This window comes from Schistocerca cancellata, chromosome 3 (genome assembly GCF_023864275.1).
Source record: "Schistocerca cancellata isolate TAMUIC-IGC-003103 chromosome 3, iqSchCanc2.1, whole genome shotgun sequence".
Classification (NCBI taxonomy): Eukaryota; Metazoa; Arthropoda; class Insecta; order Orthoptera; family Acrididae; genus Schistocerca; species Schistocerca cancellata.
The window spans coordinates 102,835,758-102,907,846 of record NC_064628.1 but is presented as its reverse complement, the minus strand read 5'-3'; the positions used below and the strand labels follow the sequence as shown (position 1 = coordinate 102,907,846).

Genomic DNA, 72,089 nt, shown 5'->3' with positions numbered 1-72,089 from the left:
GCTGTTTGTAGTAGCTTACCTGTACTCCTATCTTTTTATTCATTATTAAACTTACTCCTGCATTATCCCAATTTGATTTTGTATTTATAACCCTGTATTCACCTGACCGAAGGTCTGGTTCCTCCTGCCACTGAACTTTACTAATTCCCACTATATCTAACTTTAACCTATCCATTTTCCTTTTTAAATTTTCTAACCTACCTGCCCGATTAAGGGAGCTGACATTCCACACTCCTATCCGTAGAACGCTGGTTCTCTTTCTCCTGATAACGACGTCCTCTTGAGTAGTCCCCACCGGAGATACGAAAGGGGGACTATTTTACCTCTGAAATATTTTACCCAAGAGGACGCCGTCATCATTTAATCATACAGTAAAGCTGCATGCCCTCGGGAAAAATTACGGCTATAGTTTCCCCTTGCTTTCAGCCGTTCGCAGTACCAGAACAGCAAGGCCATTTTGGTTAGTGTTACATGGCGAGATCATTCAATCATCCATACTGTTGCCCCTGCAACTACTGAAAAGGCTGCTGCCCCTCTTCAGGAACCACACATTTGTCTGGCCTCTCAACAGATACCCCTCGGTTGTGGTTGCACCTACGGTACAGCTATCTGTGTCGTTGAGGCACGCAAGCCTCCCCACCAACGGCAAGGTCCTTGGTTTCATAGCATTGAAATTAAAGGGGGCTCCTTTAGGTGGGTCTTGCGCTCCCTCTGTCGTTTAATGCTTGTCCACCTCTCCTATCTCCATTTCTCCATCCTCCACGCTGCTGATTTCCACCCCTTCCTCTATTCCTTGGTGACTGGGTATATTGCCTCTGCACATGTGCCATACCACCACACTTGTAACATTTTATACCCGCTGCAAATACTGTTTGGCTCTCGCGTAGTCCTGTTGCCACGTCTATTTCCTCACACTGAATTGCCAGCTGAATGGCTGAATACAAATCTTTCGGAGTCCCTTCACGTACTTTCCGTGACATATGCGCCAGTAACCCTCTCAAAAATACATCAAGTGCCCTTTGCTCGGACTCCTATGACAGAACACTATTTGCTTCATCGCTCTGACCCAACTTGTAAGTGTATTCACTAATTTCGCTTATCCTGTCCGCAAATTTCTTCACCGTCTCCCCCCGGTTTCCTTGTCATTGTACTTAACCTCTCCCTAAAGTACCAAGCGCTATTCTGTTTCTTCTACCTTTGTAAAAGCCCTTCCTTTAACCGCTTAAACTGTTCTGCTTTCCCTAAGGCCTCAGGACACCTTACATATGTTTTCGCTTCACCCATTAGTCTAATCTTGGCTACATGTAACAACTGCTCATCAGACCAACCATTCATCACAGCTGAAATTTCCAAGTCCTCCACAAACGAACGCACATCCTCATATACCTTGCCAGAAAATGGAATAATCAAACTCAGGGCGGCTGGATCAATCTGCTGCTCCCTAGGTAACAACGACTGATCAGATGCAGTTTCCCGCTCACTTCCAGATGTTAATTCATTTCTCTCCTGAGTATTGTCCACTGTCAGTTGTGCTACCTTTTCCATCAAAATCCGCACCGCTTCTGGTTCCGACACACCTTGCGTCCTTGACTCTGCCATTGTGTTGCTTTCGTTCTCAGTTAGTTGTTTTGTTTTGGGACTAAATACAAGAATAATCTGACTTCCTACAAATCCGTATCATCATACTCAGTAACATCATAAACCAATACAAGGTAATCAAATGCCACGAAAAACAACATCTTACTGTCCCAAATACACTAAAACTAATTCTGACAAAATAAAGAATATGCATACGCAAAACATCTAAAAGGTGGTTTCTGGCAGGCTATACTCAAATCACCAACAAGAAAGAAAACGTCCAACACTCAAAAGAACAATTTTGACAGCACTCACCACATCTTGTGACCGTAATGTAGGCGGTGGGCTCAAATGTCTTACTGGACAAACGACGTCCACTATTCTGACACCAAATGTAGTGGCTGGGTGCCAGAAGATGCCGTATTAAAACTCGGCCGAGCTTTTCAAACTATTTATTCGTTTCCACTACAGTGCTTCATTGACATCCGTCCACGCCACAGGCCCCACAATGCTGAGGCCACTGCCGCAGTGACCTGTGCAATGCAACGCTGTGTCGTGCCGGCGTTGTTTGCCAGCTGTAGAGTTCCGATTACGTCAGGATGGCTGCGCCAGCAGCCGACTCAGCGGCCACCATCCCCATTGACTTCGCTCTGCACCGGCCCCGCTGCTACTTCCTCGCTTGCTGGCGTAGCTGAGAACGCGGTGGCAGCAACTGTCCATGATCCTGCGTCCGAACTTGCAGCCCTCGTATCGGCAGTTTCCAGCATGTGTCGGGAGCCGAGAAAACTGCCTGCGGTAGCGAGCCATAGAATGGCACCCCTTGCTGGCTGCAGACCCCTCGTCAGCCTCAAAGAGTCGAACCAACAACCCGCTGTGGACTGGGACACTGTCGCCCCATCTGTTGTTGCGTGTAGCCCGGCAGAGTGACACTCCCTGCTGTCCAGGAGAGCTGCCACCCTTCAATCAATCTCATTAGAAAATGGCACCTATTTATACTCTGCTGAGCACCTCTGTTTCGCTAACGTGTCGCTTCGCATCACATATGCAACAGACCCTGGTTGCGCCAGTGAGCCCCTTCTGCCTATATCTTACACCATGCAAACCACTGCATTTACGCTTTTCAGCAGTTCGATGGCCCTTGTGGCCTCCATTCCATTTTGCAACCGCTAGTCAGCGTAACTTACTGCAATCCAGCCTGCACCTGGCTGTAACTTGTGCACTCCGAAATACTGCACCAAATCTAACTTCCCTTTTCTTAAACTGTGGTGTTGCTACATCTGTAACGCTTACGTGTTGTTCAAACCTACTGGTAACAATTCTAGCAGCCAACCTCTGAATTGCATGGATATCTCCCTTCAGTCCGATGATTTGAATCCATTTGAATCCCAAACACTCGAGCAATACTCAAGAACATGTCGCACCAGTGCCCTATATGCTGCCTCCTTTACAAGTGAACCACTCTTTCCTAAAATTCTCCAAATAAACCGAAGTCGACAATTCGCTTTTCCTACCACAGTTCTCACATTCACATTCCGTCTCATATTGCTCGGAAACTTTACGCCCAAATATTTCAACAACTTGACTGTGTCAAGCAGGACACTAGTAATACTGTATTCAAACATTAAAGGTTTGATCTTCCTCCTGGTTCGAATTAACTTACACTACTGGCCATTAAAATTGCTACACCAAGATGAAATGCAGATGATAAACGGGTATTCATTGGACAAATATATTATACTAGAACTGACATGTGATTACATTTTCATACAGTTTGGGTGCATAGATCCTGAGAAATCAGTACCCAGTATAACCACCTCTGGCCATAATAATGGCCTTGATATACCTGGGCATAGAGTCAAACAGAGCTCGGATGGCAGGTACAGGTACAGCTGCCTATGCAGCTTCAACACGATACTACAGTTCATCAAGAACAGTGACTGACATATTGTGACGGGCCAGTTGCTCGGCCACCATTGACCAGACGTTTTCAATTATGAGAGATCTGGAGAAGCATTTTCGAGTCGAGCATTTTCTGTATCCAGAAAGGCCTGTACAGGACCCGCAACGTGCGGTCGTGCATTATCCTACTGAAATGTAGGGTTTCACAGGGATCGAATGAAGGATAGAGCCACGGGTCGTAACACATCTGAAATGTAACGTCCACTGTTCAAAGTGCTGTCAATGTGAACAAGAGGTGACCGAGACGTATAACCAATAGCACCGTATACCATCAAAAAATGGCTCTGAGCACTATGGGATTTAACATCTGTGGTCATCAGTCCCCTAGAACTTAGAACTACTTAAATCTAACTAACCTAAGAACATCACACACATCCATGCCCGAGCCAGGATTCGAACCTGCGACCATAGCAGTCGCGCGGTTCCGGACTGCGCGCCTAGAACCGCTAGACCACCGCGGCCGGCCCGTATTCATTCACCGCTATGTCGCCAAACATGGATGCGACCATCATGATGCTGTAAACAGAACCTGGATTCATCTGAAAAAATGACGTTTTACCATTCGTGCACCCAGGTTCGTCTTTGAGTACACCATTGCAGGCGCTCTTGTCTGTGATCCAGCTATGGTCTCCGAGCTGATAGTCTATGCTGCTGCAAACGTCGTCGAACTGTTCGTGCAGATGGTTGTTGTCTTGCAAACTTCCCCATCTATTGACTCAGGTTTCGAGACTTGGCTGCACGATCCGTTACAACCATGAGGATAAGATGCCTGTCATCTCGACTGCTAGTGATACGAGCCCATTGGGATCCATCGTGGCGTTCCTTATTACCCTACTGAACCCACCGATTCCATTTTCTGCTAATAGTCATTGGATCTCGACCAACGCGAGCAGCAATTTCGCTATACGATAAACCGCAATCGCGATTGGCTACAATTTGACCTTTATCAAAGTCGGAAACGTGATGGTACGCATTTCTCCTCCTTACGTGAGGCATCACAACATTTCACCAGGCATCACTGGTCAACTGATGTTTGTGCATGAGAAATCGGTTGGAAACGTTCCTCATGTCAGCACGTCGTAGGTGTCGTCACCGGCGCCAACCTTGTGTGAATGCTCTGAAAAGCTAATCATTTGCATATCACAGCATCTTCTTCCTGTCCGTTAAATTTCGCGACTGTAGCACGTCATCTTCGTGGTGTAGCAATTTTAATGGCCAGTAATGTAAGTTTTTCCACATTTAGGACTAGCTGCCACTCATCACACTAACTGAAAATTTTGTCTAACAAGGGGACCATCAGAAGTCTAAATAATGGATTTTGACGGGTCTCGGATATGCTGCAGAGGGACATGCCCTGAGTATGAGGCTATCCGCTTTTTTTTTTAGCAGCGGGCCTTGGTTTTCGAGAAAACTGATTTTAAAGTTCACTGCACACTGTAATACACACGTCAGCCATCTTCCAACCAAGTGAGCATCGCGCTGTAGTTAAAGTCTACAGATACCACGCTGCAGGCACCGTGTTCGGGTCCTTTCCGTGTTTTTGCTTTTTTTAAAATCTGAATAGTCCGACATTTTTCCATTTTATTTTACAGAATATCAACAAACAGTGTACACTGTGTGAAATTATTAAGAAGTATTCAATTTTGCCACAGTAATTTAATTTTCACATCAGTATTACAAAATCTTACTCGCTATCGCTTGCATCGCTTGCTATGCCACAACAAAAATCCCGATGATGAAACAAAATGTCTTACAGCACATAGCACATTTCATAGAACCTACGTTCTTGCAAGTGCACGGAGTTTTTAATAGCGATACCGGAAAACTTTGTTCATTTACATTCAAAAAGGTTTGTCTTTCATTCATTAACTTTGATGCGAACCATGCGTATTTGATGATATTCGAAACAGCAGGTGCCATGAATTGAGGCAAAATTAATGAGTGTAGTTTTATGGAATCATCCCTGGACGCTATCGTTCTGCTGGTCTTCACAAGTCTGGCAAAGTGGAGGACACTTTGGTGGGATAACCTGTAGGAGTAATTTCACAACATAAAGGAAAACACTTGTGAGGAATTTATACTGTGAATGACCACCTTTATTGTACCGCACAAATACAATAGATACCTCGTTAACGCGGGAAACAAACACTGGTTGTGTCCTCCAAAGAACCCCGCTCATAAAGAGAATCTCTTAAGGTCTTGTTGATTATCGATTTGTCACTCCCGCGCAGCCCCCCCCCCTGAAGTGTGGAGCACCCGGTATGGTGGGGTACTTAAACTTCACCTCTTGGCTTGCCCGAGTGCGGATAGTGCGGGTGTGGGTGCTGCTTGATGATTCTGTTGCTGCATTAGGTCCCCTGGTGTGGGGCTCCTGTGGGTCACAGCTGTCTGGTTCTGCGGAAGGTGTGGGTTCGTTGCAAGTTGTGTCTGAAGTCGTCTGTGAGACTGTAGTTGGTGCTGTCATTGTCCAAGCGGGTTTTACACGCTCAATGGAAACCTTGGTCGACTTTCCCTGGAGGAGGATATCCATTGTGTGTGTGTCCCATCCTAGCACTTGGTATGGTCCAGTGTACAGTGGCTGTACCAGGTCTGTGCGGAGCATGATGTGGGAACAAGTATCGAGGGACTTGTGTATGAACACTGGATGCGTGCCGTGCTGAGGCGTCAGGGCTACACGTAGCGTCTCTGCCTGCTTCTTCATTTGTTGCAAGAGGTGGGGTAGTTGTGTGTCATCTGGGAGAGGAACTGGTGCAAGGAATTCTGCTAGAACACGGAGTGGTTCTCCATATACCAACTCTTCCGAGGAACAATTGATGTCTGTTTTTAATGCGGTCCATAACCCCAACAAAACCAATGGCAACGCTGGAGTCCATGAGTCCGCGTGGCACATCAGGGCAGCCTTTAAGGTCTGGTGCCACCTTTCCACCAAACCGTTGCTGGCCAGGTGGTAGCTAGTAGTATGGTTTTGTTGGAAGCTGCAGAGTTTTGACAGTTGTTGGAACAGTGTCGACTCGAACTGTCGTCCTTGGTCGGTGGTAATGAAAAATGAGCACCCAAAACGAGCCACCCAGGTTTCCAAGTATGCCCGTGCAGTAGTCTCTGCAGAAATGTCCCTGATTGGTGTAGCCTCTGCCCATCGCATGCTACGATCCACTACCGTAAACAAGTACCTGTAACCTTCTGAAGGGGGGAGGGGTCCAACCAAGTCAATGTGTACATGCCCAAAACGTGCCGTTGGGTTTGGAAATTGTCCTACTGGAGTGTGAACATGGCGTCCCACTTTGCTACGTTGACACTGATAGCAGCTGCGGGCCCACTCCCGTGTATCTTTCTTGATTGAAGGCCACACAAAACGGTCCGTCACTAATTTCACTGAGGTTCCCAGGTGTGCCAGGTTGTGAATGCTGTCGAAAACCTTTCGTCGGAACTGGAGGGTGATGTATGGGCATGGTCTAACCGTGGAGGTGTCACTCCATACCTTACATGGGCTGCAGGGGACGTCCACAAGTTGTAAACATACGCCAGTGGACGGGTCCGCCAACAAGGACTGCAGCTGCACATCTGAAGCCTGAGGCCTTGCCAATTCGAAATAATCCAACATTGGACTTATCCCATTAATACGTGAGAAATAGTCTGCCACAATGTTGTCGGCACCATGGATGTGACGCACGTCTGTCGAAAACTGGCATATAAACTCTATATGGTGGGCCTGGCGGGGGAACATGAATTGCTGACTTTGTAGAAAGCTGCCACGAGAGGTTTGTGGTCGGTGTATATGGTAAATTGCCTGCCCTCAAGGAAGGGGCGGAAGTGCCTGACGCTATCATACATTGCGAGAAGTTCCCTGTCATATGCACTCCAACGAGTTTGACTCATCTGTAGTTTTTGTGAGAAGAAACTTAGTGGCTGCCAATGACCCTTCACTCTCTGGTGCGGTGATGCCACGATTGCGACTTGGCTTGCGTTCACTACTACGGCTAGCTGAGCTCCTGGTGCAGGGTGTGCAAGCCCCGCTGTGTTGTGAAGGCTGTTTTGCAGTGCCTTGAAAGCCGAATCCATCTCGGGTGTCCATGGGAGTGGGCGCTTGCCAATTTTGTTGTTTCTGGCCAAGGCATTGTTCAGTGGCGTCTGGGTTGCTGCTGTTCCGGGGAGGTGGCGACGATAGAAATTTATCATCCCTAGGAATAGTCGGAGATCGTGGTAGGTTTGAGGCCGTGGTAGGGTACGCAACAACTCCAGCTTCTCTGGCAGTGGGACAATCCCCTGAGCTGACACTTTATAACCGAGGAAGGTTACCACAGGTTCCCCAAACACGCACTTGTCCTTTTAAGTGCTATTCCATGAGCATTAAGCCTGCTTTGCAGCTCACTTACGTGTTTCTGATGGTCAGAAACATTCCCCGAAAACACCAGAATATCGTCTAAATAGGCGAAACAATATGGTAGTCCTCTTAGCACACTGTCTAGGAACCGTTGCCATGTCTGGGCCGCATTTTTCAGCCCAAATGGCATCACCAAAAATTCAAACAGCCCGAATGGGGTTGTCACTGCAGTCTTTGGTATGTCCTGCTCTGCCACTGGGATCTGATTATAAGCCTTACGGCAATCCAAAACACTGAATATGGTTGCCCCGGCCAGTGAATGGGTGAAATCCTGTATATGTGGCACAAGGTATCTGTCTGGAACAGTTCGGGCGTTCAAAGCTCGATAATCACCGCATGGGCGCCATGACCCATTCTTTTTACAGGCGAGATGCAGAGGAGAGGACCACGGACTGTTGGATGGCTGTATAGTTCCTTCCTGTAGCATCTCGTTGAAAATGGCCTTGGTTTCCTGCAAGCGATCAGGTGCAAGCCTGCGAACACGTGAGGAGACTGGTGGGCCTGGAGTTGTACAGATGTGGTGCACCGTCTCTTGCTTCGCCCTGCTCTTTCTTGTTCCCTGTTGTGGTTTGGGTGTCGCCTTTGTGGTTGAAACAGCAGGAGCCTGTTGTTGTGATGTCAACTGATTTGATGTCGTTTGAGCCATCTGCCGGTCAGCTTCCTTCGTTGCTATGGTGTCCTCCCAGGTGGGTGCACTGAGGTTATCTACCCTTTGGCATGCATGAGAGGTCGGAATAACAAATCCATTGGCAGAATGGACGAGTTGTGACTTGTGTAAATCCACGGACAATGCATGTTTTGCCAGGAAATCAGCACCTAGTATAGGTTGGTCGATATCGGCTATAACAAAGGTCCAGTTGCATTTTTATGGTAGCCCAATGTCCACTGGCAGTGTTTTCTGTCCATATGTGTGGATGACTGAATCGTTTGCTGCTTTCAAAGTGGTGTCTTCAGTGCGTTTGTCTGAAGGGAAGAAATTTACAGGCAGAGTGCTGACATCTGAGCCGGTGTCGACCATGAACATCCATCCTGTAGAGCAATCAGGAACGAAAAGTCTTTGTGAAGCAGCGTACCTTAAAGCTGTGGGAGAAGTCGATCCGCATAATGTAGGCTCGTGCTGAAATGGGGGTGTTCCCCTTCCATGTGTCTGTGAGTTTAGGCGCAGTTGCTTGTTGTCACGGTCAGCTGCGCCTAAAGCAGGCCATGAGATGCGTTTGGGTGCGAGCACGGCGCCTTACACTTTGTAGCTTGCGCGCCGAAGCGCTGCTGGAACCAGCAATAACCAGTGCCGTTGTTTGCGTGACGCAGCGGCCACGTTGGGTGACGACAGCGCGTGTGTGTGTCAGCCTCCCCAACGTCACGTGGCTCTAGCCGCTGCAGCTGGGCGGTCAGCTAATCGATGGCAGCACGGAGAGATCGGAAATCTTTGGTCGCGTCCAGCGCTCGTGGCAGCACAAGCTGGAGGCGCCGCGTCGACCAGCTCCGGCCGTGCTCGGCTGGTGTCGTTGGCTGAGGTGGTTGCGGCGGTGGCCACTGTGGCGCACGAGTTGAACAGGGAGTGCGCTCTATCGGCCACTTGCAGCAACTCGCTTAATGGCCGGCCCTCGTAAGCAATTAAGGTTACGCCCACCTGTGGAGGTAACTGTTGTTGCCATATGTGCAAAAGTAATGTGTCTGAGAACACAGAAGGGTCCATCATAACACGTAAATGCCGGTAGAAGTCTGAAGGCGGCCTGTCACCGCGTTTCTCGTGGTACAGGAGCTATGTTGTCCACTAATCCACAGGTTTTGTACAACGCTAAATTAAAGCCATCTTGAGAGTGGCATAGGCTTGTTGTGGTGGGGGTTGCATAATTATATCCGATACCACTGACGACGCACATTGGTCCAGGTTGCATATCACTAGCGTGAACTGTTCAAAATCGTCGACTATTTGTTGCTGCACGAAAATGCTCTCCATAACAGTGAACCAAATTTCCGGACGCTCGGGAACGAAAGGTGGTGGTCGAATTTGTAACCGCGACGCGGGTGGGCCACGGTCACTGGCGAACAGAAAGTGCGAAACTCGTGGGAGCAGTACTGACGCGGGTGATGAAAATGGGAGCACTTTTGGTCTGATATCAGCGTGTCCTGCGCCCTGGTTGTGCGAGGCAATATCCTTTGGCGGCGGCGCTGGACCCGCCGGCACACGCGGTGCAGTTGGAAACGTAACGTCGAGGGCGAAGTTGGTTTGAGATGTAGGCGTCCGTGGCACTGTGAACTGAGGGTTTTGCTGCATCGTGTCGAGCTCCTTCTTGATATTTTGGATGACGCCGTCGATGTTGCGGAAGAGATTCTGTGCAGACGACATGTCGATACGAGACGTCGTGGAAAATATGCCAAGAAACTTGCCTACTGTCACACTGATTAGTTACGGGGTCACCACTTATGTAGGAGTAATTTCACTACATAAAGGAAAACACTTGTGTGGAATTTATACTGTGAACGACCACCTTTATTGTACCGCACAAACACAATAGATACCTCGTTAACGCGGGAAACGAACACTGGTTGTGTCCTCCAAAGAACCCCGCTCATAAAGAGAATCTCTCAGTGTCTTGTCGACTATCGACTTGTCACTCCCACAAACCTTTACGGTGCAGGTGCACGCTTTCCTCTCATCAACGAAGATGTGATCGTATATGGTCAGATCAGTCTGCCCTCCCCACGTATCAATGATATACAGAAATTTTTCTTGTGCAATGTACGGAAGAATCTCAGATTTTAAAGTCTTCGTAGACCAGTTTTGTGAACTTCCCTGATTTCGTGCAGGATGCAATTATGTTTTTAAATCTGAAGGTTACTTCATCCACTCTTTTCTGAACATTAAGCCGAATTTTCCTAACGGTTCCTGCATACATAAAAAAAAGACAAGATCACCTTTCCTGATGCAGTTAGAGTGTACTGTGCTGTGTACGAATGTATTATATTGTTTAAATCCTTTCTCTGCACGGGAACGGTTCTCGCCCCTCTCTTTGAGAGGGATCTATTGTACGTTGATTGATATTGACAGCCCGTTTGATCGGTGTTGATTAAGTAGTCGAGGTTAAAATTACCAATAAGTCTTTTCGTTTGTGTGTGTAATTCTTCTGCAGCTACTAATACTTCTTCCATCATTGCACTTTGTTTGGAAATAATTAACTTCGTATTCTTCCTTTGCCTGATTTTATGCTTTTGTTTAAATCATTCGACCCAAGCCGAGCTGGCCACGAAATTAAAGGTATCAAATAAAAGTGGGACAACAGCGTCTATCGCCCATTGCTGTGAAGTTCTGATCATCACCTGCTCGCGGAAGAAATTATATTATTTTCACAATCCAGTCTCTTTCTTATAATGTATTTGACATCTATTTTGATATGACTTACCTGTTCCACATTCAGTCTCGCTTCGACGAACCGTTCATACGCCTCACGATCTATAGTGTTCTATTTATCACGACCAGTACCACCTCGTTTCACATCCTCTTTCCAGCGATATAGCATTGATTTATGTTTTAATCGAGAGACGCTGTGGGACTGCAAACTCTTTAGGCTCCATTTTGGATGAACTACTGCAAGAGCTACTGCTCGTTCTTTGTAGGAAGAGGCACATAATCTGCTGGTTCATGTGCGAATTCGTCGGCGACGAAATCGCCATCTCCCTCTACTCCCGTATACTGCAAAGTAAATAGTTTTATATTATGTCGATTCGTCCGCAAGAAGGAAACTATCCACAGAAAAGTGATGCTCACTACTTCATGTTCGTGGACCTCGTCTTCTTCATTGATGTTTATTAATTCATCGCTGTCAATGATTCGTCTGTGGGCCAACAGGTCTCGTATTGCGACACATATCTCATTGCCATTTGCAATTGAATTAGCAGAGACCGTGCTGGGCGGTGTATTTGTTACAAGATTTAAATCACGAGGCAACTTTTCGCCTTATTTGATGGCGTTATGATTTCACCTCTCGATTGTTCATTCAACTCCTCTACCTCTGATGTATCTTCTTCTGGCTGATCTTCTGTAGACACACTTGGGTCGTCCATTTCACAACATTCTTCGAACACGCACAGCATTAACAACGCGTTGCGAGCAACGGACGTTGAAAACAAATCCAAACTAGCGGTTTCGGGGCTAGGTCACCGTCGTTTGTTTGACAATGGCGATACGTGTTCATAAAACACACAGGACTGTCCGTGCGAACTCTGTGTATTATGAAATTATATCGCTGTAGCCAAATAAAAGGCGGTGACCAGGGCGATACACTGTTACAATACACAGAGTTCGGACGGCATGTCCGCGCAGACAGTCCGCTTTCTGTTTGATGGAGCCTACACAATTTAAACTTCTTAATAATTGCACAGAATGTACACTGTTTGTTGATATTCTGTAAAATAAAATGGAAAAATGTCGAACTATTCTGATTTTAAAGAAAGCAGAAACACGGAAAGGACCCGAACACGGTACCTCCAGTGTGGTAACTGTAGACCTTAACTGCTGTGCCACGCTCACTTGGTTAGAAGATGGCAGACGTTACGAGCAAAAAAAAAAAAAAAAAGAAAAAAATGGCGCATAGCCTCATACTGAGGGCATGTCCGAGAACCATCAAAATCCGTTATTTACACTTTTGATGGTCCCCTTGTAAGTTTGTCTTGTATCTTCCTACAGTCACTCAAATACTCCACCTTACCGTACACCACAGCACCATCAGCAAAGAACCACAAATTGCTGCCCATCCTGTCCACCAAATCATTTATGTGTATAGAGAACAACAGCAGTCCTATCATATTTCCACGGAGCACTCCTGACAGTACCCTTGTTGCTGATGAACACTCACCATTGAGGACAACACACTGGATTCTATTATTTAAGAATTCTTCGAGCCACTCACATATCTGCGAACTTGTTTCATATGCTTGTACGTTTGTTAACAGCCTGCAGCGAGACACCCTGTCAAATGTCTCCAGAAATCTTGAAATATAGGATCTGCTGGTTGCCCTTCATGCATAGTTCACAGTATATCATGTGAGAAAAGGACAATCTGAGTTTCGCACGAGCGCTGCTTTCTAAAACGATGCTGATTCGTGGACATAAGCTCCTCAGTCTCGATAAAATTCATCGTATTCGAACTGAGAATATAATCGAGGATTCGGCAGCAAAAAGAAGTTAGGAATACCGGTTTGTAATTTTGCGGATCCGTTCTTTTACCCTTCTTATGTACTGGAGTCACCTGCGCCTTTTTACAGTCGCTTGGGACTTCGTGCTGGATGAGAGATTCACGATAAATGCAAGCCAGCTAAGGGGTCAATGCTGTAGAGCACTCTTTGTAAATTTGAACTGGAATTCCATCTGGACATGGTGATTTATTTACTATCAGATCTTTCACTTGTTTCTCCATGCAAGGGACGCTTATTACTATGTCGTCCGCTGGTGTAGTGACAGACTGTTTGCACGAATCTGCTGTGTGAACGATTTCTTGAACGTGAAATTTAAAACTTCGGCCTTCGTTTTGCGATCTTTAACTGCCACAGCAGACTCACCAACAAACCGTTTCACATTTGTTTTTGACAACAGGTATGGCATGCCTGTGAATGTCCACTCCTACCTGACTGCACTTTTTTTCTACAGTCGATCAGACCACAAAGTGACTGATGAATTTGTCGAGATAAGCATAAGAAATCCATTTGTTAGGCAATAAGTGTCATACACTTTGTGCTGAATTTAGTCAGCCAAATTTTATTTCATATTTTATGTACATAATTTTCTCATATTGTGCTGGACTCCGTTGAATTTTGCATGACTGACACTACTATAATAGAAGAGCTTGCAATTTTCTATTTTTCAGTCAGCGAACATTTTCCTGTAGCTTACTATATCTCGTCTTTCTACTTAGCGTGCGCTCGACTGATCCTCGGGAATGATCATCTCTGGACTTCTTTCAGAGTATGAATATGTAACTTCGCACCCCATCTCTTTGGCGCAAGGTTTGTATTTGTTTGTTATGGCTGGGCTGGTACCCACACCTGTCAGATCGTCCGGCAGGAAACAGTGGACTTTGCATGGTATGTGTCACTACTTGTAGTTGTTTTTGAAAAACCAATCATTGTTAGTTACTCAGTTGAAATATGGTATTGTAATATGTCTTTTCACGTGAAATATTAATTTTGGAATTATTTCCTTATCAATTCAAAATCCGCTAGAAGTAAATAAACCAACAGATATATTAGAATAACAGCGGAAAGAACAGTGTCGTTATGCCCGTCAACTCCTATTGCAGTTTGTGATCAAGAGCGCTAAATTGGAGGTGACAAGAAGCCATGGTCAATGTATAAAAATGTTTGGATTGGTGTGCTCACACATTTACTTCATTTTAAATTGTATTGTAAATAGCATTTACGAATAATTGCCATAACATCAGTGAAGTTGCAAATAAATTTGACCTTCCCGATTAGAGCTGTTTTGTGCCTAAATCCAGTTGTTTTCGTCGTAAATGAAAGTGTAAGTGTCGTGATGGTGTAAATTAATAAATAATGTTAAGGAAAGAGTTCTGTCCGCAGATGGCCCAAGAGGTTCATTACGTAAACTTCGAACGCAGTTGGCCGAAGATGGTTGTCCAGAATCGCAGGTTGTGTTGGCAAAACAGCTGCTTGAAGAGACATCAGGTAAAGCTATTCTTGCACTGCAGCTTCCGATAAATTTGGTTTGTATCTGTGTTATAATTTCTTCTTTCTTGTAGAACTTGATGCTGATAAAGAAGAGAATGAGAAACTGGGAGTGTACTGGCTGATTAAAGCATCAGAACAAGGAAACACAGAAGCCACTGAAATTTTGAGACATTGCTTACGGACGGGACAAGGTAAGCAGCCAGAGTGTAATACCTGAATCTGGTTGAGATAAAGGAAATATTGCATGCAATAAGTTGGGTGTACTGTGTGTTGATTAAACGTATTCATGTATTTTTTGGTCACTGTTTTGCAGTGATATTAAGTTGGAGTATTGTATATATGAATATGAGGAATGGACTATTGACAGTTGTATCTGTATACAGAAATGTAAGATTGAGTTTTTGTTTACAGCGTATACAAAGACACAATCATACCAGTTTGTGAAATTTTGCAGTTAAAGGCAACACTGCCAAAGACCTTGCTGCAGTGGTAACACTGGTTCCCGTCAGACCACCGAAGTTAAGTGCTGTCGGGCCGGCGCAGCACTTGGATGGGTGACCATCCGGGCTGCTGAGCACTGTTGGCAAGTGAGGTGCCCTCGGTCCTTGTGAGGCAAACTGAGGAGCTACTTGATTGAGGTAGTGGCTCCGGTTTCGTAAACTGACATACGGCTGCGAGAGTGGTGTGCTGACCACATGCCCCTCCATATCTTCATCCAGTGATGCCTAAGGGCTGAGGATGACATGGCGGCCGGTCGGTACCGTTGGGCCTTCCAAGGTCTGTTCAGACGGGGTTAGTTAGTTAAAGGCAACACTGAAACACATTATTATGCCCTTGTATTTTTGGTGATGTTAATTACTGGAGTAGTTCTCCATCACAAGTGACACTGATCGTGAAGATGCTGAGTTCCCATGGAGATTTGTGCCTGTTACTAGTATGTATGAGCTTATGAAGGATATACAGGATGTGAAACCTTTGTTTTAGGCAACGATAGGGAATATCGTGCCTTCCCCTAAATTCCTCAATCAGCAATTATCGATAAGTAGGATAGTTGTCCATTTAGCTGCTGCCCTGTTGATTTCATACGTTTTTCAGTGCTTAGTGTCAACAGTGTTTATAAAAATACGTGTAGGTAGAATTTTCACATTACTCATTCAATACCCATTTTTCTTGTGCTCTGTATACGTTCATGCAACAGTTAATTCCATTACTGACTAGATAACATATTAAGTTTTCCATCAAGATTGAATTTGAGTTTCGTCCTTTCCAGGTATTACGGAACATAATTACTTGGATGTGAAATCGTGTTTAAATATGTCCCAGGAAGAAAAGCTGGCCCGAAAAGCTGCAAGGGAAATGTTCTCTAGGTTAGTAACTTGAATCACTATACCAATTTAGTTAGCAGTTGTTTTTTCAAGTATATATTAGTTGAATTATTGTTAGAGAAGTCTGGCAGGACTAGTGAACACCACATGTCATCAGTAGTCTTTCTATTGTGACTATATTCATAAGTGTCTGCATTGTTTTCGTTTGTGTGTTTAAGATGTAGATGATGGGGAAATACGGAAGCGTCCGATCCCGCCCGTCTGCTTTGACCCATGACGTCACAAATATGGCAGAAACGACCATAAACCAAGATTCCAATGTGGCACGTATAAAGTCGTTACGTACACATTATGAGGACGAAAATACATCGAAAAACAAACACACACACACTTTCGAAAAAAGCCTAGTGACACTAACGCGACAAGTGCGGGAAATAGGTTGTTTTTGGGTGGGGGCAAACTAAATATAAACAAATTTAGACACCCACCCCCATACAAAACGACGAAAAAAACCGACATCACAAAACTCCCCAAATACCACTAAACACAATATCATATGGAATCGGACACTTCCCTTGACCTATATAGCTCAATAGCAGCTTCCGATCCCATAAATTAGGATCAAACACTTCCCTTGGCCTATATAGCCCAAAAACATCTCCCAATACCAATACCAACATGTACAGTCACACATTGGGATCGGACACTTCCCTTGACCTGCGCAGTGTTAATTTTATCCGTCATATCCATTCCTGAAGAAAAACAACAACCGATTAATTTTACTAAAATTACCATATGACAAAATCGTTAACTCGCTGAAACGACTTCCACTACAAACACGGCCGACACTGTAACAATTCTTGATAATGAGCAAAAGCAAACTGAGCCCATTGCACCACAAAAACGAAAACCCTGAACATACCACCAGAAAGCACGACATCTACAAATATGCCACACTCCAAACCAAACTCCGCATCGTCATGACGTCACACACAACACCCTTATGTCACGGGTCAAAGCCGACGCGTGGGATCAGATGCTTCTGTCGACCCGATGATGGTTATAAATTTTGTTTATAATATGCCACTTTTTTAAGTGGCTAGTGGTTTAGATTCTGTTCTTCATTAGACCTATATAGGTCTAATAGAGGTGATGATCCACTGATACAAACATTGTTTTGAATTGAGTTGTGTAATAGACCTGTAAGACTTTTCTTTTTATGAAGTTGCAGAGTGGGTGGGGGGAGGGGGGGAGGAGGAAACTGTAGTGTAGACAGACAAGGTTAGGTTGGAAGTTATAGTTTGGCTCTCTATAGCTATACTCCGCAAACTGCTGTGAAATGCATGGCAGAGGGTATGTACCATTGTACCACTTAATAGTGTTTCTTCACATATGGAGCTCAGGAAGGATTATTTGAATGCATCTGTGCATGCCGTAATTATTCTGATCTCATACTATATGAGCTATACATATGGGCTTGTAATACAGTCCTAGATATGTAAGTTAAAGCCAGTTCTTGAAACTTTATTAATAGACTTTCTTGGGATAGTTTGTCTGTCTTCAAGAGCCTTCCAGTTCAGTTTCTTCAGTATCTCTGTGACACTCTCCCACAGATCAAACAAACCTGTGACCAGTCTTGCTGCCCTTCTTTGTATGCATTCAGTATCCACTGTTAGTCCTATTTGGGTCATGTAAGTTGCTTGGAAGCAATGTTCTTTGTAGGCTGATTGTACTTCCCCAGTATTCTACCAATAAACTGAAAACTACCACCTGTTTTACCCATGACTGAGGTAATGTGGCCATACCATTTCATATCCCTAGAAAATATTGCACCCAGGTATTTGTCTGAGGTGGTCAATTCCAACAGTGACTCATTGAAATTATAGTCATAGGGGTACTACATATTTTTTTTTTTTTCATTTTGTGAGGTGCACAATTTTACATTTTTGAACATTTAAAGCAAATTGCCAATCTCTGTGCCACTTTGAAATCTTAACAAGATATGACTTAATATTTATGCAGCTTCTTTTCAGATGTTACTTCATCACAAGTAACTGCATTATCTGCAAGAAGTGAGGTTACTGTTAATATTGTCTGCAAGGTCATTGATGTACAACACGAACAGTAAGGATCCCAATACACTTCACTGGGACACATCTGAAGTTACTTCATCTGATGATGACTCTCCATCCAACATAACATGCTGTGCATCTATTGTACCAAAAAATCCTCAGTCCAGTCACAAATTTCACATGGTACCCCATAGGATTGTACTTTGACAATAAGCAACGGTATGGTACTGAGTCAGATTCTTTTCAGAAATCGAGAAATACTTCGTCTACTTGAGTGCCTTAATCAAAATCTTTAAGCTGGTCATGTGAGAGATGTGGGATTTGGGTTTCATATGATTGATGTTTTCAGAATCCATGCTGCTTGGCAAGTAGGATGTTCTAAGATTTTACAGCAAATCGATGTCAAGGATTGGGTTATTTTGTGTAAGTTAAGAAAGCCAGTGAATGTGTCAAGGTAAGCTACTTTGGTTAAATGACATTTCTGGTGATAGAATGAGATCCGTAGCACAGCACAAGCCTATGTCTATTGGTGCATTACCACATTTTCACCTATTCCCAGTCTGGCATTAATCACAGTATTTTTCAGGGAAGTACTAATGTGGCTTCTGATAAGAGGTGTTATGTTGCTGAGGATGGATGGGAATACTATCAGGAAAGTTTACTTACTATGGTGAGGATGTAATAGGTTGTGCAGTAAAGCAAGTGTTGTGCTGCTGCTAATGTAAATATGTACAGTAGTAGCTAGTGTAGCAAAGTTGCAACAGGATGAGAACTAAACCAGTCCAGGTCTGAATTCCCTAACAGTGTGTGTGTGTGTGTGTGTGTGTGTGTGTGTGTGTGTGTGTGTGTGTGTGTGTGTGTGTGTGTGCGCGTGCGCATGTGCGTGCGCGTGTGCGTGTGCGCTCCACAATCCACTGTGTGGTAAATCACTGAGGGTACCTTGTGCACTGCTAGTGATTTCCTTTCCTGTTCCGCTTGTGAACAGAGTGAGGGAAAAATGACACTTTAAAATAGATGCAAATTATGCTGAGAAAGTCTACTTACAGAGTTTAAAGAGCCTGCTTTAAATGATGAATCTAGGAATATACTAAAACTTCTTATTATCGGTCCTGTAGGGATGAGAACATAAGCTGGCTAATTTCAGCACACACAAAAGCTTTTAAACAATCATTCCTCTTGCACGCCTTATGTGAATTGAATGGGAAGAAGCTATTGTATGTGGTACAATGGAAAATATCCTGTTCTGTGTATTTGAGTGGTTTGCAGAGTATTGATGTAGATGCACTATGTGTGCAATATAACATTGCACTTCTCAGGAAACTATGGAATCAGTGGAAGCTGTATGACTTCAGGCTAGTACGGAATGTTTCTGCCCTTTGCCAAACTTAGCTATTAAACAGTACCACATGCTGTAGCATTGCAGTAGGCATTATGAATCAATTTTGATTGCATTGGGCTGCCTGCCATATTGGAAAGGTATGGTACTGAGTCAAATTCTTTTCAGAAATCGAGAAATACTTCGTCTACTTGAGTGCCTTAATCAAAATCTTTAAGCTTGTCATGTGAGAGATGTGGGATTTGGGTTTCATATGATTGATGTTTTCAGAATCCATTTTCCCCTCTATGTTTCATCCCCCATGGCAGCCTGTAAACCAGGCAGCAATCATGTGGGTATGTTCCCAATATCCCCTGCAAAAGTGCAAAGTTATATTGCATGTATAGTAACTGTAGGAAACTTTTCCACTTCAGTTCAGTAGGCCGGTTGCTGGATTCCCATTCACATGTCACATACTTACAGTGAACAGAATAAACATGCGTTCTATATATTGTAAGTTAATGTGTAATTCACATTGAACTCTGTTGGGCCTGAGCTTATATCATGACGAGCCAGGCATGCCAGTTTTAAACTTGAAGGTTGAGGAACTACTTACAAATGCGACTCAACAAGGAAGGTCAGAGTTTAATGCCTTGTTTACGAGGTCAACTTGAAATAGGTTAAGAACAGAAAGGAAACATCTCAGCATTCACCTCAATTGATATAAGGGAAATACAGAAAGACTAAACCAGTGTGGCTGGTTCAGGGTATTAACACGACTCCTGCCAGAAATGAGACCACTCAGCTAACCATTGCACAGCCACATTCTGTAGATGGGATATGTAGGGTCCTACCCATTCGTCTCATATAGGGTGCCTAAAGGATGCTGTGTTCTCTGAATGCTATTCAACAATTCAAGCAAATCACATTAATAGTTTTTATTACAAATAAGAAGATTGACAATACTTAGCTTTGAATTTACAGTGGTGTTGCAAGCGATGGGCAACATGCAAACAATCAGTCCTTTGCTGTATACAAGGTCCATGTAAGCAATTGATATGGATCACATGTCACTGCTGTCATAGTGCTCTCAGCTAGTACTGTGCTAATACACTGCGCCTGCTAGTCTCCGTCTGGTACTATCCGGCCGAGGCCGGCAGGAGCGGTGCTTATATTCTCTTTGGTTAGACGGTGCTCCTGTCATAGTGCTATCCTTGTCAGCGGGCTACTGGCTTACATCGTCTCACTGCCTTCTTTGCTCTTGCGATTTTGGTCTTTGTCCCAGTGCTTGTCAATACACTGGAACAGCATATAACATGGGAGGTCAGATTCCATCTGAAATTGGTGTAAACATTATGGATAAAACTGAAACACACAGTACAGCACTAAATAAAGACAGGTACTGGATTAGCAAACTCTTTTTGGCAAACTAGATGTTAAATATTTCTGCCTCCATAGCTGAGTGGACAGTGAGTATGCTGTATGGAGAAGCAGGGTTCAGTTCCCATTACTGCCACAGATTTTCCCTTTGTGGGAAGGATGGGGTAGGGTTCACTTAGACAGGAGTGCCACCTTTCATTCACAAACCATTCATCAGAAAATGTCATGTTCTGCCAGTCACTATTGACATTGTCTTTGGGAAACCCTAATTGATAGATTTGATTATCATCACAGAGCCTCTCTTTGAGGGTCGCTCATTTGCTAAGTAGCTGGGCCTCCTGAAGCCAGCACTAAACCATATCCACCGACACAGGAAATGCAGTAGAATGTTTCAACTGCACCGCGTTTAAAAAAGATTTAGCCATGATGTGTTAAGTTTCATTATTGTGAACAAGTGTTGTTACACGCCAAAGTCCAGTTCCCAACATGCCTACTGGGTTCTTGATAATGTTTTGTTCATCATCGCACAGTGCTTTCAAAAATTCCAACGCTTCCTCCCACAAGATCAATGATGCCTACTAACAGCCTACTGATAATGAGGGATGGACCATGAGTAATGTGATTCGACTGAAAGTGATGTGGTGCGAGTGTTTGACATTGCTTGTGCACTCTCACAGAATGCGTATAGTAGGGGACAATGAAGTGACATCAATGGGTCTGATGGTTTTCAATGTTTGTACTGGAGCAAGAAATTTTTGAGAGCGTGTGGAAAAGTTGCTGCATGTCAGTGAGGGTTTCTGAGTGAGCCTAGGGTTGGATTTCTTGAATAAGCATCACTTAAAAATTGATCATTTGCAGCACATTGTCGAACAAGTGGAATGTTGTTCCAGCTGAGAGAGAGCACCACAATGGTACTCTGGTGAAAAGTTCTAGCATGAAGATAGAACTAATTAAGATACAGATTTTTTTTTTTAAATCACCAGTCTTCTGACTGGTTTGATGCGGCCCACCACGAATTCCTCTCCTGTACAAACCTTTTCATCTCAGAGTAGCACTTGCAACCTATGTCATCACTGAATTGCTGGATGTATGACAATTTCTGTTGTCCTCTACAGTTTTTATTCTATATGGAACCCTCTAGTGCCAAGAAATTTATTCCCTGATGTCTTAACAGATGTCCTAGCACCCTGTCCCCTCTTATTAGTATTTTCCATTCATTCCTTTCCTCGCTGATTCTAAGGAGAACCTCCTCATTCCTTACATTATTGATCCACGTACTTTTGAACATTAATCTGTAACACTACATTGCTAATGCTTCTATTCTATTTTGTTCCGATTTGGCAAAGTCCACGTCTCACTGCCAAACAATGCTGTGCTCCAAACGTACATTCTCAGAAATATCTTCCTCAAATTAGGCCTTTGTTTGGTACTTGCAGACTTCTTTTGGTAAGGAACACCATTCTTGCCAGTGCTAGTCTGATTTTTACATCATCTTTTTTGTCCATCATGGGTATTTTGCTGCCTAGGTAGCAGAATTCCTTAACTCATCTGCTACATGGCTAACAATTATGATAAGTTCCTTGCTGCTGTTGGAATGTTCATTCCATTCACTGGATCCTGTAATTCTTCTTCACTTTCGTTGAGAATAACAATGTCATCAGCATATCTTCACATCCTTTCACCTTGAATTTTAGTCCCACTCTTGAACTTTTCTTTTATTTCAGTCACTGCTTGTTTGATGTACAGATTGAACAGCATGGGCAAAAGATTATATCCCTGTCTTACCCCCTTTTTAATCCGCGCACTTCATTTTCAGTCTTCCGCTCATATTGTTCCCACTTGGTTCTTATACATATTGATTACTACCCATCTATCCCTATAGCTTACCCATATTTTTATCAGGCTTTCAAACATCTTGCACCATTTCACATTGTTGAATACTTTTTCAGGTCGACAAATCCTGTGATGTTTCTTGATTTTTCTTCAGTCTTGTTTCCGTTATCAAACGCGATGTCAGAATTGCCACTCTCGTGCCTTTACCTTTCCTGAAGCCAAACTGTTTGTTATGTAACATATCCTAAATTTTCTTTTCCATTCTTCGGTATATTGTTCTTGTCAGCAACTTGAATGCATGAGCGGTTAAGCTGATTGCGTGATAATTCTAGCACTTGTTGGCTTTTGCAATCTCGGGAATTGTGTGAGAGATGTTTTTCTGAAAGTTTGGTGGTATGTCACCAGTCTCATACATTCTACGCACCAATGTAAATAATCATTTTTTTGCCATTTCCTCCTATGATTTTAGAAATTCTGATGGAATGTTATCTATCCCTTCTGCCTTATTTGATTTTAAGTGTTCCAAATGTCTTTTAAATTATGATTCTAATACTGGATCTCCTATCTCTTCCATATCTACTCCTATTTCTTCTTCTATTGCATAATCAGATAAGTCCTCCCCCCTCATAGAGGCTCTCGGTGTACCCTTTCCAGCTATCCACTCTCTCCTCTGCATTTGACAGTAAAATTTCCATTTCATTCTTAACATTACCGCCCTTGCTTTTAATCTCACTTAAGGTTGTTTTGACTTTTTTATATGCTGAGCCAGTCCTACCGACAGTCATTTCATTATCGATTTCTTCACATTTTTCATTCAGTAATTTCACCTTAGCTTCCCTTCACTTCCCATTTATTTCATTCCTGCACTCCTGAATTTCCCTGAACATATTTGTACTTCATTCTTTTATCAGTCAACTGAAGTATTTCTTCTATTACCCATGGTGTCTTCGCAGTTACCTTCCTTGTGTTTATGTTTTTCTCTCCACCTTATGTCATTGCCCTTTTTAGAGGTGGCTATTCCTCTTGAACTGAACTGCCTACTGAGTTATTCATTACCACAGTATTTATAGCCTCAGATAGCATATCTCTTCATTTCGTAGCACTTCTGTATCCCGCTTCTTTGTGCATTGATTCTTTCTCACTAGTCTCTTAAGCTTCAGCCTACTTTTCATCATAAAAGAAATGCATGCACAATCATTAACATTCAGTACATCTGAGTGCATGGGAAAAGTACTCTGGGGAAGCATAGGTACAGATTTACTGAGTGACACTTTGTGTGCTATACACTTATTGGAATGCATCATTGACTTGGAGATATCACATTGCTTTCTATGTAGGCAGAAAATGAATGGAGGATACATGGTTCTGGTTAATGTGGATAATTTTGGCACTGATGAAATTGTTTTGCCGAAGAGGTTGGTGACAATTTGGATGTCCTGAAGGAGGAGGAGGAGGAGGAGGATTTAGACAGGTCAGGTGTGCACCTTTGCCAAAACAATGTATCAGTGCATCTGCATTACATGAAAAAGTACAACATTTGAAAAGAAAAGATAGGATAGCCATAGAGGTACTATTAACACAGTTAACAGATTTGTTCACTCCGTAGACATTGGCAGTGTCATCCGCAACTCAACCCAGGATCCCACTGGGGGTAATCCTCCTGTCTATAAGAAACCGTATAGAATACGGCATTATTGAACAGAGCGATAGCCCCAGTGAACACATGTCATAGTACCCAAAAAATCATTGAATTGGATGAGAAAATACAGGTTCTGTTGCAATTATTTATCAATATTATGAAAAGGAAAGTAGCACCATATAGCAGAGATGCTGGTTGCCAGAGACTGCAGTCACGCGCGCGCTGGTGTGTGTGTGTGTGTGTGTGTGTGTGTGTGTGTGTGTGTGTGTGTGTGTGTGTGTGTAGGGGGGGTGTATTTATGCTAGAATTGTGATGGATGCACATCCGATTCTCAACATCATGGGAACATTGGACAACCTGTGTCAGTGCAAGTATTTTTCAACAGTGGATTTGAAACTTTATCACCAGTTATGACTAGTGCCAGAGGACCTGCCAAAAACCACATTTACTGTACCATAAGGGCATTACCAATATCAATGAGTGCCTTTTGGACTTATTGGCTACATTTCAGGGATTACTGAATGGATTGTTGAAGGGATTAAAACCATGCTAATGTTTGCTCTTTTTTAAAAGAACAAAAGGATCTGAAGGTGTACATGCAGGAGTTGGAAGAAATGTTTTAAAAGATGTTTTCAGCATGCTTAACATTAAATACTGAAAAGTGTAATTTGGTATTGGCAGAAGCGAGCTATTTACACCATGTAATTGTCCACAACGGCATGAAGATGGTTCTGGATGCAAGCAGTTTGTGATGCTTGCCACCACAAACTGCAAAGCAACTGCAGTAATTTTTAGGGTTATGCAATAGGAAATTCATCAAAGGGTTTGCTGACATTGTCAGACTATTAACACATTTGTTAAAGGGTGTGACATTTCAGTGGACAGTTGAATCAGTCTGCATTTGAGGGATTGAAAAAGGCACCAACAACTATCCCTGTAGCTATTTTTGCTATTGTAGTATCATCTTAAGACAAAGGAGGTGAAAGCCGTGAAGAAAAGGATGGAACAGAAGATAGCGCAAAGGACATACTTGTGCAGTCACTCATGTTGTGCCAGTGAGTAAAGTTTTACAAGGCACACAAAACAGCTTTGCCATAAAACATGTTATGGCTATATCATTATCCTAGTTCAGTGGAGTAATAATAATTTCTTAATATATGTGGTTTATTTTACATTTGTTGCTATGGTTTCATTTAATGGAATTCATAGGTGGTATAGTGTATAGTTGGATAGAAGTATGCTATGGTAACAGGGACCGTTTGATGCCGAACCATGTACATCCATCCATGAGAAGTGGGTGGGAGAGTGAAGCAGATTCCTTTCCTCTGGATGGTGCTACCTCTGAGGACAACAATCTGTGCCATTAAGCAGTTGTGTGGTTAGTAATGGATTTGTAGGATTTACAGCACGTGGTGGATTTGCTAGAGGTTGTGCGGAGTATCAAGAATCAGCGTTAGTAGTTGTATTTTGTTTTGTGTAGAAATGATGATTGTTTTGTTGGAAATAATTGTTAGGATGGGCATATAGTAACTTGAGACTCCCATAGCTGAAAGACAACTAGAAACCAATACAATCTGCATCTAGAGAGGAAAAATAAAGTTAAAACTCAGCAGAGCTTGTTGTACAATGCTGTTAAATTATATAATAAATTACCCCAAAAAATAAGATATTGACACAATCGGACAGTTCAAAACAAAACTAAAATTTTTTTTATTAAATAAAAGTTATTACGCAGTAATGGACCATCTGAATTAAAACATGTAGCGTAATTAAAGTAGCCTGCATTGTAATACATGAGGAAATAATTATAATATGAAATCAAAATTGTACAGTACTATAAGAAAATTACAAATTACACAAGGATATAAAACTAATTTAAGGTACCTCAAAAATGTGTAAATACAAATTTTATGTGTGTAATTGTAGGTATATTGTATTGTATATGATTTTGCTGACGAAATCCACACAATGTAAATTGTTACATGGATTAATAAAGAAATCAATCAATCAAAGACATGTGAGAAAGAGTGTCTGTCCAACCAAGATGGAGTGCATGTGAAATAGTTACTTGTAGTCAAAACAGATGCGACAGTGTCAGAAATGGTCTAATGCCACACACAAACTTCCAAATGCATTGGATTTACTCTGGAGATAATGATTGTGAAGTGTTACAAACAAGGTTAATTGAAGGGAACTAAAAGGCCTAGAAATTACATGATAGTGGAATATTAATTAATGTGATATAGTGGAAACTAAACTTCGTCTCAGAGCTACCATAATGAATCTCACACAGCCCTCATTCTATTTCCCAGAAAAACCATCAGACATATCACCAATTTGGAAAGTAAACTGCTCAAGTAACTCCTTAAAACCAGACAGCCCCATTTGATGGATGAACTGATAGCCACACAGAAAGGTTATATTACTGCTGAGCAAATGTCCCAGCATTTCTGGCAGTATGACAGTTAGCAGTATTTTACTTTTATGACCATGAGTGTCTCAGTTTTTGGTACCGCTGCAGTTTTTGACCTTATTTCTTGTAGTCTGTCTACTTCAGTCAGAAAAACACCCAAACTGTCAAGCACCCAGCATATCTGTTGCCAGTGAATTGGGCTAACACTATCAAATGACATTTATCCTTAAGGAATAGCCAATGAACCATGTGGTTTATGCTAAGATTTCAGTGTAAGATGATGATGAAAAATATTTTTATACCAATTTGTAAAGAATATGTTAAAATTTTTGTTTCCAGAAATGTACACAGGTCCAAATCTGGAAGCAGGATTTCTTCAAGTAAAAATGAGTGTTGCACCATGACCCTGTTGGTTTTGATCAACTGTACTTGTGACGCTCAGCAAAATGGCATCATACAGAGGGAAGGAGCATCATCCTGAAGCCCCGACACCACTTCACGAGGACATGTATTCAGAATCCAAAAGTGCTTCATGAGGAAGTTGAAGTGGAAGAAGCTAACCAGTGCCTCTGAATGGTGAAGTTGGGCAGTATTGGAGCTTCGGCTAAGCCCCTTTAGGAGCTGACTAAACAAGAAGAACAGAACAAATGAAGTCATTGCCACCCAGTGATCATCCCCCAGCTGCTACAGTTCATCTCGTCTGGGGTGTGGATGCTGTGGTTGGAGAGTACTGGCCAGCAGACACTCATAAATACACCACCACCACCAACCCTGCAACCCGCCAAATCAGACCCTCACTTTCAGATGCTTGTGGATGTTCTCTGTATGTGACTGTAACAATGTGTGTACATGATGCCAACCACTGGCTTTGAGGTGAGACTACTGCAGTACCAAATGAAGTATCCAGTCGTCCACCAAGGACTTCATCTGCAGCAGATGCAGGCAACCGGCTGAGATGGGGATGTACGCACCTTCGCATCATTGGGTATCCCTCTGGGTGATTAACCCCTGCTGGCAGTCACCTCTAGTGGGGTGCATGTTCAAGCCCATTCTGGGCCGTACCACGTCTGTCACAGTACATCAGTTCCTTAAGGCTTCCATCATTGCTGATCACTTCTCAGTGCAGGCATACACCTTTGTCATTAGTCGCACTGGATGTTACGATTTGAATGTACACTGTGATCTCGACTTGGATGGGCTGCTGTGAGAAGCAAATGAAACACTTGAGGGACAGCTTCATGGGCCCCAGCATGTGCTCTGCTTGCTCCTGGGCCGGTTGTTGCTGATCCCAGTGCTCAGTGCACAGAGTGCCACCACTGTCGTTGAGGGGCAGCCACCTCTTTCCTGCTGTAATATTGTCTATATGTTAAATTTAATAGAACACTATTGTAAATTGGGCTGTTTTATTAATGGCTCACCAAGCACATCCAACCTTTACCATCTCTGTAACCCACGTTCTGCCAAGGAGGCGGCACCTTCACCTCACCTATGAACAACAGAGTCCTCCATGCTGAGGTCAGCTCCTCACCTCAACAGTGCTCTTTGGGGATGATTTCAAGATCTTCTACTCCTCCTCTGAACTTATAGTGACAATGAGGCAACTACACCTGATTATCAAGATACTGGAAGCTTGGGCCAGTTAAAGCAGTTTTAGGTTCTTACCAGAGAAGATTACTTGTCAGTTTCAATTGTGCTCCTTGAAGTTTTAACCAACCAGAGCTCACGATGTGAACAATTTAAATTTTAAGGACAGTGTGCACTTTTTCGGCCTGCTGTTTGGCAGACATTCTTTTCACAAAACACAGTTGAGAAAGTTTAGAGAACCAGCATTTGCCATAAGATATAGTCTAACGATGTTACTGCCACCGACATACATCTTGCTTAAGGGCTGCAAAAACAAGGTATGATAAATCATAGTTTGTACAGAAGCATATAAACTTGTTTGGACCTCTCTCTCCATCTGCGAGTAGGACTGATTAGGCAACAGCTAGCAGTAGTACAAGATATCCTCTGGCATGCACCATATGGTGACTCGCGGAGTATGTGTGTATGTAGATGTACATGGTTGAAAAAGAAGAAAATTGTTTGCTCGAGGCAGAACCCTTTTCAAAATCTATTTTCAACATTTCGATAATTGGCAGCCAGTCTCACTCCTCATACAAAAGAATATCAATGTTGTATCATAAGCTCTTGCAAAATACCCAGAAGGATGGCAGAGCACCAAAAGTGTTAAAGTTTCGATGGCTGTGGAAAAGAACACAGACTAAGACAAGTAGGATGAACATCAACAATTTGATGCCACATTGAGGTTGCTTGGGAAAGGACAACTGCAGAGTTGCAACATCTGTGGCAGTTATTCAGTGTCAGTGGATACTCCAGTTAGCACATACAATGTGCAGTTCAGGGAGCCACTGCACTCACATTACCATTTCAAGAAAACAAATCACAGCAGGCCATCAGCTTGCTGCAGCAGAAGGGGTCTTCTGAAAAACTCTCAAAACCACCAAAATCTAACTTATGCAGGAATGGAAAGATGGTTCTTTGCAAACTAAACGAGGTCACCTGCACATTAGTTTCACTATCTGATGAATGAAATTGTACTCTTTACAGGATTAATCTGCCTATCTGGCTGGACAGCAGTCTTGCAAACTAAAAGGATGGGAAGATAATAGTTTGTGCTTTAGACTTACACTGTGGTACCCTCTGCATTCGTGATTACCTCTTCCATCAAGGCTGTATAAACAGTTGAATCTGCACAGTACACTGACTGCTGTATCCTGTTGCCAGCAACATTAGGACATTAACCTATCATCTAGCCCAACCTCTGACTACTTCACTCGGTCCATAATTTTAAAAGTGTGAGCATTACATGAAATCTGTGGACTGTGTGCAGTAGCTTAACAATCTTCGTCTAGAAGATTTGGACTGAGCAAGGTTGTGCAGCGGCTGACACTGTCATTTGGGAGGATTGTGATTTAACTCTCAATCAGGCATATGATTTTTCATGGTTTCCCTAAATCGATTAAGGTAAATACTAGGAAGGTTCTTTTGAAAAGACAAGGCCAACTTCCTTTCTACTCCTTAGTCCCATAGTGCTCAGAACCATTTGAACAGATAAGATGTAAATGAAAATTAAGTTTCTTTGTACAATATACAAGATGTGATCAAAAAGTAATGGGAGCTTTTGTTTTTTGTAAAGAATCTTTACAAATAAACATAAACTTTGTCCCCTTCAAAGTAATCACCCTTGTGTATTAGACACTTGTGCCAGTGCTTTTTCCAATCTTCAAACACTTCTGGAACTCACTTTCCGTTATGGTATTCAACTCCTTCAGCAATTCTAATTTAATCTAATCAGTGATGGCAAAACAACATCCTTTCATGGTTCTCTTCAGCCTCAGATATAGAAAGAAGTCATAGGGACCATGTCTGGTGAATATAATGGCTGAGGCAACATAATTGTTTTGTTTCTTGCCAAAAACTCGTGAGCAAGCATTCAGGTGTGAGCTGAAGCATTATCGTGATGCAATTTCCGGGAGCGTTTGTCACAATTCTGGTTGTTTTCTTCAGATTGCTTCACACAAATGGTGTATAACTTCAGTTTGTTGTTGCTTACTGACCATACCACCATAAGGCAGGAATTCATGATGCCTAGCTCATTGTAATCGGAGAAAACAGTGAGATAAACATTCACATGTGATCGAACTTTCCAAATTTTTTTCAGGCTTGTCTCTTCAAGTCCCTTCCATTGGGGCGATCCAGCCTTGCTTTCGACGCCATACCCATATGCCCAAGTTTCTTCACCTGTTGTAACATTCTTTAGAAGTTCTGGATCATTGTTGACTTCAGTCAACATTTCATAAACAATGTCTACATGATGTCATTGGTGGTAGAAATTCAACAGTTTTGTAACGAACTTTGCTGCTACATGTTTCATGCCCAAAACATCCACAAAAATTGCTTGGCTTTAGCCAAAGGATATGCTGACATCATCAAGCTCTCTGATAGTGATTCAACAATTTTCCAGAGCCATTTTCTTTACTTCTTTCACATTGTTGTCAATAATTGATGTACTAGGGCGTTGTCTTTAACGTCTTCTCAGCCTTCTTCGAAACATTCATATCTGTCATAAACTCTTGTCTTAATCATAGTAGATTCGTCAAAACCCACAGTCAACACTTAGAATGCAGTGCTGCAATTTATTTCATTTTCCAAGCCAAATTTAATGCAAATTCTTTCATCTACATCTATATCTATACTGTGCAGACCACCATGAGGTGAAGGGCAGAGGGTACATCCCATTGTACCAATTATTAGGTTTCTTCCTGTTCCATTCACATATGGAATGTGGGGAGAATGAGTGTTTGAATACCACTATGCATGCAGTAATTATTCTAATCCTATCCTCACAATCCCTGTGTGAGCAATACATAGGGGGTTCTAGTCTACCCCTAGTGTAATCATTTAAAGCTAGTTCTTGAAACTTTGTTAGTAGTCTTCCTCGGGATACGAGGGTGGTTTGAAAAGTTCTTGGAACATTTTTTTTTAATTTTTCAATGTAGTTTCCTTGTAGATTAATGCACTTGGTCCAATGATGTTCCAGTGCCTTGATCCCATCTCGAAAATGAGTTTCCTCCATCCCTGCAAAAGAGTTGTCAACTCAGGCTATCAATTCTTAGTTTGAAGTGGATCTTCATCCACTAAGAAACATGTTTGGGAAGAGATCGAATTCTGATGGAGCAATATCAAGTGAATAAGGCAACAATTCATACCTTAGTTCATGTAATTTTGCCATGGCGACAGTACATGTGTGCGGGTGTGCGTTGTCTTGACGGAAGATGACTTTCTTCCTTGTTAACCTGACCTTTTTTCGCATATCTTTTGTTGCAATTTGTCCAGAAGGTTAGCATAGTATTTTCCAGTAATGGTTTGTCCAGTAGGGAGATAGTCTACAAATAGAATCCCCTTCGCATCCCATAACACTGATGCCACGACCTTTCCCGCTGAAGGAATTTCTTTGGTGGCGGAGAATCAGCATGTTTCCACTGTTTTGACCGTTGTTTTGTCTCTGGGGTATAGTAGTGAACCCAAGTTTAATCTGTGGTCACAAACTGGCACAAACAATCGTGTTCGTTTCTCCTAAAACGGGCCAAACATTGTTCCGATACGTCCATTCTCAAGCATTTTTGATCCAGCGTCAAGAGTCGTGCCCCCCCCCCCCCCCCCCCTTGCAGATAATTCTTTCATTTCTAATTCTTGAGTTAAATTGTGATATAACCTTCAGATGACATCTGGCAAGTGTGAACAATTTCATGCACTTTCAATTAATGATCCTCCATGACCGTTTTGTTCACTTTTGCAATGATTTCTGGAGCAGTGAAACATCTTGGCCGACCACTGCGGGGATCATCATGTAAGCTCTCCCGACCAAATTTAAATTCATTTGTCCACTTGGCAACAGTTGAATATTGAAGATCGGAGTCCCCCAGTGTATTCTGGAAATCAGCATGAATGTCCTTTGCTTTCATACCTTTCTTTACGAAGTACTTAATCATGGTTCGAATCCCGATTTATTTATTTTTTCCCTCCCCACAAATCACTACATGGGAACAACAACAGAGCCACATCACCACCACAGCTCTCTTCAAAGAGCACTGACATGGCATGTGTTTACAGGCAACAGTCCGATGAATATCACGTGAACAACTCGTTGCGCTAGCACTGACCTCTCATAATGATTCCGAGAACTTTTCAAATAACTCTCATAGTTTGTCTGCCCTCACGAGTCTCAGTTCAGTTCCTTCAGTGTCTCTGTGGCACTGTCATGAATTAAACAAAATTTATATGAGTTGGCAGATTCCATTGATATTATAGTTGTAGGATACTTTTTGTTTTTTGTGAAGCGAACAGTTTTATATTTCTGAACTTTAGAACAAGTGGCCAATCCCTACACAATAATTAAATCTTATCAAGATCTGGTGGAATATTTATGTAACTTCTCTCAGATAGTACATCATTATAGATAACTGCATGATCAGCAGAAAGCCTGATTTTATTATCAATATTGTCTGTAAGGTCATTAATATACTATATGAAGAGCAAGGGTCCCAACACGTTTCCCTGGGGCTCACCTGAAAGTACTTCCACATCTTAACGATGACTCTCCATTCGAGACAACATGCTGTGTCCTCCCTACCAAAAAGTCCTCAATCCAGTCACAAACTTCACATGGTAGCCCATTTGATCATATTTTTTGACAATAAGCATAGGTGCGGAACTGAGTCAAATGCTTTTCGGAAATCAGAAAAACTGCGTCTACTTTGTTGCCTTGATCCAAAACTTTCAGTATGTCATTTGAGAAAAGTGTGAGTTTGGTTTCACATGATCAACATTTTTGAAAATCATTCTGGTTGGAGGCTATTTTCAAGATGCCTGATTATGTTTGAGCTCAGAACATGTATTAAGATTCTTCAACAAATTGATGTCAAGGATGTTGGACGGTAGTTTTGTGGATCACTTCTGCTACGTGTCTTGTAGATGGGTGTGACCTGTGATTTTTTTCAAGAACTGGGCACAGTTTTTTGTTCAAGGAATCTACGATAGATAATAGTGAGAAGAGGGTCTAACACAGCCACAAATTCTGTATAGAATCTGACAGGGACTTCATCAGGGACTGTTTGGTTTTAATGACTTCAGCTGTTTCTCAACACCACTGACACTAATAATACATATCTCACTCATCTTTTGAGTGGTACGAGGATTAATTGCAGCAATTCTCCTGGGTTTTCCTCTGTAAAGGGACATTTGAAAATGGAGTAAAGCATTTCATTTTTTGCTTTGCTACCCTCAATTTCAGTTCCTGTCTCATTTGCTAGGGACTGGGCACCAACTTTGGTTTACCTATGACCAGAATTTCTTTGGATTTTGTGAAATGTCATTTGACAATATTCTGGTATTGTAGTCATTGAAGGCATCATGCATTGCTGTCTTGACAGCCAAACATGTTTCATTCAGCATCTCTCTATCTGCAGCTCTACACTTTGTTTTACACCAACAGTATAGTAACCTGTTTCCTTAGAACTTTCTTTACATTGACTATACAAAGGAGATTCCCTCCCGGTACAAACTGTTCTGCTGGACACACATCTATGCAGTGCATGGACAACTACTCTTTTAAAACTAAGCCTGAGTTCCTCTATATCCTCCTGATCGGTGCTGAAAGTATCAAGTTCTGCATGGAGATAAGACACTACTGGTTTTTCTATATAGTTTACTAAATGTTGATATCTTTGTGCTTGTTTTAGTTGTCCTTTATACTTTGGTAATCGTTGTTGCCACAGTCGCGTCATCGTCACTGATATCAGTTTCGATGTGGACATCCTCAAAGAGGTCAGGTCTATTTGTTGCAATTAGAACCAATATATTTCAATAATGAGTGGGGTTCCTAGCTATCTGTTCTAGGTAATTTTCAGAGAAGACATTTAGTAAAGTTCCACAAGATGTTTTATCATGCCCACACTGATACTGAGTCTTGCCCAAACAGTCTCACATGCAGCTTCAATTTCTATCTCAGCGGATTTGAGTTCTGTGTGTACTGCAACAATTACATGACCACCATTTCCCATTTGCCAGTCCTTTCGATATACACTTAAATTTTCCCCAAAAAACTCACTGCTATTAATTTTGGGTTTCAACCAGCTTTCCAAACCTAGCCCTATGTGAGCTTCACCGCTTTTCATGAGCCCTTCAAACTCTGGCACTTTTGTTAAGAGTGCTTCGGCAGCTTACCGTTAGGATTTTAATACTGTCATTTGGAGGGGGGGGGGCGCATTTCTTTCCAGTCAGATACCTGAGTAGCAGCCTCTGATGTGTAGTGCACACCTGATCTATTTAGGGAGGCACTACAGTTATCAAACATATGGCGCAAGTTCAGGAAGTCGCAGCCTAGCTTGTCACAGAACTTTCAAAATCTGTGGTTCAGTCCTTCCACATGACTCAGTTCCGGGGACAATGCTGCAAATTGTGAGCTTTGTTGAAACTCCATGTGCAAGGCTGGTCTTCACAACCTTCTCTGCCAGTCGCTGGAATGAACCAAGAATGACTTCAGAGCTCAGACAATAGGCATCATTCGTTCCAACGTGCGCCACATTCTGCAGTTGGTTGCATTATGTTCCCTCAGTGGCTGCTGGAGTAGCCTCTTCCATGTGTTACATGAGCCCACCAGGCATACACAGTGAGTGCACCTAATGTGCTTTCTACATCTACATCTACATCTACATCCATACTCCGCAAGCCACCTGACGGTGTGTGGCGAAGGGTACCTTGAGTACCTCTATTGGCTCTCCCTTCTATTCCAGTCTTGTATTGTTCGTGGAAAGAAGGATTGTCGGTATGTCTCTGTGTGGGCTCTAATCTCTCTGATTTTATCCTCATGGTCTCTTCGCGAGATATACGTAGGAGGGAGCAATATACCGCTTGACTCTTCGGTGAAGGTATGTTCTCGAAACTTTGACAAAAGCCCGTACCGAGCTACTGAGCGTCTCTCCTGCAGAGTCTTCCACTGGAGTTTATCTATCATCTCCGTAACGCTTTCACGATTACTAAATGATCCTGAAACGAAACGCACTGCTGTCTGTTGGATCTTCTCTATCTCTTCTATCAACCCTATCTGGTACGGATCCCACACTGCTGAGCAGTATTGAAGCAGTGGGCGAACAAGCGTACTGTAACCTACTTCCTTTGTTTTCGGATTGCATTTCCTTAGGATTCTTCCAATGAATCTCAGTCTGGCATCTGCTTTACCGACAATCAACATTATATGATCATTCCATTTTAAATCACTCCTAATGCATACTCCCAGATAATTTATGGTATTAACTGCTTCCAGTTGCTGACCTGCTATTTTGTAGCTAAATGATAAAGGATCTATCTTTCTGTGTATTCGCAGCACATTACACTTGTCTACATTGAGATTCAATTGCCATTCCCTGCACCATGCGTCAATTCGCTGCAGATCCTCCTGCATTTCAGTACAATTTTCCATTGTTACAACCTCTCGATACACCACAGCATCATCTGCAAAAAGCGTCAGTGAACTTCCGATGTCATCCACCAGGTCATTTATGTATATTGTGAATAGCAGCGGTCCTATGACACTCCCCTGCGGCACACCTGAAATCACTCTTACTTCGGAAGACTTATCTCCATTGAGAATGACATGCTGCATCCTGTTATCTAGGAACTCTTCAATCCAATCACACAATTGGTCTGATAGTCCATATGCTCTTACTTTGTTCATTAAACGACTGTGGGGAACTGTCCCTTGCTGCCATTTCCCTAAGGTGTACCATTATTAGCCTTATGTTTGAACTGCCGACAATTAATGGACCCCTCCCCTTTTGCGTTCACCTCGTCCTTACACTCGACATAATAGGTTTCCCCTAAAATAGGTGAAGTGAGTCCCACTATCCTTGTCAACAGTAAAAATTCGCCAAGCACACGAAGATACACACAATTTCTTTGACTGTCAACAATAAACAAAATATTCAAAACAGCTAAAATGGAAGCATACATCAGGAACATGTAGCAACAAGACAAAAAAAAATTGAAAATTGGATGTGTAAAGCTTCAAAATTAAAAAAATTCCTGTTATTTTTTTTTATCACATCTCATATGTACTTCATTCCAATTGCTGTTGAGTGTTTGCAGCTATGCATACATCACTTCCTAGTTACTTATTATTATTAGTTTGCATGTTCATTGTCTTGAGTAAAAATAGACAAGAACGGGGAAGGACTTCTTGATAGATATTTGCATGAAATTAATGTAGTGAAGCTGTTGATTTCTGTGTTGCTTAGACACGGAACGATTATGTTTATTGGAGCACTCACCATAATGCACTGGATATCTGGATTTATTTTATGCTGTGAGTCAGATTGAAATTAAATGATTTCAGGTTTAAAGTTTTTTATGATTCCTTTAAATTATTTAGAGTAAAATATCTTTCTTCCACATTTCATCACTTTCTCACTTTGTTCTTAGAAACAACTATTGCTGTTTTGGGGACATATCTCGGAGAACTATTTTAAAACCAGAGATTTACCATTATGCACACAACAGAAATGCTTATTTCCTTGTAGAGATTAAATTAATGAAATGTTCGTAACAAAACATCATGTAGTAAACATCTTCTTGAACAGATCAGAAAATATATGAAAGTTGGTTATTACTGTTCAACTACAGATCACATTAATTTTGTTTATTAAAATCTAAAGAATAAATCAGAATTGCTACATATTTAAAAGCATTAAGGAAAGTAATTATATGTATGCTGACTGGTACAGTGGCCAGAATGTAAACTAGTAACAGCATTGATATCAACATTACAGTCTTTTGAAGTTCATTTTGTTTTATTATTACTAATAGCAGTCGCAGATGATGTGGTATAGCTTCAGGCTTTTTCTTGTAGTTTATCCTTATTCTACTTCTCCTTGCCCTGCTTCTTGCCCTAATGGCAATATTTAGGGTGAAATGAATTATGTAATTCTCTTATGTCCCACCTTCAGTCTACTGCTTCAGTTGTTTTGGGACACTTTCTGTTAAATTACTCCACATATTTTATTGTATCTTGTGCTAAAGGTATGCTAAGTGCATTAAAAACAGGAGAATGTTAAGTTTTTCTCTGCAAATTTAATTACCGAAAACCTTTATCTCACTGGCAATTTCAATCTTTACCAAGCAATCATTTCACCCGAAAATTAGTTAAATGTTTGAACAATGAACCTTGTTGCAACAAATTTCTGAAGAAAGTAAAGTAAATACGTTATTTGAAGTATCAACCACAATGCTTTGATAGTCATGGTTCTATTGAAATGAAATGCCTTTTTTGTGCTCCAATTAATGACCTAGATTATGGTGCTGGTTGTTGAGAGTATGATCGTCATGTTGTATCTGAACCATGACATCACTTAGAATTTCTCTCATAATTTGTCACAAATAAGTTTAGAAACTGAAACATAGGTTTTTGAATTATTGATTGGTGACTCGGTTGATTAAGCAACGAAGTTTAATAATTACATCATCAGTTTCATATCGTAATGTGTGTATGGTGATGCAAAATTTAAAATTGTAGTTAAGCTTATAAGAAGGTCTAAGATGCAATAAAAACAAAGTATGACACCAAATTGAGAATGGTTTTGACTTGAAAGCAGAGATCTTCCTCTGTGTAAGAAAGTAGAAATAGCGCAGCAGTCTGTGGTTTTTGTGTCAGAATTTTCTATTTCCTTTTTATGTATTTTTTCCACCTCTTAAATTAAGAGTGCTTAATTTTTTACTTAAGTATTTTTGTCTTAGCACAGTTGCCACTCTTAAATATTGTTACAAACCCGCAGTACATAATTTCTGATGGATAACTTAAATTATTGCTTTTTTTCTAAATTGCACAATTTTGCATATAGGTTATTAGTAATGTAAGAACTTTTTAGTCTTTCAGCAGGACAAGATTTCATTACATCTGACCAGCTTCAGAAAAAGATGACAAGAGTTAGTAAAGAAATGACAACTACAGAAGAAGATGGAGGAATTAGTATGCACTCTGAAAATCAGCAGAATGCGGATTTAGGAAATGGTGTATTGGAAACAGGAGCTTGTATGAATTCTGTTCCACACTCAGAAGACAGAGGTTTGTAAATCAACTATGCTAATACATCTTCATAATTCAGTGCCTTGTAAGTTACATCTTTGAGTAAATATATGATATAAAATATACATACTACCACAGTGCAAAGATATATCTCCTCTGAATCTGTTGAAGGTGTCTTTTGGGCAATAAATCCCAGTGATTTATGCTACACTGCAGTAATTAGGAGGAATATGTAAGCAGGTAGTTCTTTAATTTATCTTTTAAGGAGAACATGTTTTCTGCAGTCGATATATTATAATTGTGAGCAAGCAGTTCACTCTACACAACTCTGTAACTTATTTGAGTAGCTTCTCATTTTACATCATGAAGCTGTGTGGAGGATCAAGTTCCAAGCCTTCTTATTTCAGAAACTTTGTGGCGGTGACCAGGAAATGAGTATGGAATCCCTTCATTAGTGTTTAGTAAGACAAATAGCAAAATCTGAGAAGTCTTGAGAAAATGTGAATTAAACTGAGAAGTTTATCAGTGATTAAAATTTTAATGTTTCTTATTTACTTTTTGCTGGATGTGACAGTCCACTAGAAAAAAAAAGATATATCAAAATTTTGATTACTTTTTAATGTTCTAAGCATTAGTTGCAGAAACCACAGTTAACTACATGATCAGATGTAAGAAATCTGGACTCTTAATGCATCTGTTCATTCCTTTTTTGTGTTGGTGAATAAATTCTAAATTTTCTTGTACATTCATCAGTGGTCATACATCTTGGTGGAAATACAACCCATAACTGCTCCTCTTTCTTACAAGCCTCAAATTCTGTTAACACTTCAGAGATTGGTTGCTTCGAAGAAGATCAGGGCTAGGAAACCAGCTATTCATGCTGTTATTTAAAGTGTTACTGGTGCATATGTAATTGTAATTCATGTATCTAAAAGAGTAATATGTACTTAAAAAAGACCAAGCTTAAGAATTATTTTTCATATTTACTTTAGTTCTTTGATACATTACAAATTTTAAAATGATGATGACAGAAAGTATAATCATCCTTCCAAAGAAAAAAAAAATGAGGGGATTATTGATCAGTTTCTTTCTCTTTCTCTCTCTCTCTCTCTCTCTCTCTCTCTCTCTCTCTCTCTCTCTCGACCTTCTAAAATTTCTTGCCCACTCAACAAACGTGACATATTTGTAGCAGAATTACAGCAAGCATTGAAGCCTGATGAGTACACGCATGAAATTATATCAATGTGATAATGTTGGCTCAGCCATTTGTGACAGCAGCTGTTACATTTACCAATGTTTCATTTGAAATATTTTTTTAATTGACAACAGAAGGCAGTACCAGCCAAGGGACAGGTAGTGTGACACCTGTACATTGTTCTCATATGCAACGAGTCCAGTTTTTGAGCGATGGATGGCTCATGCATTGAGAAAATTGCAGCCCAACCTATACTCGGGTGTGTCTTTGTGACACAAAGTTTGGCCTGTGCTATGCTTGTGCTTCATCTGCAAAGTGTTAACTTAGGAAAAATTGTTTGAAAAGACGTTTCAGAAATTTTGAATGCTATGAAAACAAATAATGTGTGGAGTTTATGTAAAGTGTGTTTACTTGGAGTAACAGTTTGTGCAGTTAGATTGTTCTCCATATACTTATATTTTCATATTCATGAAATTTGATATAGCAGTATTGCTTAAACATTGTTTACTATCATGAAGACATGTTCTCAGTACAGCAGTTTGTTCAGATCCCTAATGCTCTTTGTTATCATGTAGTTTGTGTGACTCGAATATTCTTAGACACTGCATTGTTGTGATATTCCACTGAACTGAACTGTCCGACCTAACATGCTGTTTGATAAATTACATCTTGAAATAAAGTATCAAGTTTACTCAGCTTCAGGTAAGCCTAGGTCCTCAATTTGTGTTATGGGAGGTAACAGTGGTGAATTTAAAACATTTTTGGTGTGTGTGAACATGGCTGTCAGCTGGGCTATTGCTGTGGTATAAATTCCATCCATGTTGTTTCCTTACGAAGTTTGTCATTAATCAAATAATATTATTACAACTAAGAACTCCTTTTTTTCCCCCTCCTCTAGAATCCATATATATGTACTAGCTGCATAGTCTTGTAATTTGGACTCATTGTTTGGAGGATAAAGTGACTTAATCATAAACATCTCCTCCATGCCTTCCAGTGCACTGCAGGAAACCATGCTTTAATCGCTGATATTCTTTCCATACTATAAATATTCAACATTTCATATTTCACTGAAGAATGAATAATGTATCAGTAATTGAATACAGATACTCGAAGAAATGTGATATTCTGTATAACACTGTTAGACTGGTTAAGTAACTAGTGAACATATTTATGTTTCAGAATGGGCAACAGCAAGGGAGTACGATGGAGAGAAACTAACAGAAGACCACTTAGTTTCTGCTGCAGTGAACTATGTGCGTGGGGAGCTGCCACTTGTCCACCATGTTCTAACGCTTAGTAACCCAGTTGACCAAAATATTGAGGCTGCTAACTTTTTACGAAGAACACTTTTTCACCCACTCAACTCGCTGCACAACTTTTACAGAAAGTTAGTAGAAACTCTTGCTAAGCGTGGTTCTCCATTCATGTCTTCAATTTTTCCAGTAGTACTGTCACAGTTCCAGACTTTGATTTTGCTTTTCATCTATACTGTTCTTGGTGTAGACAGTATTTTATTGTTTATTCCCATGGCTGCATATTATGTTTCTTTCTTTGTCATGGTCATCTCAACATTTCAAATGTTGCATAGGAAACGAGAGTTTCGCGATTTTCAGTCATGGTCGAGATTATTTTTGAGCTACAGTGGGGGGAGCTTGAATGCAGAAGAAGCTGAGTATCAGTATTGCTGTAATAATCTTAAACCTTATGCTCACTTTTTCCTGGCACTAGTAATAAATCTGATGATTTATCCTGTAATTGCACCTCAGTGGACACCACAATCTGAGCTTACAATTCTTGCATTTTCATTGACACTACTCACATTGTACGCATTTATGAATCATGGCCAGTCTCTTGATTTACTAATGCTTTTCTCATTTGCTGTTAATGTTCTTGCTAAATATCCTTACGAAACTGATGCTGTGGTGAGACAGGGCTGGCGTTTTTTAGACATACGGGTTCCTACATTTGCATCATATATTGTTGGAAATGGAGTAGAATTCTGCTTGAATTGCCGTGCTGTGTTTTATCTCCTAATACCAGCAATATTTGTGAAGATAGCATCTCGTGATAAGTGGCGCGGAATATATAAGGCATTAATACCCCACTGTGTGTCTCTTTCATGGTGGCAAGTGGCGGTGATATCTTCGCAGGGTGCAACTTGGTACGGTCTTATCAGAAGTGCTCTGGCGTTGGTAGGCCTCGTATTAATCGTCCCCATAATGGGTATTGCAACAGTACTACTTCCAGTCCTTGCTGCAGGAAAATATTTGGCAGACTCGGCAATATTTATTCGTGTGGTTACTACAGCACTGCTTGCATCGGCACCTGTGGTCGCCACCTGGTATATTAACAAACAGCGAGCAAAGGGTGGTGTTCACCAACCGATGGAAAGATACTTCACTCGTTTCCAAGTAAGAAAACTATCTCATTATGAGGTTATTGATTCTGCATGCATTTCTGAGCTGATTATAACTTACTTAATGCATTTGCAGGTCGGATTAGGTATAGCCGCAGCTGTCTTTCTCCTGCTTCCATTGGTTCAGGAGATTGGTAGCAACCAACACCAACAAACTGAAGCACCTGATTCAGACACTAGTTTAACTTGGGAACAATATCAGAACTATTGCCACCAGCCAGCTTGGGAAGAGTCCTCTGTGACTGCCGTCCAGTTACGATGCATCCCGCTAGCAGGTGCCATTGTGACGTGGGATGGCTATGTTACGAAGGTGTGCTTGAGAAATTTTTATAAATGTATCATATGAAAATCAAATAATTTCATTGGGAAATTTTATTTATTCTATGGTGCTTCGTTTACCATAATAATTTGTGTTCCGGTTGTGAATAAGCTTATACGATAAGTGAGAGTAGATGTGCATTAGAAGGTACGCAGATTGTGATTTGCTTGTAAGCAGGTGCTGTGCATTGTTGTGATTCATAGTTGCACAATTTTTGACAATATGTTAAGTAGGGAACAGTTTATTATTGTAATTATTGGTTATTGATCCATTTTTTAATCAACACATGGGCTATGTTAAAAATATATCCAATTTTTGCTGGTAGTTCTGTTACACTTCACAGATTCTCTCATCAAGCAGTACGGGATTAGCCGAGCGGTCTAAGGCACTGCAGTCATAAACTGTGCGGCTGATCCCGGCGGAGGGTAGAGTCCTCCCTCGGGCATGGGTGTGTGTGTTTGTCCGTAGGATCATTTAGGTTAAGTAGTGTGTAAGCTTAGGGACTGTTGACCTCAGTGGCTAAGACCCATAAGATTTCACACACATTTGAACAGATTCTCTCATAAATCTTGCTCAGCTTTTAGACTCCTTGGGATACTTCACCTTTGTTGTTGAATTTTTATTGTGTCTCATTTTCACTGGATTAATTTTTAGATAACACCCTCCTCTCCCCCCCCCCCCCCCCCCCTCTCTCTCTCTCTCTCTCTCTCTCTCTATCTCTCTCTCTCTGTTTTGATTTTTGATGCCATCCTCCATATTGTCTTGTCTATGTGTACGTCACTGAAAATAATCAATTTTTGAAAATATAAGTAACTAGTTAGATAAAAAAATCTACTCACGAAGTGGCAGCAGGAGAACACACACAAAAGGTTTTACAGTTTGAAAGTTTTTGGGACAAGTGGCTCCTTCTTCTGGCAGAGGAGTTGAATGAGGAGGAGGAGCGAAGGAAAAGGACTGGTGAAGTTTAGGAAAAGGGGTAGAGTTCGGATAAGTTGCCCAGAATCCTGACTCGAGAGATTTCCTGGATGGAATGAGAAGGAAAGTCTGATTGTTAGGGATGGCACCAGAACCTGAGAGCTTAGAGGTGGAAGATTGGGTAATATGCAAGACAGAGATTACTGCTAAACCATCATGCACAAGCAAAAAGCTAAGAGCATTGTGTGTGATGGAGGTGGGAGAGGGACAGTGAAAAATAGAAAAGTCAGAAAATGAAAGATGTAGAAAATTAAAAGGGAATGAAAATATAAGGAATAGTTATTGTGAAGAAATGCTGAGTCTGAATAAATTAACATAAATTAATGCCAAGTGGGTGGCGAGAATCGAGGATGTGTTGTAGCACCAGTTCCCACCTGCAGAGCTCTGAGAAATTGGTCTGGAGGGAGAATCCAGATGGCATGTGTGATGAAAACAGTCACTGAGGTCACAACTGCCTTGTTGTAGAGCATCCTCTGCAACAGAATATTACAAGTTGCCAGTATACACCCTTTGCCTATGCCCATTCATCCTAATTAATAATTTGGTTGTAGTCATGCCGATGTAGAAGACCGAACAGTGTTTACATAATAGCTGGTGTGACATGTCAGTTCACAGGTGGCTTTCCCTCTGATAGCATATGTTTTGCCAGTTACAGGGCTATTGTAGATGATGGTAGGAGGGTGCATAGGGCAAGTCTTGCTGCGGGCGTGGTCACAGGGGTAGGAGCCACAGGGTAGGGAGATGGGTGCATAAGGAGCGTAGTGCCTGACGAGGATACTGCAGAGATTGGGAGGGCGACGAAAAGCTATTCTAGGTGTGGTGGGCAAAATCTTGGACACAGTGGATCTCGTGTCTGGGTATGATTGTAGGAAGTCATAGCCTTGTTGAAGTATCTGATTTAATAATTTGAAGACCAGGATAATACTGAGTGACAAGTGGTATGTTCCTAAGGTGTTTTTTGGAGGGATCAGCAGTACCAGGATTGGATGTGATGGCCCAGAAAATCTGGTTTTGAACTAGGCTGATGGGGTAATTATGTCCACTGAAGGCAGAGGTGGGAATAGTGGTGTATTGCTGCTAAGATTCTGCATGTGAACAAATATGTTTTTTCCTCGAATGCTCCCTCCTGTATGGAAGGGAAAGTGTGACATGGAAAGGATATCAATTGTCAAAATGCAAGTACTGTTGTTTGTTAGAAAGGTTTAACGTGAACAGAAGTGTGTAGCTGACCTTCGGTGAGGATGAGATCAATGTCAAGGAGTCCCACACTACTTTCCTTGACATTGATCTCATTCTCACCTAAGGTCAGCTACACACTTCTTTCCACATTAAACCTGCTAACGAAGAACAGTATATACATTTTGACAGTAGCCATTCTTTCTATATTATGTTTTCCCTCCCATACAGCTGTGGAATTTGAGAAAAAACGTAATTTTCATAGACGGACTCTTAACAGCAGTATACCACCATTCCCACCTCAGCCTCCAGTGGACATAATTTCCTCACCAGCCTAGTTCAAAAGCGGATTCCCCGGGCCATCACATCCAATCATGATACTGCTGATCCCTACAAAAAAAAAAAAAAAAAAAAAAAAAACTTAGGAATACACTACTTATACTAGTTTTGAATGTATTAATCAGTTACTTCAACAAGGCTATGACTTCCTAAATCATACCTGGAAATGAGGTTTTCTCTCAGAGATTTTTCCCACCACACCTATAATAGCACCACTTGTCACTCAGTGTTATCCTGGTCTTGAATGTGTTGATCAGCTACTCTGACAAGGCTATGACTTCCTAAAATCATACCCCGAAATTAGGTCCATTCTGTAAGAGATTGTGCCCACCACACACAGAATAGCTTTGTGTTTCCCTACCAATCTCTGCAGTATCCTCATCAAGCACTACGCTTCTTCTGCACTCATTTCCCTACCCTAGGGCTCCTACCCCTGTGAAAGTGCCCCCTGCAAGACTTACCCTATGTACCCTCCTACCAACCGCTATACCAGGCATGTAACTGGGAAAAGTATACTGTCAAAGAGAGAGTCACCAGTGAAACAACGAATGATGTACTAGGTTTTATGTAAACAGTGTTCTGACTTTTACATTGGCGTGAGTACCACCAAGTTACCTGTCTATATGAATGGGTATAGGCAGAGGCTGTATACTGGCAACACACTATATCCTGTTGCAGAGCATGCTCTACAACATGACAGATATGATCCCAGTGCCTATTTCATCACATGTGCCTTCTGGATTCTTCTCCCAGACAGTTTCAAAGAGTTCTGCGGGTGGGAACTGGTGCTACGACATATCCTTGGTTCTCGTCATCTACCTGGCATTAATTTATGTTATTTCTTTGGTCTCAACATTTCTTCATAGTAATTATTCCTTCTTCACTCCCTTTCAGTTTTCTACATCTTTCATTTTCTGACCTGTCTATTTTGTGCTGTCCCCCTCCCATTTCTGTCACATACAATGCATTTAGCTTTTATGTCTTTCATGTATGTATATTTCTTGTATCAATTTTCTTCAAAATTAGTTATAGGTATTGATATTTTTGTGCCTGTCATTTTGCCCTCCAGTAAGTTCTTATGTCATATTTATGTTCTACTACCATGTCCCTTCGTCTGGTAAGAGATTTGTAAAGTTATCCCTTCCTTTAAAACTTTTATCTGTCTCTTTAATTTTTATCATTTTTCTATTGCAAAGCAAATTATGTGCTTCCAGTTTCTTCTGCTTCAGTCGTTCCACAGTATCCTGCTTTCCAGATATACAACTTCCAAATGATTTTACTCTGCAATTTATATCGACACGAGGTGCTATTAAGTTTTCCTTTGTGCCTGTAATGTCTCCATTTCCTTAGCCATTTGTACAACTTTCGTGAAAAAGTAAGTTATTTTAGTATTATCAGAATTCTCTCCTCCCCCCCTCCCCCCCTGCACCCTGTGTCTGCTGGAGAGAGCACCATTCCCCCCATTCACCAGACTGTACAGTCTTCCAAAGAGAAAAGAAAATCCAAGACTACAGGACTCTTGACTGACTTGCATATCATGAAGCAAAGAAGAAATTTGAGTGTGTGCATCCTGTATGTTTGATAATGATATTTGCTATGGCTATGACAATGAGAATGTCATCCTCTCTATTGACAGTACCCCTACCCCATATTTGTGCCTCTTGTCAGGACTGCTCAACTACACCTGCTCCAGTGTTGGTTGGAGGCCCTCCTCCAACTGTTTCCCCCCACACCTATTTTGGGAACATTGATTCCCCACCAATTAGGGATATCAGTCCCCAACCTCAGGCTGCGAGGCACCGCCCTCTTCCGGCATCTCTCGGCAGGAAAGGGTCCTTTGGGACATATCCCTTTCAGGATTCTGCTTTGCAACCGGATACCAGCCAGTGGATGAAAGAGCCAGAGGTTGCTGGTCATAAGACTTTGCACTCCATCTCTGTACTTGAAACTAGGGCAGACAAGTCCTCATGAACACTGAAATTATCCAAGGAGAAGAGGGTCAAAAATAAGACTTAAGAAATGTAGACCTGTTCAGACTCCGTACTTGAGGCAGAGTTCCTGTTGGCCCCTTTGGCACTGGATGCCCACCACACAACCTGCTTCCAAATTGTTAGGTATTCATGCCCTAGCCGGCCGGTGTGACCGAGCGGTTCTAGGCACTTCAGTCTGGAACCGTGCGGCATCTACGGTCGCAGGTTCGAATCCTGCCTCGGGCATGGATGTGTGTGATGTCCTTAGGTTAGTTAGGTTTAAATAGTTCTAAGTTCTAGGGGACTGATGACCTCAGATGTTAAGTCCCATAGTGCTCAGAGCCATTTGAACCATTAATGCCCTACCATCTCAGCCATTGGCTGCAGGTGACCCTGGGGCATGATCTGCCTCCTTGGACTCTTCACGCCATTACAGGATAATGATCCTCCAGTGGAACTGGCTGAGCTATGATGTATTTTATGCATTTCCTCTGCTTTCTGCATTGACCTCCAGGAAACTTGATTCCCAGTGTCATAAACCCCTACCCTCCGTGGCTATCAGGGCTATTTTAAGAATCGAGCAGACTGTGACAGAGCTTCAGGCAGCATTTGCTCAGAAATTCTGGGCAATGTTTACAGTGAACATGTGTCACGCTGCTGGATTTCACCGCATGTAGAGTGTGTGTGTGTGTGTGTGTGTGTGTGTGTGTGTGTGTGTGTGTGTGTGTGTGTGTCTCGATAGTGAAGGTTCTTAGAACACATTGGCTGCACTGATTTCTCAGCCCCCCCCCCCCCCCCCCCCACTCATCCACCTAATTTTAGGTGACTACTTTAGTCCCACAACCCTTTGTGGGATGGAACTATGATCACTGGTCACAGCAAAGCTATCAGAGCTCTGCTCGCAGAGCTCAATCTTTGTCTCTTAAATACTGGTACCTCCGCAAACTTCAGTGTGGCAAATGGATCTTATTCGGCCATTGGTATTTCCATTTGCAGCCTTGGTGTTCTGCCCTTCATCCATTTGAGAGTCCACGATGACCAGTGTGACAGTGGTAATTTTTCGATTGTCCTGTCCCTCCCTCAGCATTGCTTACCAGGGCGTCCACCCAAATGGGCTCTCAACAATGCTGAGTGGAATGCCTTTGCCTTGCCTTTGCCATCACCCGTAGCACCCCATTCTGTGGAGGTATTGATGCAGCTGACCAGAGCACAACTGCAGCCATTCTGTCAGCAGCAGGCTTAGCAATCCCCTATTCGTTGGGATCCTGCTGTTGGAAGACAGTAGCTTAGTTGACTTCAGGAATCACCCTGGCCATTAGAGACTGCAGATGGGCTTTCCAATGCCATAAGTGACATCCATTAATGTAGCACATTATTGCCTTAAAATGACTCCATGCAAGGATCGACCATCTAATAAAATGACACAAACAAGAATGCAGGGAATGGTATGTTTCAGTTGGACCGCGTACGCCTCCTTCGCAGATGTGGGCAAAGATTTGACGCCTCTATGGATGCCAGACCTCCACAGGTGTACCTGGTGTCTCCCTGAATGTGTTTGTCTACACTGACGTAGATGCTGTTGCTGAACATTTTGCTCTACTTTATGCTCAAGCCTCTGCATTTGAGAATTGTCGAGTTGCATTACATGTCCTTAGACATCAGGTGGAGTGAATTCACTTACATTTCACTACTAATCACTTGGAATAATATAATGATCCGTTCAGTGAGTGAGTCCTCAGTGCCTTAGCCCTTCGCCCTGACATGGCTGCAGTGCCAGACTGCATCTACAACCAAATGCTCAAATACTTGGATTGCCAACATCACACCCTTGCATTTTCAGCCGTAAATGGAGCAAGGTTGAGTTCCTATCTCAGTGGGAAGAAAATGTGATTATCCTGGTACTGAAATCGGGTAAACAACTTTGACCAACTGGTCTCACTAATGTTTTCTCCAAGTTGCTTGAACATCTGGTGAGCAGGCAGCTGTGCTGGTACCTTGAGTCTCCGGGTCCTTTGGCTCCACATCAGGACAGTTTTCACTGAGGCCAATTTGGTCTGCTATGCAGTCAGCTTTTGCTCAGCGTAAACACCTTATCACTGTCTTCTCTTGACTTGCAAAGGGCACCCATGGTGTCATCACATCCTCATTACCCTATATGAGTGGGGTCTCAGAGTCTACTCTCGATTACAATACCACCCCTCCCCCCCCCCCCCCCCCTCCTCCCAAATACGAAAGCTTGGGATCTCAGTGCTATGTATTCAGTGTGCCTCTTTTTCTAGTGGTTATCAATGGTCTGTCTGCAGCTATGAGTCTACAGTGCCACCCTCCATGTATGCTGCTGATATTTGTATTTACTGTTGCTCCTCCACTGTGGGTGTTCCTAAACACTGACTGAAGGGTGCCATACAATAGGCGCAGTGCTCATCTCTCACCCATGGCTTCCATTTTTCAGCCTCCATGATGTGAGTTGTGAATTTCTGTCACTGTCTTACAGTCCATCCACAACCAGAACTCTACCTCGGTGACCAATTGTGGGATATGTCTTTGATGTCTGGTTGACGTGCCTTCCGCATCTTTGTCAACTTAAATGAATGTGCTGGCTACTCCTTAATGTTCTTTGCTGCTTCAGTAACACTAGCCGCAGCACAGACTGCTCTCTACTTTTGTGGCTTTACAAAGCTCTGGTGCTGCCCTGTCTTTATTATAGAAGTCTGGCTTATGTCTTGGCATTGCCTTCAGCATTGCAGATGGTGGACCCAATACACCATTGTGGGGTGCAACTTATGACAGGTGCCTTTCAGACCAGCACTGTGAACAGGCTATTCCCAGAGGCTAGAGTCCCTGCATTACAGATAAAGTACCAACAAATGCTCCTCAACTATATGATACACACTTGCTGCTGCCCTGAGCAGAGCATCTGAACTGCCACGTCCCTTTTTTTTTTTTTTTTTTTTTGGGCAGGGATTTCCACCTTCAGTAACAGTGGCACAGGACTGGAATCAGAATTGCAGTTTGCATATGGTGTTTCTGCTCTGAACACCAACTTCCCTTCACTGTTGCCCACTTGTCAGAGAGCAGCCCTGTGATTTCTCACATTAACTGCAAATCAGTTGTGTATCAATGCAGTACTGTAATAAAGTATGTACAGATGTTAAATTTTCGTTCACAGTAACAGTATCTCACCTTACGATAGAGATTATTTTATAGTACAGAACTAGTGTACAATACACCTTTGTGTAAGTTTTTTAGTTTATGAACATTTTCTTTTCATTTTGGTATTGTTTTATCAAGGAAATATTTCCAGCTGAAAATTGTAGTCACTGTACTTTCCAGTATTGTGATGTTATGAGTAAATACAAGTGTTCATCTGATAATCTGGCCCTTCCTTGCATCCAACCATGCTCCTGGTCCCATAGGGGATGAATTAGCAGAGTTCTACTGTACTCCTGAATGGTTTTCTTATCAACAATTTGCCAGCATGAATCGTAAGATTATCTGATAGTTTTTACATTTTTTCAATTGTTTCTTCTTTGATAAACTTCAAAGTAATGCATTACTAATTAATGGTAGGTTTCCAGTTTCATAGATTTTTTTCTCTAAAACTATCTGTAATAGAATGGACGTGTGTTGAAACAATTGGCCAAACAAGTATGTGTGCTGGTTTTCCCAGTGAAAGTCCATGTAATAAAATTTTAATGAGTAATATATGGTACACATATTTTGCAAATAATCTAAAAGACCCTTAGCTCCTATCTGTGTTTATTAATACTTCAGTCTTTAAAATTTGATGTGATGAAAGAACTGAATGTCATCATTGTGGAGTGGGAAAATGTGACTCTCATATTATAAAATCACTAAAACATTGTCATAATGTTCCACATTTCATCTCAGTTGCAGTTATGCCACAGGGGGCTCGCATCTTCTTTGTGAGCACGTGGTTGGCCACCATGGGGCCCCAGCCTTTGCAGCACTACTTCCCTTCCTGTGCTGCAAGTCTATCCTTTTACTATTATTGTTTCCTCTCTGACTTTCCATTGGCTGGTCTTCCAGGCACTGATTGTGCTTTGAACTGGTTTGTGATTTTGGACACTCATTTTCTTCTCTTGTAACATTGAACAGCTTCTCATTCTTAACTGTATGTTTTGGATTGGGCTTGCTATTCGTTTTCCAAATTTTGCAGAACTGTGAATCGTGCTGGGAAGGTCGCCCAGCAAGGTGTATGTTACACTTCTAGTGCATTCTTTCTTTGCATTCGTACTTCCTTGCAAAAATGCTATGCCTGAAACCCAGAAGAGCAGCCATTCCATTGTGGGGAGAGAGGGGGGGGGGGGGGGGGGGGGGTAGGTTGGTCAGGTACCTGCACCCTGACCACGCAGGGATTGCCCTGTTGGTTCCTGAGCTGGAAATTACCCAAGCAAGCCAAAGGGTATGTGCCCATCATGGCTGGGGCATGGCAACCAGAAGCAACGGTTTAACTGGCTACTTAACAGTTGCCATTGCTGTGGCTAGATGGCACCTGTTGGAATGCAGTACTTCACCCAGTACTTGTCTGTACTTGGACCGAAGGAGATCATTATTTTTTTAATGGAAAACATTGAAGACAAATTGGGGTAGTTGAGTCTCTGGGGAAAATGAAAAATGGTTCTTTATTGTGTTGTTTAAGACCTTCCCGACGTAGTAAGTGCTTCATTGGTTCACGGGTGCCGCATCGGGCAATGTTGTGGAAACTGCACAGTGTTTGAATGAGACAGTTGCTCGTCATCTTCAGGTGCTGACTGATGTGTTGCTGCAATAGCTCACCAATATACAGGGCTATTACAAATGATTGAAGCGATTTCATAAATTCACTGTAGCTCCATTCATTGACATATGGTCACGACACACTACAGATATGTAGAAAAACTCATAAAGTTTTGTTCGGCTGAAGCCGAACTTCAGGTTTCTGCCACCAGAGCGCTCGAGAGCGCAGTGAGACAAAATGGCGACAGGAGCCGAGAAAGCGTATGTCGTGCTTGAAATGCACTCACATCAGTCAGTCATAACAGTGCAACGACACTTCAGGACAAAGTTAAACAAAGATCCACCAACTGCTAACTCCATTCGGCGATGGTATGCGCATTTAAAGCTTCTGGATGCCTCTGTAAGGGGAAATCAACGGGTCTGCCTGCAGTGAGCGAAGAAACAGTTGAACGCGTGCGGGCAAGTTTCACGCGTAGCCCGCGGAAGTCGACGAATAAAGCAAGCAGGGAGCTAAACGTACCACAGCCGATGGTTTGGAAAATCTTACGGAAAAGGCTAAAGCAGAAGCCTTACCGTTTACAATTGCTACAAGCCCTGACATCCGATGACAAAGTCAAACGCTTTGAATTTTCGGCGCAGTTGCAACAGCTCATGGAAGAGGATGCGTTCAGTGTGAAACTTGTTTTCAGTGATGAAGCAACATTTTTTATTAATGGTGAAGTGAACAGACACAATGTGCGAATCTGGGCGGTAGAGAATCCTTACGCATTCGTGCAGCAAATTCGCAATTCACCAAAAGTTAACATGTTTTGTGCAATCTCACGGTTTAAAGTTTATGGCCCCTTTTTCTTCTGCGAAAAAACCGTTACAGGACACATGTATCTGGACATGCTGAAAAATTGGCTCATGCCGCAACTGGAGACCGACAGCGCCGCCTTCATCTTTCAACAGGATGGTGCTCCACCGCACTTCCATCATGATGTTCGGCATTTCTTAAACAGGAAGTTGGAAAACCGATGGATCGGTCGTGGTGGAGATCATCATCAGCAATTCATGTCATGGCCTCCACGCTCTCCCGACTTAACCCCCATGCGATTTTTTTCTATGGGGTTATGTGAAAGATTCAGTGCTTAAACCTTCTCTACCAAGAAATGTGCCAGAACTGCGAGCTCGCATCAACGATGCTTTCGAACTCATTGATTGGGACATGCTGTGCCGAGTGTGGGAGGAACTTGATTATCGGCTTGATGTCTGCCGAATCACTAAAGGGGCACATATTGAACATATGTGAATGCCTAAAAAAACTTTTTGAGTTTTTGTATGTGTGTGCAAAGCATTGTGAAAATATCTCAAATAATAAAGTTATTGTAGAGCTGTGAAATCGCTTCAATCATTTGTAATAACCCTGTATATGCTGACTTGCTAGAGAAGCGCAGACACCAGGGGTTAAGGCAATAATGTCATCTTAGACAAATCATAGGGTACAGGCACATCCAGTGTCTCCTGCCATACAAATGGGCCACAGGGTTCTCATTCGTGACATGGGAAAAGTGGGCTGCAAATAGAAGGCACAGTGCGTGTGCGCTCAGTGTGTTGGCTCCTAGTTTGTGTGCAGACTTTGATTCTCCATCTGTGTTGGCTCAGATTTGTTCAACTACGGCCGACGATGCCTTAGTACCATCATTGCTGGTTCCCATGACTTGCTGAATTAAAATCCTGTGTCACTATTGATTAGGTAATTATTTATACGAATTTTGACTGCTTCTTTAATGATGAAATCCCAGTATGTGGAAGCAGATGAAAGTTTGTCTCTCCATAGTTCATGCTCTGTCCCGTGTGAAGACAGTGTTCAGCCACAGCAGATTTTCTGGCTGACCCAGTCTGGTGTGATGTCTATGTTCAGCACATCTGTCCTTAACAGTGCAACACGTCTGGCCAGTGTATGATTCCCCACACTGGCACGAGATTTTATATATCCCTGGCCTCCTTAGACCTAGGTCGTCTTTAACAGAACCCAGCATAGTTTGCACTTGCGCTATAGGGCGGAAGACGCATTTTATTTGACGTTTTTTGAATAGCCTACCAATCTAAAGGACAGGCCGCCAACATACAGTAGAAAAACCATCCTCATGGAGTCCTCTGCTCCTTCTGGCTGTTCTTGAGATTTAGTGCATGCAGATTTAAATGTCCTACAGATCTCTTTATCAGAGTACCTGTTTTGTACAAACATAGAGCAAAGATGGCTAAGCTCTGCTGATAAGCTCCCTGCATCAGAGATAATTCTAGCCCTACGAATGAGTCCGCAACACGCCACTGCATTGAGATGGTTGATGGCAGCTCATAGCTTGTAGATGTAGGTCAGTGTGAGTCAGTTTGCAATACACACTGTGACCCAAGGAACCATCTTCTTTACTGCAGACCAAGACAGCAAGAAACTGGATCTCTCCATTTTTCTGCACTTCCATGGTGAAGCAAATGCTGGGATGGAGAGAGTTAAGATGTTCCAGAAATGCAGGAACTGTTGCTACTCCGTGTGGCCAAACAACAAAAGTGTCATCCACATACCTCCAGAAACATTTAGCTTTCAGCACCGCTGACTGAAGTGCTTTATCCTCGAAGTCTTCCGTAGAAAGGTTAGCTACTCTGGGATACAAAGAGCTACCCATAACGCCATCAATCTGCTCAAAATATTGTTTGTTAAATAAAAAGTACATTGAGATAAGCACATGTTTCGAAAGATGTAAGACGTCCTCCTCCAACTGAATTCCTATAAGTTGTAATGAATCCACCAAAGGTACTCATGTGAACAAAGAGACATCAAAACTCACTAAAGTGTCAGCTGGTTCAAGATACAAAGTCTTCAGTCTTTGTGTAAAATCTGAGTTTCAAATGTGATGTTCACATTTTCCTACCAGTGGGCTTAGAAGAGAAGTCGGATGTTTTGCCAGGTAATATGTCAGGGCTCCTATTGTGCTCACGATGTATATTGGCAAGCTATTGCAGCAACACATCAGTCAGCACCTGAAGATGATGAACAGCTGTCTCATTGAAATATTGTGAAGCTACCACATTATTAAATGACGTGATGCCCATGAACCAATGAAGTGGTTCCTTATTAATTAAAACTTCTTCTAACGCCCAACCTACAGTTCTTCAGTCGACAGTTCTTCAGCCATGTGTGACATACCTGTGACAATTTTCCCCACACACAACTTTTAATATGGACCAAGGAATCGTCTTCCACAGATATCTTATGCTCCAAAGATTAGATTAGAGAAGGAAAGTTGCTACTCACCATATAGCAGAGATGCTGAGTTGCAATAGGCACAAAAAAAATATTCACATAATTATAGCTTTCAGCCATTAAGGCCTTGGCACCAGTGCATGATGGCGAAAAGTGAAGTGTTGTAGTTTAGACGGAGGGCAGGAGAGAAGGTGCGGAGGGGGGTGGGGATAAGTAGCGGAAAGGAGAGAAATAAAAAGAAATTAAGACTGGGTGTGGCAGAAAAATGACAGCTGTATAGTGCTGGAATGGGAGCAGGGAGGGGGCTGTATGGGTGAGGACAGTGACTAATGAATGTTGAGGCCAGGAGGGTTACGGAAACGTAGGCTGTATTGCAGGGAAAGTTCCCACCTGTGCAATTCAGAAAAGCTGGTGTTGGTGGGAAGGCTCCATATGGCACCGACTGTGAAGCAGTCATTGAGATGAGGGAAACCATGTTTGGCAGCGTGTTCAGCAATAGGGTGGTCCACTTGTTTTTTTGCCACAGTTTGTCAGTGGCCGTTCATGCAGACAGACAGCTTGTTGGTTGTCATACATACATAGGATGGCCTTTAATTCCTTGACCAAATTTTTCATTTGTTTCCATTACTGCTTGCTCGGTGTACAGATTGAATAACATTGGTGATAGCTTGTAACCTTGTCTCACTTCCTTCCCAACAACTGCTTTCCTTTCATGCCCTTTGACTCTTACAACTGTAATCTGGTTTTTGTACAAGCTGTATATAACATTTTACTCCCTGTATTTTTTTTTTACCTTTCGAATTCAGAAGAGTGTACTCCAGTCAACATTGTCAAAAGCTTTCTCTAAGTGTACAAAAGTAACGAACATAAGTTTGGCTTTCCTTAACCTGCCACTGAGTGAGGTGGCGCAGTGGTTACCACACTGGACTCACATTTCAGTGTACGATGGTTCAAACCCGCGTCCTGATCTAGGTTTTCTGTGACTTCCGTAAATCACCTCGGGCAAATGTCAGGATGGTTCCTTTGAAAGGGCACAGCCACCTTCCTTCACCATCCTTCTCTAATCCGATGGGACAAATGCTGTTTGGTCCCCTCCCCAAAATCAACCAACCTTAATCTAAGATAAGTTGTAGGAACAGTATTGTCTTGGGTGTTCCTGCATTTCTCCGGAATCCAAACTGATCTTCCCTGAGGTTGTCTTCCACCAGCTTTTTAATTCTTCTGTAAAGAATTTGTGTTAGCATTTTGTAATCTGACTTATTTACCTGATAGTTAAGTGATATTCATGCCTATGAGCACCTGTTTGTTTGGAATTGGAGGTATTACATTTGTCTTAATGTCTGAGCATATTTTGCATGTCTCATACATCTTGCACACCAAGTCAATAATTTTCTCATGGCTGGTTCTCCCAAGGATATCAGTAGTCCTGGTGGAATATCATCTACAGGGTGTATACGACCCGGGCAACCAGGAGATCTGGGAAAAACCCGGGAATTTTTTCATCCAGGAGAAAACCGGGAAAAACTCAGGATTTTTTTTTTAGAATTCCGGGAATTTTTCATTGTTTCAGTTTTCAGTTAAATTTTTGTAACGTTGACTGGTAAGAACCAATACTCTCACAAAGGATATTACTGTATCTTGTTACTTCAGCAATGAAACATTAAAGAGGAAAAAAAAACTAAAATAAAACTAAGTTGCCAACGAAATGCACCATATACTGTAACAAAACACAGTGCTCACACAAGCATCTGCCAACAGCAAAATGTGTCAATGGCTTTAGGAAGCCTATGTAATGCTTCATAACAGCAAATTGCCTCTGATGTGCGTGACGTCACAATTGTTTACAGTACATTCGTTTGAGCAGTTGCGAGGGAGTGCATGCGCAGTTGAGTTGGATATGAGTAGTACCTTCTCCCGCTTCTGGCTACAGAAGTGTGGCAGTTAGCTGTATAAGCAATAGCAGCAAACAGACAGATACTACCCGGAAAAAATTTTACTGGTGCACCTAAGCTGTCAGATGCACGTGTGCGCAGCAGGTCTGGATATAGGGGCTGGGAGCAAACCGGGGTATCTGCCCCGGCCAGCAATTTCTGGGGTGGAGGGACCTTGTTTCAAAAAGCGCCTAGCATCCAGCACACATCGGTCTATCTATTACTTGTATGATTTTGGAATGCTTCCCTGTTGAATAACAGGTAAGAAAGATTACGTATTATCTTCTTGGTGTATCTAAGAAAATGAAATTTTGACAGAAAATCTTTTGCCAGAACGCTAAACTGGTAAGGGCCAGTTGTATAGTCCCTGGCTAGCAGCCACTGAAGTTCTATCCTGGGAGTAGCGCGGAAAACGCATTGTACAAACACGTAATAACACAAACCGGAGAATAAATGCAGGATAACTTAAATGATGATTGTGGCAGGTTTAGTCAAGTTAACCAGAGAATAAGTTTTAACCCTGGCAGGAATAGTTACAAAATTAGTGATGACAAGATTGTTTGTTAGAATGAGGAAGGAGAAGAAACGGGTACATCACACAAATTATGGAAGAGTATGACGATTCCAAATTTATATAAAAATTTCATACTACTACTTTTCGATCTCATGCTTCAGAAGCTAGAGTGTATGAATGAAATGTGAAACTATTTCCTAACATGAAACTTTTTGCTTGTAGTAGGTGTAATAGGCATTTGATGTTGGTACTTAGTGATTATATTCTGTTGTGTTATAAAAATGACCATTTGTGCCAAAACAGTGTCGTTTATTTGGTGTGTTACAATTCCTGCAATATTAGGCAGACCTGTTATCTAGCAGACAGTGACAAAATACACGTAATCAGATCGAGAACGCACACCTGTCTTGGGTACTATTAGTATTAATGCCTTTTTCAGTATTAGACAAAGACATTTGGTATGTAGCAAAACGTTTGACGAACTTTGATGAGCTAATAGATTCTTGCCCAAAAGGAAAGCACCACATGTAAAGCTGTACTAAGGTTAGTGAGAAAAGCAATGCAAGGACTTAAGGATTGAAGAAATGTGTACTATCTTGCTTGTCTATTGTCTTTACTGGTTTTATGTATCCTATATTTAATTTTATGTCACACAAAACCATTACAAAATGTTACATGGTTGAGTTCCACAGATCGAAATACAGTGACGTACGATAGAAGAATGCTGTGTGAAGAGGCGTGGCACTACACTTTGGCACGTTTAAGACCAAATAATATGTATTACATTTCCTCAAACACTTATGTTTTATGTACCAGACTCTTCATAAAGATGTGCACTGCAAAATGGACATATTTTTGAAAAGTCGATTTTTTAAATTTTTGGCATCCTACCTCAAACGCTCGAGGGAGGAGGGGCGCCACTCTCTAGTATTGCCCCGATTTGGAAATATCGTAGATCTGGGGCAGATCTACAGAGCAGTCTTGAGTTGTAATAGGGAGGTGGGTAGTCTCACGTGACCCGTGTTCACGTTCAGTAATTTTGCTGTTTCCTTTTCGTTTGTTACTCTCATGTCAAATGAAAACTAAATGGATTTTTGTGATCGGGAGCTATCAAGTGAATTAAAATACATTCGCATAATTACAGAATGCTAAAATATGTTATTAGTTTCAGATTTTATTTTATTTCCCCTTTCTGACAGTCAAGCATTATCGCATTGCAGAACAATGAACTTATTTTTGTCAATTTACTAAAAAAATTTGGGTTTTATTAATCTTTTCTGCTGAACCAACCAATTTATTGTCAATTTATTTGAAACTGAGTGTTTAATTCCACACTATTGGCTAGTTTCAATTGTTCGCTGCATTTCTGGTGCATGTTTTCATCTTATAGAATGTATGGCATTACGCCATAATAAAGAACCAAACGTGAGATAATACAGTACTGTTACTCCGAGAAAACTTACATACGGATGTGCACTTTAAGCTGAATTATGCATTTTAGTATGGTTCACGGAATTCCCATGCTCTTGGAGTATCCTCTAATATCTTGTTTCTTTTGTGACATTATGTAAGACGCTTGTTATCTGGCGCTCTCTGGCAACTGCTGAAACGAACCTATTTCTAACAGGTCGCAGGAAAATATTGTGAATGGTGGTTTGAAAAGCTTTACTTTCAAAGTAAATTTCCTTTTACACAAGATGAACTATGTGTGAGAATGTACAATGAATTTAACTCAGAGCTTTTAACTCTCGCTTAAAAATCAACTCTGAGTACGATGATTTAGAATAATTTAGAGCCCAGAAGACCTGATATTTATATCGTTCTTAAAAATTTTACTGGCACATTTGTGAGATGTAGCTTAAAGTGTAACATGCGCAAAAAGGGGCAACATTATATGTGAAAGCTTTTCTTTTCTTTTCTTGTAGCAGCACTACGTATATTAATTTAAACCATTAACTTTTCCTATTTGTGTGTTCGCATTGCTTAACAGTGATGTTGCTATTGGCAAGGAACATAAAGCTATTTGGCTGACTGCAGCATGTGTCCTATGTTCCGAATATGCGCTGTCGTCTGCTGGTGAGATCACATGATGTGAGCTATGACAGTCTTACAAAAGCGCATCGCAATCACAATTTCAATGTTTTTGCAAGTAACATGGGGTGTTTGGTGTAATTTGAATTTATACTTTCGTAATAAGATAATATGCAGTGTACATGTTGCTGCACGTCAGACATCTTCCCAAAACGTGTTTTGTTCCCTGAGTTTCGTTTTCTAAAGTGACAGGAAATTCTACGCCAGTGTATAAAACCATAACCATTGAAAAGACTGATACGTTTTACAGTTCCGATGAAAAGTATACTCTCACTTAACACGGAAAAAGGGTATTTTCACCCGGGAGGAAGTGTACCTTTAACCAGGAATTCCAGGAAAAATCTGGTAATTTTTTTTCCTTGTCCACGTATACACCCTGATATACTTCAGGGATCTTGTTTAGAGTTAGGTCTTTCAGCACTTTGTTAAATTCTTCTCGCAGTATCATATATCCCATCTCATCTTCATCTTAAGTCCTCCTCCCTTTCTGTAATATTCCCTTGGGTAGCCCCTTTACATACTCCTTCCCCCTTTCAGCTTTCACTTCTTTGCATAGGAGTGGTTTTCCACCTGAACTCTTGATATCATACAGCTGCTTCTCTTTCTCCAAAGACCTGTTAATTTTTCCTGTAGGCGTATCTTCCCCCTAGTGCTTCTACATCATTACCTTGACCATTAGCCATTTCTGCTTACCCGTTTTGCTCTTCCTGTTGCTCATTTTTTAATTGTTTGTATTCACTTTTGCCTGCTTCAGTTGGTACATTTTTGTATTTTCTCCTTTCAGTAATTAAACTCAATGTCTCCTGTGATAACATGATTTCTACTAGGCCTGTCTTTTTACCTACATGATCCCCTGCTGCCTTCACTATTTCACCTCTCAGAGCAATCCACGTTTCTTCCACTGTATTCCTTTCCCCTGTTTCAGGCAATCAATGCTCCCTCTGAAACTCTCAACAACATATAATACTGTCAACTGCTTCAGTTCCCATCTCCTTAATTTCCTATGTTTTTTGCAATTTTCCAGTTTTAATCTACAGCCCATAATCAGTAAATTGTATTCAGAATCAACATTTGCCACTGGAAATACCTTATTGTTTAAATTCTGGTCCCAAAATTTGTCATACCATTATATAATCAATCTGAAACCTTCCTGTGTCTCCAGGTCTCTTCCTCATTTACAGCCTTCTTTCATGATTGTTAAAGTAAGTGTTCGTGATAATTAAATTATGCTCTGTGCAAAATTCTTTCATTTCTTTCCCCCAATCCGTATTCGTCTACTATTTTTCCTTCTGTTCCTATTCCTGCTATCTAATTACAATGCCCCATCACAATTAAATTTTCATCTCCCTTAACTACCTGAATTATTTCTTTTATCTCATCATACATTTCTTCAATCTCGTCATCTGTGGACCTAAGCGGCATAGAAACTTGTACTACTGTGGTGGGTGTTGGCTTTGTGTCTGTTTTGTCTACAATCATATGTTCACTAATGCTGTTCATAGAAACAGATATCGGAAATATAATTATAACTCAAAGAAAGCAGTATATTTATTAAATGATAATTAAATCGAAAGGAGAAAATATAAAAATGCAGTAAATGAAGCAGGCAAAAAGGAATACAAACGTCTCAAAAATGAGATCGACAGGAAGTGCAAAATGGCTAAGCAGGGATGGCTAGAGGACAAATGTAAGGATGTAGAGGCTTATCTCACTAGGGGCAAGATAGATACTGCCTACAGGAAAATTAAAGAGACCTTTGGAGAAAAGAGAGCCACTTCTATGAATATCAAGACCTCAGATGGAAACCCAGTTCTAAGCAAAGAAGGGAAAGCAGAAAGGTGGAAGGAGTGTATAGAGGGTCTATACAAGGGTGATGTACTTGAGGACAATATTATGGAAATGGAAGAGGATGTAGATGAAGATAAAATGGGAGATACGATACTGCGTGAAGAGTTTGACAGAGCACTGAAAGACCTAAGCCGAAACAAGGCCACGGGAGTAGACAACATTCCATTAGAACTACTGACGGCCTTGGGAGAGCCAGTCCTGACAAAACTCTACCATCTGGTGAGCAAGATGTATGAGACAGGCGAAATACCCTCAGACTTCAAGAAGAATATAATAATTCCAATCCCAAAGAAAGCAGGTGTTGAAAGATGTGAAAATTACCGAACTATCAGTTTAATAAGTCACAGCTGCAAAATACTAATGCGAATTCTTTACGGACAAACAGAAAAACTGGTAGAAGCTGACTCTGGGGAAGATCAGTTTGGATTCCGTAGAAATGTTGGAAGACGTGAGTAAATACTGACCTGACGACTTATCTTAGAAGAAAGATTAAGGAAAGGCAAACCTACATTTCTAGCATTTGTAGACTTGGAGAAAGCTTTTGACAACATTGACTGGAATACTCTCTTTCAAATTCTAAGGGTGGCAGGGGTAAAATACAGGGAGCGAAAGGCTATTTACAATTTGTACAGAAACCAGATGGCAGTTATAAGAGTCGAGGGACACGAAAGGGAAACAGTGGTTGGGAAGGAAGTGAGACAGGGTTGTAGCCTCTCCCCGATGTTATTCAATCTGTATATTGAGCAAGCAGTAAAGGAAACAAAAGAAAAATTCGGAGTAGGTATTAAGATCCATGGAGAAGAAATAAAAACGTTGAGGTTTGACGATGACATTGTAATTCTGTCAGAGACAGCAAAGGACTTTGAAGAGCAGTTGAACGGAATGGACAGTGTCTTGAAAGGCGGATATAAGATGAACATCAACAAAAGCAAAACGAGGATAATGGAATGTTGTTTAATTAAGTCGGGTGATGCTGGGGGAATTAGATTAGGAAATGAGACACTTAAAGGAGTAAAGGAGTTTTGCTATTTGTGGAGCAAAATAGCTGATGATGGTCGAAGTAGAGAGGATATAAAATGTAAACTGGCAATGGCAAGGAAAACATTTCTGAAAAAGAGAAATTTGTTAACATCCAGTATAGATTTAAGTGGCAGGAAGTAGTTTCTGAAAGTATTTATATGGAGTGTAGCCATGTATGGAAGTGAAACATGGACGATAAATAGTTTGGACAATAAGAGAATAGAAGCTTTCGAAATGTGGTGCTACAGAAGAATGCCGAAGATTAGATGGGTGGATCACATTACTAGTGAGGAGGTACTGAGTAGAATTAGGGAGAAGAGGAGTTTGTGGCACAACTTGACAAGAAGAAGGGACGGGTTGGTAGGTCATGTTCTGAGGCATCAGGGGATCACAAATTTAACATTGTAGGGCAGTGTGGAGGGTAAAAATCATAGAGGGAGACCAAGAGATGAGTACACTAACCAGATTCAGAAGAATGTAGATTGCAGTAAGTACTGGGAGATGAAGAAGCTTGCCCAGGATAGAGTAGCATGGAGAGCTGCTTCAAACCAGTCTCAGGACTGAAGACCACAACAGCAACAACCACCTCAACAATTAAATCGAAACCCTTAGCTGCTGACAGGTGTTGTTGATAAACATAGATGGCGACAGCTCAAAATGTGTGGCCCAACCAGGACTCGAACCCAGGCTCTCCTGCTTACATGGCAGATGCTCTATCCATCTGAGCCACCGAGGGCACAGAGGTTAGTGCGACTGCAGGGACTTATCCCTTGCCCACTTCCTGTGAGACCCACATTCCCAACTGTCCACAAACTACATTTGTTGTGTTCCTAATAGATATTTGCCCATTCACTCATTACTCACGCCAGACTAAGCTGACAAGTCCCGTAAGAGTTCGGGCAAAGCGTGCGCATTCGCACTGGAGGAGGTCAATGGCCTAAGTATATGAAGGTGGTATCTGTTCGTGGAAGAACTGATACCATTGATGACAGTGCAGCTTATCTACAATTAAATGATAATTAAATCGAAATCCTTAGCTGCTGACGGGTGTTGTTGGTGTACATCAAAGGGGAGAGCTGAAAATGTGTGCCATGTAAGCTGGAGATCCCGGGTTCAAGTCCCGGTTGGGGCACACATTTTCAGCTGTCCCCTTTTATGTATACCAACAACACCCATCAGCAGCTAAGGACTTAGATTTAATTATCATTTCATTCTAGATAAGCTGCACGGTCATCAATGGTATCTGTTCTTTCGCGAACAGATACCATCTTCATAGTATATTTATTATTGTCATAAGTCTGCTAATCTTAATCACACTTATGGATGTTCATAGTGCAAAATAATCCAGGTAAGACAAACATCTTGAAAAATTAAAATTTGTGGTCAGGCCTTTGTCAGTATTTCTGCTTAATTGGCAGAGAACTGGATCACTTCAGTAACAATGCTGAGATGGGGATAAATCATCAGAAGGTGATGTAACATTGAGTGGAGACTTAGGGAATTAAGTTAAATCAGCTTTTATGCACAGTATGCAAACTGACTTGCTCAGTGTTAGGAACTCTATGCAAATGTTGCTACTCCTTATGCGTCCATCTCCATAATACCATATAAATCATATTTCAAATTTTATAGGGCAAAGAACGAATGTAATATGGATAAAGAATATGAATTTTTAGATTTCAGTTTTCTCTGTTGGAGGAAATCTTGAATTACACAGTGGATGCAATCACATCTTTTGCTGGCCCCCATGAAAATCTTCAAATTGTCCGAATAAAATGACTACCTACTTTATTTTCCTGGTATTCCATTGAATAGCCTTAAAAATGCATTGGAAATTAAGTTTTGAAGCTATAAATTTCTTGTTTCCACAAGAATATGAAGTAAAAGAGAAATTTTATGCGAGCTGTGATATGACTACGTGGACACAGACACAAATAGATGTGTTACAAAACAACTGTTGTGATGTTAAAGATGATTTGTGGAGTATTTTGTTCATTAATTGGTGGTTCTTTATAAACATAAGCATACTTGAACTTTGCTCATTTGTAGACAAAGACCAACATGTCATTCTTTGTATATAACATCATAATAATCAGAGGTGTTTAAAATAGAATGACTGCCAAAGTATTTTAATGAGAAAGCCATGTGGTTGTAATTCTTTGAGATATTGTGGGGTGTGGCAGGGTGGGGGTTGGCACATCTACAAAGAAAGTTGCGTAAAAGATTGTCTCATGTACTGCTGTTTGATATTTGGGATCTATATTGGGTAAGTGGTCTGTAGAAAGTAAGAAAGTTCATTGAAGAGCTGTGTAATTTGTGATAAGTTTACGTGGTTGCAGCCATACAAAGATGCACTCTACTCTCTAGTTGGATACATACAACTAAGGTGTATTACAAAAAGTTAAGGTTGCTGTTAGAAAATTCAGACTGTTGTCCAGGAACCATTCTAACTCCCCATACATCTGTACTATGAAAAGATTTAATGTTAAAATAAGAAATTAGGGCAGATATAAAGGCGTAGATGTGACCTTTTGTTAATGAGAAGGCAGGTAAGTAATATCACTACAACATATATTCTACTTTGTAATAAATGATGAAAAAGCTTGTGGAGTGTAGATATAGATGTAAATTTGGAATAACACCTTTAAGAACTTACAAGCCATTGTAAGTTGACTAACCTGGTTGATGCCAACAGCTCCTCACTAGTGTTAAAATCTTAACATCTCCTTCTCCAAAACAGGTTGAATTTGTAATCTGATTATTCAATGAAAGAGACAACACTGTTAAGATGAATTGGAAATCTTTTGATATTTCTTATTTCCTGAATACATGATGATAATCAGCTTATTCTATTAACTTCATATATAGCATGTTTACTCAACACAGGATAGAAACTACACTTAATAGACTTTAACAGTGGCCAGATACTTAAAGAACATTGCCATAATGCATAGCTGCTGGTAAACCTTTCGGGATGTGAGGTCATGGATCACGAAACTCTTCTGTTTGTGACGTTTTGTCTAGGACTGTGCTGGACATCCTCAGAGATGCTCCTTCACTGAGTCTTGCCGACTGACCACTTGGAGAGCACCTTTGAGGATTTCCAGCACAGTCCTGGATAAAACATCAGGAACAGAAGAGTTCCTTGGACCACAACCTCACATCCCAAAATGTTTACGAGCAGCTGTGTCATCCGGTTGTGAAAGCCTTCAGTCTGCTCCCATAATGATCACAGCTTCTGTGTCTCTACAAAACATTAATCTCCACAAATAAGAATTTAAAAGAAGATTGTCAAGTATTAAATAGTTTTCAGAGTGAGTCACAAAAACATTGAACACAGAGCTGATAACAATACAAATATCAAATGCAGCTGGCTGAGGTAGTTCATAGGCATATGTAACTTCATGAAGGTGAAGGTGAACAAAGAACAGTAGTTACTGCATAAATTAATCATACATTTTGACCAGTATTGACTATTATATGATAACCTGTGGTAGCCAGATACGGACTGCCAGAATTGTTGTCTGGTGGTTCTGGAAATAACTAGTGAAATTTGTAAACACATTTTAATTTATTATGAGAAAAATGTCAAAACTGGTGGTGATTGAATCACTGTGAACAAAATAGTAATTTGGTTTAACTATATGTTAAATAAATGAGAAATTGATGAACTTATATGCACAGTTTTGTTACTGCCATGTATACTTCAGTGGGGATGTAACAAACGTCATTTAAATTTCACAGGCTTGGTTTTATCTAGCTTTAATGGAATATCGCCTTTGTAAGAATTTAAAAATTTTTAGTAGTTATGGTATAGTTAATAACAACATAATGGAGAGCAGGGAAAATTAGTTATCCAAGGAGTAAAAGTATAGCAATGGAGTTATTCCATTTTGTTACACTTCACAAAGTGTAGCATTATGAATGTTTCATTTACTTTTTTCTTTCCCCAGGTTAAAGTAACTGAAGTCTCCAACACTTTGCGTGATATTACATCAAAGTTGCCAAGAAGTGTCCGGGACGTAATTTCTTGCTGGTATGGAGAACCCAATGAATTGGATTGTAATTCAGTAAAGAAGGAAAATGAGGCACAAATCTGTAAGATAGTGAGAGGAATACAGCGGAGTCAGTCCAAATGTCATCTTGAATCTTTCAACAGGTAAGGAGATTTTTGTGCCCTTCCATCTGCTTGCAGAATTTTACTGGTGATATTTCCTTTTTTTGTTGACATTATTTAAGAGACAATCTGAAAATTAGTAACATTTTATACTAATCTGAAAATTAAAATATTTAAAACATTGGAGGTGTGAATTAAACAATGCCCTGTGGGTCCAAAATGCATCGTGTAGTTAATAAAACACAAAAAGTTGTGGCTGAAAGCGTTGTTTAATTCACACCTCCAATGTTTTGAACACAGTCACATTTTAAGCTGCAAAATATGGATAAAATCAAATTAAAATATTCCACATGGGAAAAATATATTAAAAACAAAGATTCCATGACTTACCAAACGGGAAAGCGCTAGTAGATAGGCACAATAAAAAAGCGCACACACACACACACACACACACACACATACACACATACACACACACACACACACACACACACACACAAGCAGACATATTTATATACATCCAGGGAGGGAGGGGGGGGGAGGGAGAGAGGGGGGGGAGTCTTGGAGAAATGGAAAATTTTGAATAGATCACGCTGAATGACCTGAAATAAAGAAACTCTAGGACTATCATCTTGCCAGGGCATAAACTTCTTGGTACTGGATTTGGTGGTAATAAATAAGATCATGGGAAATGGTGGTGGAATTAAAAATTTCACATCAGGTCAGAAACAGAGAATATACAAAACTACAAACAAGTGAGCAAGGCAGATAAACCAGAGTGAGTTCAAGGTAGCTGAAATATGTGGATAGCAAAAATTATGTGAGTTGTTAGAAGTGCATTATCAAGTGTCAGCAGACTTTCAGACAAGAGAGGACAGAAAATGTAGTAGTAGATCTGCAAGCCTCTGAGATAGCTACAAATCAGTAAGTTTTGGCCCAATATGCTGGAGTTGGTGGTCATGCGTGTGTGAGGTGTGCTTGCTTGTGTGAACGAATGGTGTATGTTTCACTTTTTCTGATGAAGGCTGTGGCCGAAAGCTATGTGTAAGTGTGTTTTTAATTGTGCCTATCCGCAACTTAACATGTCATCTTTATGGGAAGTAGGAATCTATCTTTTCCAACATTGTTGATATTCCTCACACACATAATTAACCATTTGGCACACACTGCTGGATAAAGGCCTCCTATAGATGTTTCCATGTGTCACAAGCTTTATCAGCACTCATCCGTTCCCCTGTGGGTGTATCTAATGTGATTTATCCACTTGCTATTAAATCTTCATCTCGAGCTTTCCTTATCTCGTGGAATCCAGCAGGAACTTCCGGGGTCTCTAAAATCCATTCACTTGGCTCCATGTCCCGTCGTCCCCCCCACCCCGCAACAACCACCATCATCTCCGTATTTGTTCCATTGTTATAATTAAGTGTTTCTCTCATGTTTGTTCCTTGAGCTAATCTTTGCAATCTCCATTTTGAAAACCTGTATATTATTTGTCAGAAGCATTATTGTGGAGATGTTACTAATAAGCCTATAGTTTTTGTCCCAGTTCTTGTGAAGCACAACAGTTAAAACTTTGTTCCAGTTTTGCAGCAGTTTCTTCAGCCAGACATTCTATGAATACTCATTCACAAACAAAATACAGTGTTACTGCTGAAGTAGTGATACTTATTATCCAACTCACACCCTTATTCAATCCTGTATACTTACAGTTAATTTTACTTGTCCAGCTGATTTCTGGGGTTTTTCCCTTAGGGTGAAACTCACATGTGTACTGCGCTTTTAAGCATTTCTGTACCATATTAGAAACTAAATATTATTCATCCCCCTCTCCCTCCCCTCTCCCCCCCTCTCCCCCCCTCTCCCCCCCCTCTCCCCCCCCCTCTCCCCCCCTCTCCCCCCCCTCTCCCCCCCTCTCCCCCCCTCTCCCCCCCCTCTCCCCCCCTCTCCCCCCCTCTCCCCCCCTCTCCCCCCCTCTCCCCCCCTCTCCCCCCCCTCTCCCCCCCTCTCCCCCCCTCTCCCCTCTCCCCCCCTCTCTCCCCCCCTCTCCCCCCCCTCTCCCCCCCCTCTCCCCCCCTCTCCCCCCCCTCTCCCCCCCTCTCCCCCCCTCTCCCCCCCTCTCCCCCCCTCTCCCCCGCTCTAATTGTACAGCATGAAGATTCAGTAAATGATATGTAGCTTAAGCTGTTTATCCCTCTGCAAAAGTTAAAGAATATTTAAAATATTGACAAGTTGAGTGGAAAATCTCGCAGAAATCTGTGCCAGAGTTACAAGAAGATTGTTTCTCTATAGTAGATCATCAGTCAGTTCCCATTGCTTTTTAAATGCTTTAAAACACATACACTCTCTCTCTCTGTCTCTCTCTCAACTATTTTGGATCTGCAAATTTTCCCCCCCACAAGTAAGTGAACTTGTAATTTGTGAAATGTTGTATTAGTTTAACAGTGTCCTTCAAAAAATGGAACATTTTTGCCATGATATGGAAAAAAGTTCAAACTTTCTGCAGATAGTCACTAATCAACATATGCTACAAGACATTAATGTATCATTGTACACACAAATATTCAAATTTACAAATAATATAAATAAAAAGTATTTTTTTTTCAGGTACAAATTTGAGGTGACGGTAAATATGAAGTCAGGCATGTTTGGAAGAGGAGCAGAGGTGATTCTTATAGCAGAGGATTTTTTCCGAAATTTTACTTTTGCTGTGAAACCAGGTGACCACATTTGGTTCTCTGGAATTTTAGTTAATGAGGAAGGTGACAGCATACTTGGTGGCACCAAACCACATGTAAATTTGAATGAGGTAGGCTGCCTCGATTGCCACATGAGTCACCTACAGATACATAGAAAGACTTCAACAAAAATTGGCCTTGAAAATGTTTTAGATTATGTTTATGTAGGAATGAAATTTGTTCTTAACTTTGTATTTAACCCTCTTGTGATTTTTAAATAGTAATATGTTTGGCACAATTGAAACTTCTGTGTTCAGATATGGTGCATATGAAAGTAAGTTTCCTAAACTGAATGCATTTATTGTTTATCAACTGACAAAAGACTTTTTTAATTAGTTGTTTTGCATTATATTGCTAAAGTCCTTCTCTAATCCATCCTCCTAACTAAATATTTTTGTTGAATAAAAAAGCCTCTGTGATCTTACTGATTTACTATATAATAATTTTTTTTGAAAAGGGGGCGGAGCTTTTGGTTTGATTTTTTGTTGTAAATATGTACATACAGAATGTGGCCATTAATTGTTTCTCCTGCCAAAGTGCAGAAATATGACAAATACACTGTGTGATACTTGTGTCCCAGAACTGAAGTATTTACACTTAGCTTGACTGTGATGTTTATGTAATTTAATACTGTATGATATTGTTTTCATAAGTAATAGTTATTTAAATGTAGTTGCAGTGGCATATTGGAGTGCAACATTTGTACTTAAAGCAGATCTATTTTATTGTCCAAATGTAACTGTCATAGCTTGTGTGTCTAATATTGTTGTGATACTGAATGTAACTCAATATTTTTTTATAAACATATAAAAGAAAGAAAAACCATGTGGCTTTATTATCTTTTTAAAATATATAATTATATTTTGATAACATAATGAATTTACAGATAATCATAATTCCACTTTTGTCCTCTGTCCAGCCCTTACCTTTGATCTTGATGTCTGCTACAACCTAATTGTGTCTTACATATTACATTCTCAGCCAGTTTGGTCAGCCTCATAAGAAATAAGGTGAGTGGGAAGCAGCAAGGTAATCAAATCTCCATACTTTCTGCAGAATGTACTGTGTTTGGTTGCCTGTTAATATGTTAATTATTTTCAGTATTTTTCTGTAGTCAGATTACAGCAGAATTGTGGCACCATTCCAGTTTCTCTGCTTTCTTGTTATGTTTAGGCTAAAAATGCGTATTTAACTTGCTGTACTCTCAGCTTGTTAATCTGTGATATAATGTGAACTTGTGCCTTTTTATTCAGAAATAAAATTATAAATTATAGTTAAATGGACAGATTACATATTTTTGCTAAACAATATTGAGGGCAACAACTTCATCAGTACAGTTCCCAGTTCCTAAATATGTCTCCTGAAATCAGGGGGGTTACATTTTCTGCTGTAAAAAAGTAGAGTAGGGAAACAGTGGAACTATTCTCCAGCTAAGACTAGAGGTGACCATTTCTCAGCACATCTTATAAGCCTGGAATGAGAAATGAATTTGTGCATTGAAGATAACAGAAAACAAAGACTGAGAAAGCTACTGAGTCAACACTCATTTGTGAAACACACTGCTTCGAGTCAGTAGCAAGAAGTAATGTGAAAAACAGAAGACGACATGTAACCAGCAAAGTAGTATATGGATGTCAAGGTGGAGCAGTAAAAAAAAGCTAGGTGGTTTGCTACGAAATACTAACTCTGAAAGTATAGCATGGTACCCTAAAAATTCTCACTTTGCAGACTTGATGTAGCCGAACTAGATTGGAAGATAAGTGTTGATACAAATTAAGAGGCATAAGAACTTGGTCAGAAATTGGACTTAAAGCCAAAAAGTTTTCAGTATGAACAGTCTGCACTTAGCACTGTGCTGAATACTTTGCATTCTCCAAATAACAGGTGTCAGTGGTTCAGGACACTAGTTGAGCAGCCTGTTGATGCAAAAGCTTGAAACTGGCCAATTAGCTAACAGAATGTTATAATACTTTTAAATCGACAGTATTCATATAAATCCTACTCTAATTGTGAAACAATGGAAACTCCATGTTGGAATGTCTACAATGTATGGGAAAGATAGAGTGCTACTTACCCTAAAGATGACAGATTAAGTTGCAGACAGGTACACATTAGCTTTTGGCCACAGTCTTCACATACCATTCATTCACACAAGCAAGCACACCTCAGGCACCAGAATGCCAATGCATTCTGGTCCGATCTGCTGGAGTTGGCGGTCATGTTTGTGTTTATCTTTTTATGGTGAAGGATGTGGCCAAAAGCTAATATGTGCCTGTCTGTGACTTAATCTGTCATCTTAACAGTAACTGTTCCTCCCTCCCTCCCTCCCTCCCTCCCTCCCTCCCTCCCTCCCTCCCTCCAGGTAAGACTGTCTGTTGATAACATCATGTTTTCTGCTCATAAATGTTACTCACTGAGGTGTTAAGAAGCAAATGTAATAACTTTACTTTATAGTAGTTTCCAGAAAAAAAATTGATTGAAAATAAAATGAGAAACTGTAGACAGCTTCTGCTTGGAGAACTACAAAATCCAAGGGCTTCATAAATATTAAATTTTTCTCTGAACTGATCTTATCATAAAATTTACATGCAGCCTTAAGACATGTCTTAAAAATTAATGGGAAAAAGAGAAAGAATCTACAGAAAAATGATACGTATTTATCAGGCATGCACACATTAAAGCTTTTTTTTTTTTTTTGTATACTTAAATGTTTGATCCTAAGCTAACGGACATGGTTCCTTTTCTTCTCTGCAGGACCAATTTAACTGGATCAGGGAATGTGGTGTTATAGTAAGAAATGATGATTAAATGCTACAAGTAAGTGGTCTGCACAAGTACTTCATTTCAAACGTTTTATAAAGGAACAGAAGAGAAAAGGCTGTTTGGAGTCATTTTAGTGTTTGCTTGGAATGGTTTGGGAAAACCCCCAAATCAGTCCTGAAATAAAAAGGGTAAAAAACACATTGTGTTATAATTGTGTAGGCTTCTGCAGCGAGAGTCCGATTATATGAAAATTTCCTGGGTATGGTGCTACGCCATATTGCAAATAACTGTCACTGATAAACCATCTTTTGGCAACAGTTACTGAACCCTTCTCCTGGGTTTAACATGGTGTTAATGGTACTTGTACTCCACATTAAAAGCATCTACAAAATGATTCTTGTCTTGACGTTAAGCCTAGCTTAATATGAGACCTTTTATATCCAAGCACATAGAGAAAGGAAGAGGAACAAAGG

The 72,089-nt window shown here is 41.2% G+C and overlaps 1 protein-coding gene across 1 annotated transcript; it reads left to right on the top strand.

The window, feature by feature from the left end:
- The first annotated feature begins 13,910 nt into the window (after positions 1-13,910).
- Positions 13,911-69,687, top strand: LOC126177109 (wolframin). Its single transcript, XM_049924376.1, has 9 exons — positions 13,911-13,999; positions 14,495-14,599; positions 14,674-14,793; positions 15,873-15,969; positions 38,063-38,259; positions 40,598-41,829; positions 41,911-42,144; positions 65,955-66,160; positions 68,723-69,687. Exons 1-9 carry the CDS (start codon positions 13,939-13,941, stop codon positions 69,072-69,074), a joined length of 2,604 nt encoding a protein of 867 aa, XP_049780333.1. The 5' UTR covers positions 13,911-13,938; the 3' UTR covers positions 69,075-69,687.
- The last annotated feature ends 2,402 nt before the right edge of the window (positions 69,688-72,089 follow it).

Coding starts and splice junctions, on each gene's coding strand:
- LOC126177109 (XM_049924376.1), top strand. CDS start 13,939: ATGGCTGGGCTGGTACCCACACCTGTCAGATCGTCCGGCAGGAAACAG. Junction 14,000..14,494: donor GAAACAGTGGACTTTGCATG/GTATGTGTCACT, acceptor TTCTGTCCGCAG/ATGGCCCAAGAGGTTCATTA. Junction 14,794..15,872: donor TTGCTTACGGACGGGACAAG/GTAAGCAGCCAG, acceptor CGTCCTTTCCAG/GTATTACGGAACATAATTAC.